The sequence below is a fragment of the Myxine glutinosa genome, chromosome 4 (assembly GCF_964187855.1).
Source record: "Myxine glutinosa chromosome 4, kmMyxGlut1.1, whole genome shotgun sequence".
NCBI lineage: Eukaryota > Metazoa > Chordata > Myxini > Myxiniformes > Myxinidae > Myxine > Myxine glutinosa.
Window position 1 is genome coordinate 97862468 of NC_136264.1, and position 72089 is coordinate 97934556.

Sequence of the window (72089 nt, forward strand, 5' to 3'; positions counted from 1 at the left end):
TTACAGACAGTGAAACTCAAACCCCCTAAGGGACCACGTACACTAAAACCGGGCGAGATAGAAAATGATTAGGCAGGCATGAAACTGCCACGTCTCCAAAGTAGCAGCAGCGAGCGAACAGCAGGATATGCCTTGAGTTTTGCCAGCCACGCATACGACAGGAGAGCATCTCTCCTTCAGACTGTCTCATTCTGTGCTTCTCAGACTCAGCAGCGAGAGAGCACGCCACCTCATGTACCTCTTGCACCCCTGAAGAGATCCACGACATCCCTCCTTACCGATCATGGGCTGCCTCACACCTAGTGACAGCATCGCGATCCAATCAGTGGAGTCGATCCTGACCCTATTGGTGCCGTGGACATTGAGTAGTGCAGTCCAATTGTGTGCCTCCTTTCTCGTTGCTAATCAAGAGTACTGAAGGTTAAACACGGTCTTGCAGTGGCAGACAAAAAACAGGACGACTGTCCCTATCCACATGTCCTTAATACAAGGAGAAAAGTCCTATACTCTATGGGGTAAAAACGGTGGTCTATATCTCAATTCAAATAATGACCCGACCTTCCACATTATATACGCAAGGTGTGTGAAGGGAATAAATTGAGAAGAAAATATTGCAGAAAAATAATGGAAGAGGGATGGACAAGGAAAAAAGATGCAGGATGTTAGGAGAAGATAGCTGTAAAAGGCAAGGTGGGAAGGTGGAGGTGTGGAAGCATGCGAGATGGGGGAAGGAGGGCAAGGCGGGGGAGACTAAAATCACGCCGATGGCAATAATGTTGTGTATTTGCTCCTGTGTGAAATAAATTGAGATATTTCTCAAATAAATATTATTAATACAATGGATTAATATTTAATAAGGATTCCCCTTTTGGGAAAAGTAGGTGAAAGATACTCTCTGTTCCCTCCAGAACACCCCCCCCAACCACCCTGTATGACCTCATTGGTCCTGATCACATGTTCCTGAATGTCTGCAGCAAAAGTCCCTCTGATTGATGGTTGTTAGCACTGTGCATTCAATGAAATGAAAGAGGAGGATATATATATATATATATAGAAGGGTGACAGCTCGTCCCACCTTTCATGCCAGGGGCATTTGCCCCACCTTACTCTGAGCAAGAAAGAGCAGGAATACAAAGCCCTCTTTATCATTCATTTGTGCTTTTGGGTGGAATGGATATATTCATGGGGTTCCAAAGATGATTGCTCTCTTAAGGTTTTGGGTAAAGCTAAATAAAAACCAAAGGTTGTCCTCGGACGCACCTTGAGAGAAGCCCGGGAGTCTTCCGGTATGCGATGATCATATTTCCCTGTCAATAACCCACAGGCTAGTGGGGACCACGTGATGGCCCCGATGCCTGCACCAGGAAGTAAACAACCCTTTTCTCATTACCCAGGCAAGACTCGGTTCAAAAGGTACAATAAAGATTTAAATCAGTGCCATGAATACAAAAGAATCCCTTCATCAAGTTTACATTTTCAGTGTGCTTCTTTCCCTGATATCGTTTCTATTTTGCATTCAACATGGCAGTCAGGCAAGTGTGACCTCACCGATTTTGTGGTAAAGTTCAGGCAGCTGCAACTCGACTTTGTCTCGATGGAATAGGTTGTACTCTGCTTGCTCGCACACAGGCGGGATCAGGCTGAACTGCTGTGCAACTGAGTAGGCCTCCTGCTAACAGCCAAGAAATCAAATCTGGGCACGTACGCACCACCTTGTGTGGCACACATCTGAGGAGGGAAGCGTTGCCGAGGACGGGACCTGCATTATGGAGTACAATTGAGGAAGTTATTTACAAAAAGAAAAAGTTGATGTGTGACAAACAAGTGTAAATATTTAACAATTTTTATCTAAGTACATCTGATGTGTTTTCTTCTCTCCTTCCCTTTGCCTCAGATGGATTGGCTCTAACAGAAGGCACGGCCTATAAACTCAACCTTTCCATCAACAAATGTAATAAAAGCAAATTATGGTCCGAAGCATGAAACCAAGAAGCTCCTCTGTATCCACCATGTCTTCCAAGAAAGACTGAATTATAAATCCACAACTAACGCAAAACAAGTCAGACTCTCCAGGGATGACTTTTCAACTTGAATGCAGCCGGTTCTGTCGGATCTCGGAAGTTAAGGAGAATCGAACTCGGCTATTACTGAGATGGGAGGCCCGGGTGTTGTCGTCAAATGCAGGATAGCTCAATTCGTAACCTGCTTATGTTGAGCTGTCTGATCTTGATTTTGAGGTTTGTGTGTTTGTGTGTGTGTGTGTGTGTGTGTGTGTGTGTGTGTGTGTGTGTGTGTGTGTGTGTGTGTGTGTGTGTGTGTATGTGTGTGTGTGTGTGTATATGTTTATATATTTCATATATATATATATATATATATATATATATATATATATATATATATACATATATATATATATATATATATATATATATATATATATATATACAGACTTGGCATTTAATATGGAATTTTTTTTTCTTCTTGACTTGAGTTTAATTTCTGAACTCAGTATATCAATCTGGTGAGTTTCTTTTACGCTTCGGTGGTTTCTTTGTTGAAAGAACCATGTCACTGATTGTCTTTCGCAGCAAGAAGTCAATACAGGATTATATCACAGGTGGCGTGACAAAATGTACGGACAGGTACATTTGACGATTGGCTTCACAATCGGGTAAAAAAGGGTTGTTGTGTTCTGTATTAGTGGAAAACAACTGCTGCACGTCTACAAAAGTTATTGCCGCTTCCCCTGGAGGTGGTCCGTCAACTCAACAATGCTGTTTGTCATGGAGTGGTGGCTTTACGAAATTACGGCATGAAACAGCGTGCTATTGCTTGGGAGTATGGCATCATTCAAGATCAGGTGTCAAAGATCCTGAAACGAAATGCTCAGAGGGGTGTCCCTACTCCAATACCGAGGCCAGGACGTCCCCGCAGAAGCACAAGGAGGGATGATCGCCATCTGCACCGGTTAGTCCGCAATGGCCGTACCAAGTCAGCTAATCGGCTTGGGGCTGAGTGGCAGCAACTGACAAATGTGCCTGTATCCAGAAGGCTAGTCAACCAACGACTGGTTCAAGCAGTCTATCGTGCCAGGCGTCGCCTGAGAAAGCCACGTCTGACCAGACAACACCGCCAGCGCCGATTGCAGTGGGCCAGAGAGCGCCGTCAATGGCAGCCAGGACACTGGAATCACGTGATCTTCAGCGACGAGTCTAGATTTCTGGTCTATCGTCAAGATGGCCGCGTCCGAGTGCGCAGACAAGTGCATGAAACCTACAACGAAGATTGTATAGTGCCAAGAGTCAAAGCTGGAGGTGGTGGGGTGACCGTTTGGGCTGCTTTTCATGCAGGGGGCAAAACTGACCTGGTTGTTCTGAATGGAAACCTGAACCAGTTCAAGTACAGGGCCATTCTGGACGAAACATTGCTTCCATTTGCTCGTGCAGCCTTTCGAGGAAACTTTGTCTTCCAAGATGACAATGCACGGCCTCATCGTGCTCGCATGATCCAACACTTTCTTGCTGACCGTGGTGTAGAGCATATGGAGTGGCCTGCCATGTCCCCGGATATGAATCCGATAGAGAACTTGTGGGCAGGATTAACGCGTCAAATCGACAACTTGGACCAGCAGCCTGCCTCTGTGCGTGAATTGCAGCAGGCTATTGTAACTGCATGGCAAGCGATTACTGTCCAAACCTTGGCAAATCTCGTGAACAGCATGCCTCAACGTGTACGTGCCCTCCTGAATGCTCGTGGGGGTTACACGAAGTACTGAACTGTAATTTTACTGTCCTTAATCCCAGTCGTAATTTAACTTTTGTTTTTGTTAAAAAAAATTTGGGCGAATGTGCAAAATAAAGAGATACTTCTGGAAAACGCACAGAAGTTTAACACAGTACTGTCCGTGAATTGAGTTCGACATCAGTTTACATCACTTTCAAGGATCAATATATTTGCTTCGAAATGTCAAATGTGGTTTTTGTTTCTTTGAAAGGTCACATTAACAAAATCTAGAATAATTTCAACATAATTCCAATGAACTTTTGGTTCTAAGTCATCTTGAAAACAGTAAGTTCACCCCCACAAAAAAAATATTCCATATTAAATGCCAAGTCTGTATATATATATTTGATATCGATATATATATATAATATATATATATATATATATATATGTACATATATGGGTAAGTACACGATGTGTTCAAACCTCTTGTTGTATTTTACCTCTTGTTTACCAAAGATTTTAAAATGTTACGCGCTGCTTCCTTGCATGACGTTCACTATTTATTAAAGGATAGAGCACTGACAAATAACCATAGGTTGGTAATGACAACGCAGGCTTTCTTCTCCCGATGGTCTCCTTCTGCGTCGAGGGTCCTTCATGTTCCTTGTTAGTCCCAGGATTAGAGTGAAGGAAGAGTGTTTCCAGGTCTCCACGACCTCCATCTCCACGACATCCATAAAGTTACGACACTCGACATGGATACCGTAGGGAAGGTGTTCTTTCAATTATACAGAAACTCATAATGTTTCATACATACTCCATCAATACACTTCAATATGAGCTCTGATTGTCGCTCGCAGGACCCCAACGCGGTGCACAACTCGGTGTCGGGAGAGACAAACGGACAAACAGATAGACGGGGCTGAAAACATAACCTCCATCCACCTTTTGTGGCAGGGCAACAATTCGGTGAACTGCAACGTATTTTGAATGTTTACAAAATGTTTAATTACGAAAACGTGATTGAAAACAAATGCAGATCTACCTGTAAATCTGAAAACAAAAGGTTGACGTCTTGACGTTCCTGAGCTATTGTAGACGTTTCGTGGACCTTTTTTGTCGCTCAATTGATAAGAATATCTGTAAACAATCATTGATGCAAACGATCACGTGTAACCTTCGTGTTTAATCTGAACCGTTCAAAATACGTCGCAAGCGCCCTGAGGCCATTGGTGAACAAAGACCGTCACAGGTGGAACCGGTAAAAATAGACGCGAATCGATTAATTGACGGAAACACCTATTGATGACGTCACAAGGTGACTTCAGGCACAGGAGGCCACGTCAAATGGTCGATCACGAAGTAAGACTACTTTAACCATCAAATATTCACGACTTTAACAATAGTTCTGTAATTCAAGGCCACAGGTGTATTTTTTAATCAGATTTGTTTGCATTGGTAACCTGCATTCGTGTACAGGTAAACAGGTTATGGGCACTCATTCACAATTGTTGACAATTCATTAATTCCACTTTAACAATGTCAGGTGCACGATACCAGGTCCAAATGTTGAGAGTTCATGCAAAACTCTTTAATCGATACTTGATGTAACTGCTCAGTGAGCATCGCATTTGGTATTCGAACGAATTAAAAAAAATCAATGAAGAATTACATAAAGTGAGAGATAAGTCGGATATTATTAAATACTTTGTGGAAGAATAATGAAATTCCGCCCATTCACGTCCTCGATCAGATCGGTTGCTTTATGTGTTTGTTGGGATCAGTGAAACTAGAGGGAGAGGGAGAGGGGAGAGGGGAGGGGGAAGGGGGAAGGGGGGTGAGGGGAGGGGGAGGGGGAGGGGGGAGAGGCGGTGGGAAGAGATGTGGTTATTCCAGAAAATAATCAAAAATTCTGGGTTGTTTATCCACATTTATATCAACACCACCAGCACACCAGGATGGCCTCCATCCATTGAAGTCTGAGTAGAATCAGAATGTCAGATCAACTTGTGGTGCGGGAGTTATCGACCATTTGTCAGACAGACACACGAGCCCCGACCCTCGTGCTGCCCACACAGTCAATATTCAGGAATGCAGATGGATGTGCAGAGATTCAAACCCACGATAATCCAGATATCAAACTCACCATAATCCAGATATCAAACTCAACATAGTCCAGATATCAAACTCACCATAATCCAGATATCAAACTCACCATAATCCAGATATCAAACTCAACATAGTCCAGATATCAAACCCACCATAATCCAGATATCAAACTCACCATAATCCAGATATCAAACTCAACATAGTCCAGATATCAAACTCAACATAGTCCAGAGACGATAAAATATTTGAAAAGCGTTCACCTTTATTGGGCTCCACGTTATCATTATCCCGTTCTGAGTCCGTACATTGTGGACCCTCCTCTCCCCATATGATTAACACTTATAATGATCATATAAATCGAAACATCAACTCCCTTCGCTAATAACTTCCATAATCAGGTATACACAACGTCGCATTGTATTATTTCCAGGCTGTGGATTTATTGATCACCGCTCGTTTTTAATTATTTCAATTCACAGCTCGACTTGATCATCATCTCACACTTAGATGATTACGTCACAACTTCATCAACGTATCATAACGGGAGGGGTTCATTGGTTCCCTATTTGGGGGAATTACCCCTCCCAATGCACTTTGGGAAATGAAAACCTATTTAGGTGTCTACCTGTGATCATTCCACTTTATTGAAAGCCGGTATTCGGTACGAGCTGATCCAAGTGAACCCGTCTTCATGGAGAACCGAAGACCCGGTGGTGTCCCGAGATCCAGTGCCGGCGGACGCTTTCCATTCTATGACGACGACGGGGAATCCCCATCGGTCCTTCCTGACCCAGACGGCAGCGCGAGGTCATCCCATGTCCACCCTTGCCTTGCGACCATCCGGGAAGTTCCGGAGAAACGCACATGGTACGCGGACCCTGGAGGCGTCAACAATTTGGAGATCGAACGGACTCCTCAGCTCGGACTCAGAAATCGATCGAACTCAGAAAGACCTTCTGTGATAAGTGGATTCGGACCTTTCAGTGATTCTCCTTTTTACACACATTTTCTTGACGAAATGAGGTCGTATTGGAGCGAGGTCATGACCCCGTCGGGTGCACTCGGGTCAGAGGTGGCAGATTCAGAGGCAGCGCACACTCGTGGCAGATTCCCGATGGGATCAAACTCCTCGTCGCTTGTCAGAGCGGAGTCCCGTGGACCTCAAGCCGTCCCTTTCAACGCCGTGGACCCGAGAGGTCACCTGAAAACGTCGAGCTCCTCGGACCATCGGAGGTTCCACGCAAGCTACAGCAGGTCGTTGGAGAGGACCCCTCAACACAGCAGACCTCCGTGCGTCCTCTGTTTAAAGAACGGATCTGCGTACGAAACGTGCGAGGAGCACGCGCTCAAGGATGTGTACGGCCGCGTCACGTGTCCCATCCTGCGTGCGTACACGTGTCCCACCTGTAAAGCCACTGGGGACAACGCGCATACCGAGCATTACTGTCCGGCGCTCATGCAGATGGGAAGGTCCTCCAAACCGTTCCAGTGGTGCACCTCGTCGCGACGGTCCTCCAAACCGTTCCATGGTGCACCTCGTCGGGACAGTCCTCCAAACTGTTCCAGTGGTGCACCTCGACGTGATGGTCCTCCAAACCGTTCCAGTGGTACACATCGTCGGGAGGGTCCTCCAAACCGTTCCAGTGGTGCACCTCGTCGCGACGGTCCTCCAAACTGTTCCAGTGGTACACCTCGCTCGTCGGGACGGTCCTCCAAACCGTTCTAGTGGTACACCTCGTCGGGACATCCCCAATGAGTTTGCCATTCGTGGCAACAGGTGTGCGATCACCTGTGTTTGCAAAAAATAACTTTGTTTTACCTCTAAACGTGTTTGTTGTACCGTTTTCTATTTTACAAAAACTTTGATGAAAATGTTCTAATCGCAATTCCCCAAAATTACATTTGACTTTTCATATGTTGAAATGAACATGTTGTGATAATAAATTGTGAGAATCAATTTTTTTGGTGTTTTCAAAATCGCAATCCAACTTGTAGTAACTCTTTGGGAGGTATCACGTATCGGAAAGGTGAACCAGGTACTCTCGGGATCCAAAGTATCCGTCATCATCTTACTATAATCCACCAAATGTCCGTCTGTCCGTTCGAAGGTACCGCAAAATCGGCTCAACCGATCGCGATATTTTCGGTGGATATTCCTGGGACCCCTGGGAGTAAAATAGGCTATATCGTATATTGTTTTTCCAATTTGACAGAAACTTCTCCCCCTTGTCGGGAGAGACGGACACAGAGTCCAGGAGCAGCTGGGTATGACTGGGTAAGGTGGGGTTGGGAGAGACAGGGAGAGATGGGGTTGGGACACAAGATTTTGAGGCAAACACAGAGTTTAGGCATTCGGCTTTTTCACATGCAGTATCAGCTGTGTAGCCATTTTAGACCATGGGCCAAGACTCAAAAATCCACTTTTCCGTAGTCCCCACTTGGGGGTACTGGATATTTGCAAGAGCAAAAGATATTAGGTCATTAATTACTATTTTTAATGTTCCCATCACTAAAAACTGAGCATTTTTGAGAAATTTGCACGCAAAAATATACACTTCCCCAGCCAGAATCTAGCATGATGATGTCATACTGAATGCCTTGACAGACCAATCACAGATGCTGTATCTGCAAGTGTCACAGAATTGGCCAATCACAGCCCTTGACCCATGCAGCTGAGCTACCTGGGCATAGCAATGGCATGTTGCATGCACATTATTACTGGTGCAAGAGAAAAGATTACTTTGTTTTCGGAAGTTAGTTGGCAAAAATTCATCACAAGTGTTCATCAGTGGAAATCTACAGATACCAGAGAAGCTGAAATTGCACAAAATGCAATCAATACTTTTGGATTGGAGCTGGTTAGAGCACCAGAAATACTCGATGCCGTTCCCTGTCAAGCCGGGTATCATCGCAAGTGCTACATGCGATACACTGACAAGTGCAAGATCGAGAGAGCGAGGAAGAAGCCTGCACTCGTGCCTCAAAGTAGTGACCAATGTAAGTAAATATATTCTGATATGTGATTGTGTTATATTTTCAATAAAATGAGCTTATCCAGCATTATATCACCACATTTTGCGTGTTGGTTTGTTTGGTCTACAAAATGCAAAAGCACAATCCACCCACATGCCCCATGTACTGAGATCTGTGTAGTGTTTATTTTGATCGTACAGTTCATATCAGTGCTACTGCTAGCCTAGATTATTTGGTTTTGCTGCCCCACTTACTTCTGTGCTAGTTTTTAAAATTCTCTTTCAGAAATATTTTGGTTCCTACCAAGATTTATGGGATATACCCTGGAGATTTTAATTTTAGTTCCTGTTACGTTTAAATTTCATGGCTAACTAGGTACGGCATAAGTTAAGCTAGAGAATAGAGTTTACAGTTACCAGCCACCGTATCGTGAACATTCTATGGGTTACCAGCCACCTGAAAATTTGTTCAGCTTGTTCTCTTATTCCTCCATGTATGAAGTCAACAATAGTCATATCAATTTGTATTTATAGAGAAGTTTATATCACATATTGTTGACATCATACATGCAGGAATAAAAGAACAAGCTGAACAAATTTTCAGGTGGCTGGTAACCCATAGAATGTTTACGGAGGCTGGTAACTGTCACCTCTATGTCTGACTGCAATGAAATATGAATTTTGTCACGAGTCATGTTAGGTAGCTCCACGGACCATCCTGTACACCTCATTATTCATACTGACAATATTATCTGGATACAGGACGCTTGTTTGCCTTAGATAATCTAGACCTGTAGATGTCAGAATTTCCTATCATACAACTAAAAATGATTTAATTATTTTTGAAGGGTGTGTAAAGTTGTAAACTGTGTATTTCTTTTTGTTTCTCATTCCTCATATTTTTCTTGTTTTCCCACTGCTCTCCCTACTGGTCCCCTTTCTTTAATGCAGCTGATGCATCTGCTGAACATGACCAGGGACAAGACGAAGTGGCTCCCAAGATCAGACTTCTGCGGTCAAAGACATCCCATTCCAGGGCGGCGGGCTCAAGATCCTCCCATCTACTGCCAGTATGCTGTCTCATTTGCAAGAAAGACAAGAACATTGTAGAACCACACAGCAGAAAAAGAAGAAAGGAACAGTTGGTTCATTGTGAGACTATAACAGCTGGTAAGCTGGTCACTGCAGCTGAGATGAGGAAAGATGAGGCCCTCCTCATTAACATCAGAGGGAAAGGCCTAGTAGCCATAGAAGCTAGGTATCATAAGAGCTGGTTTAAGTCTTACACTAGATGCAAAAACAATGTGAAAAACCCCTAAGAGGTTTTTTTGTATGACAAGGGGTATAAATGTTTTTGCCAAAGAGTTGTTGAAGAGAGAATTGTCAAAAATAGAGGAATTTTGAGGTTAACAAAGTTAAATTACTTGTTCAAGAAGTGTGTAGAAGAAGAGGAGGGCATGAAAATCCCATCCTACAAGACATACAGCCTTAAAGGAAGATTACTACAGTCATATCCATTCCTCAAATTTGTCAAGTCATCAAAAAGTAATGAAAGTGATCTTGTGTTTGTTGAGGATCTTTCCACAGCAGAGATTGCAGGGGAAGCAGTGAACGACTCATCGGAAAGTGCTGACGATACAGACACTGACACTGATGTCAGAATGGGTGCTACAACCAACAGGATTACAACTCAGATGAAATGTAGACCCCTGTACCACGCTGCTCTGGCACTGAAGAATTCCATTAAAGACAAATGTGATACCACATTTGGTTAACAGGAGGATGGTCCTTTCCTCCTGACAAGGTGGAAAAGTTTCTGTCAACCCTCGGCTCTGATTCTGCAACTGGACCCGACGGCATCAGCTCACGGGTCCTAAAATCCTGCTCTGCTGCTCTATCTCACCCTCTCTCTGTTCTCTTCACCCTCTCTTTTGCTCAAGGTCAACTGCCATCTGCTTGGAAATCAGCCAACATCACCGCTTTGCACAAAAAAGGTGCAAAAACAGATCCTAGCAACTACAGACCAATCAGCCTTCTCCCAATTATCAGCAAAGTCATGGAATCCATCATTGCTTCTGATATGAAATCTTTCCTCTTCTCCAATGGCTTGATCTCTGATCATCAATTTGGTTTCAGACCAGGTCACTCTACTCTGGACATGCTGCTTCTGCTGTCTCAACAATGGATGGAGGTCCTCAATGCCAAACAGGAAATTAGAGCTGTCTCCCTCGACATATCACGTGCCTTCGACACGGTCTGGCACCCCGCTCTGCTCACCAAACTCTCCTCCTTTGGTATCCATGGAAATCTCCACGCATGGCTGGCGGACTTCCTCTCTAGTCGTCGTCAACGTGTGGCCCTGAATGGGTTTCTCTCATCTCCTCTTCCTGTTCAGGCTGGAGTTCCCCAAGGCAGTGTTCTGGGCCCCGTGCTTTTTCTGGTCTTCATCAATGATCTCTCTGACTCTCTCGAAAATCCTCTCTATCTCTTTGCTGATGACTCCACTCTCTGCCGCTCCATTCCTCTTCCCTCAGATCGGCAGTCTGCTGCCTCCTCACTCTCTGAAGACCTGGACAAAATCACAGACTGGTCAAACAAGTGGAACATGTCTTTCAATCCTGACAAATCTCACACTCTTACTATGTCTCTCCGAAAAGATCGACTGGACAACCCTCCCATCTACTTTCTCAACAATCCTCTCCAAGAAGTTCTGTCGCTCAAGATTTTGGGTCTCAGTATCTGCCATGATCTTTCTTGGGAAAACCACATTTCCAAGCTGGCCTCCAAAGCCAGTCGCCGACTGGGCATCCTCCGTCGTGCGAAGTCCTTCCTCGGCACACCTGAGCTCCTCACCACATACAAGGCTTTCATCCGCAGCTCAATGGAATACTGTTCTCCCCTATGGGCCGGTGCTCCTGCCTCACACCTAGCTCGGCTTCACGCTGTTGAAACCAAAGCTTTCAGAATTATTGGAATCTCCCGCGATGAAGCTATCTCTGAGGGCCTTTCACTCACTCACCGCAGGCAGGTAGGTGGTCTTTCTGTCTTCTACCGACTCCTCTCCGGCCTTGCACCCCCAGCTCTCTCTGTGCTCTGTCCCCCAAATATTCCTACAGGTCGCACAAGATCTGCCAGCAACCCTCTGATGGTTAAACTGCCGAAATCTCGGCTCTCCGCTCACCTTCACTCTTTCATTCCTCTTTTCTCCCGCCTCTGGAACAAACTCCCTCACTCCCTTCAATCCCACTCCTCCCTCCAGGTCTTTAAAACAGCTGTTCACCACCATCTCTTATCTTCCCCCATCCAAAACCTTGATCTTTTCTACCCCCGCTAATTCACCCCAGATCCACCTTGTTTGAAATTCCAACTTCTTTCCTGGAAGTCCTGGCAGTGTCCATATGTTTTATACCTCTCCTACTGCCCCCTTCCCACGCCCCCCCCTCCCCCAAAGCCCTCGCCCTCTCTCAGATCTGTCGATGTCTCCATGTCTCTCGGTCCCTGCTCTCAAATGTTGTGTTTGTGTCCTTCCCCCTCTCTCCCCATCTTGTCTACCGCTCCCTATGTTATATGTTTTATGTGTCGGTTTGTCTTTCTGTGTGATTAATGTTCGCTCTTCCACGAGCCTCGATCTTGTATACAAAAAAAAAAAAAAAACCCTCCACTGAAGTGGCCACCAAGTTCCAAGGAATTGACTCTACAGGCAGCACACAACATAGTTCCAGATGAGCTGTTCAATTTCCTGGCATGGACGACAGGCATCACAAGTGATTTCCCCCCACACGATTCGCGTGTAAATGTAGATGATTCCAGCAGTAAAAAAAATTGTATCTGTGTGTCTGAATATCATCAATCTTGGAATGAAAGGAAAGCGATCAATGCCAAAACATTCAGCTTTGGCAATGTCTGTGCGTCATCTTACTGGTTCAGCTCAGTTAATTGGGCTGTTGAATGGCCTGGGACATTGTACCTCAAATTCAGCAGTCATAGAACAAGATACAGCCCTTGCTGTGTTGCAGCTCAAACAAGGAGAGGAGTACATCCCACCGAAAATCAAACCCCACATACATACTACATTCGTTTGGGACAATAACGATTTTGGGGAGGAGACTTTGTCGGGAAAGGGCACTACTCATAATACCAATGGAATAATTATTCAGCATGGAAACCAGCCTGCTGCAGAAGAACCAGAACAGCATTCTCTAGCAAGATCGAGAAAGAGATCCCTTCAGCCACCCACTCCAAATATTGAATTTTACACTGGAGGACAGAGGGCAGGTCCAGAGCCGTATGGTGAGGGTGTATTGGTAGAGCTCACACATTATGTGCAGATGCAGGAAGATGCACGAACATTGGATGATGCCTACTTTCTTTGCAAGGTACCAGATTCCAATATTGACACCCTACCTGGATGGACAGGCTTTAATACCATTCTACAGAGAGAGACTATCCCATCAATATCAAGCATTGGATTTCTTCCAGTAATCGATGCTAGTCCTACTAACCTCAGCACAGTGAATACAATTCTGCAACGAAGTATTAGCATCGCGAACAAGTTTGGCTTAGAGCAGATTGTCGTAGTCATGGACCAGGCAATTTACGCTAAAGCTCAGGAGATCCGTTGGCAAAATCCTGTCTTCATGCAAAGACTTGTACTTCGAATGGGAGAGTTTCATACAGCCATGACATTCATGGTCTGTATTGGGAAACGATTTAACGATGCTGGTCTACAGGACATCCTCATTGAATCTGAGCTAGTTGCAGCAGGTTCTGTTAATGGAGTGTGCAGTGGCCATCACTACAATCGCAGTGTGAGGAGTCACAAGATCATTTGCGAGGCATTGCACAGATTACGATGGCAAGCTTTCATCGAAACTCTGCCAGATGAAGAGCAAGACCTTGTGTTTTGCAATGCTACAGAGCTGCAAGCTGCATTTCCGAGGGAGTTTGACACCGTTGTGAAGTCTGAAGGAATCAGTTGTCTCCTCCAGAGGTATGCAGATTTTGTGGAGAAGAACAGCAAACAGAACCTGACATTCCAGTACTGGAGTAGATACATTGACATGGTGCAACAACTACTACTGTTCATCAGAGCAACCAGAGTTGCTAGTTGGAATCTTCACCTATCGAGTGTTCGCTCTATGATGCCATGGTTTTTCTCCTATGACCGCGTCAACTATGCACGGTATCTTTCTGCATATTGGCTTGAAATGAATAGCCTATGCGACGATCATCCAGACATTCATGGTGAGTTGCAGAATGGAAAGTTTGTGGTTCAGAGGCAACAGGAATATGGCTTTGCTCAGGTTGCCTGCTACCAGGTGATAGAACAGACAGCCAACCGTGATTCCAAAACCAAAGAAGGTCTGACTGGATTTACTGTCAACAAGGGTGCCGCTCAAAGATGGACTTTGACCCAACATGAGAGAGCTGGAATTAGCAGGCAGTGTACAGAGATGGCTGGTCATAGAATGTCTGCAAGGACCCGTATTGACCTGGTAGTCAGGTTCACTATGTTAACAAATATAATTTCGTTCAAAATTTTGGTAGATTAGCCAAACTATACATTTTTGGAATATTCAGAGCATGAGGAATCCAAACATTAATGTTTACATTTGCGTAGACACCTTTGCGAAAATGACACTCAGGACAGTGATGAAGATAGTCAGGTTCACTATGTTAACAAATATAATTTCTTTCAAAATTTTGGGATTAGCAAACCTGTACATTTTTGGAATCTTCAGAGCATGGAGAATCTGAAAATCAATGTTGGCATTTGCACAGACACCTGCATGGCCGCCATTTTGGATTTTGAAAATGGCCGCCATAAAATACATATTTTGCGCGATCTCGGCTTCTAGTCAACCTAGAGACTTAATTAAATATGCTAATCCTATGTTTTCTGGGTCAAGGAATCCAATAAAGGCCTCAAAATAGTGCTCAGGATTATAGAAAAGCAACAAACAAAGGTAATTGAAAACCATTGTCTTTATATTTGTGATATAACTGTATTACATTATACATGATTTTGCAAGTCCTTTGAAGATATAGGTTGTTATAGGAAGTTATAGGTAGTATCAGATTGAACTATAAGTTCTATACACAGGATCTACGAGGTCTATACCATTCAGGAATATGCTTTTACAGATCTTCATCACTGTCCTGAGTGTCATTTTCGCAAAGGTGTCTACGCAAATGTCAACATTAATTTTTGGATTCCTCATGCTCTGAATATTCCAAAAATGTATAGTTTTGCTAATCTACCAAAATTTTGAACGAAAAAACATAGTGAACCTGACTATGGATGAAACAAGGAAAATACGAGATGAGAAAGATGTAAGAAGTGTCATGGATACCATTATTAACATGGTAAATTCCTTTGATACTTCTCTGGAATCTGATCAGCTATATCATATTACCTCAGGGAAGGTTGCATCAACCCAGGTGGTGAAAGATCTCCAAAAAGCCTATGAGAAAGGAGAAGAAGCATTTCAGACCTATTGTGAGAAACGACTTCAAGCCTCAGACATCAGCTTTCACGATCCCGTCAAGAAGATGAAATTGAAGACATTCAAAGACACAGGCAAGCCTACAGTATCAAACGTGAAGGGGAAGGAGATTGCTCTTAAGGCTGACAGGAATCTTTTTGCAAGGTTAATCGTGATTGGTACTGTTAGGAAGCTTGATATTGAGGAGATGCTAACTCATTCACTGGGCCCATGACCATTGCCTCTTGTGAACTATGATGGATCGCTCATCAACACCAACAAAGCAAAGCTCTTACACTTCATGGAGAAAGCAGTAGACCCACTTCCTACCATCAATGCTATCCCAAGTGGTTCAACATGGGTTTGGGATGCCATGGCACTGATTCAAGTTCTCAAGCCACCATCAACATTTGGCCAGTTTGCTGTTCAGGTACTTTCATGCCTAGTGAGACAAGCCAAAGTGTATAAGTCAAAAGTGGTGCACTTTGTCCCTGACAGATACCATACCAAAAGTATCAAATGTGGTGAGAGAAGTAGACGGTCAGTAGGAGGAACGCAAGTCATGAAAATTTTCTCTCCTGAACAGAAGATACCAAAACAATGGTCAAAGTTTTTGTCATGCGGTCAGAATAAGGAGAATCTGTTACAGTTCCTCTTTGAATACTGGTGCAAGAATGCAATGGAAGTCATCGATGATGTAAGACTCATTGTAGGACACGGGGGTGAATGCCACGCTCTTCGTCAGAATAAAAAGAAAACAGACCTCGAAGTTGTCGCCATTCAATTTCTCTTCACAAATCAAAAAGAAGCGGACACGCGACTTTTATTGCATAGTGCATTTGCAGCCAGATCAAGTGATCATGTGATCATCAACAGCCCAGAAACAGATGTGTTTGTGTTGTGCGTTGCATTCTGCCAAGATATTGATGCTAAGCTATATTTCCACACTGGAAAAGGAAAGAGCAAACGTACCATTGACATCCAGCAAATCTTCCATCACTTCCCCTTCTCTCCCCATCTTGTTTTCCGCTCCCTCTTTTTGTATATTTTGTTTGTCTGGTTGATTTGTTTGTGAAGTAAATGTTAGCTCTTCCACGAGCCTCGATTCAGTATACAAAAAAAAGAAAAAAAAGAAAAAAGGAGGTGTGCTCTGCTCTTGTGGGATTTCACTGCTTTTCTGGATGCGACTCAGTGAGTGCCCTGTATGGTATGGGGAAAGTGAAGGCTGCCAAAATCTTAATAGCAAGTAAAGAGCACTGTTCCACATTTGAGAAGTTGGGAACAGCTTTTGAGATTCCTGAAACTCTCTATGCAGGACTTGAGATGTTCACTTGTGCACTCTATGGCCAGACTAACTGCAAAGATGTGAATCAGGCCAGGTGTCAGATGTTCAAGACAGAAGGATGTGTAGAGAAATGTTTGCCACCTAATAAGGATTCATTGCACAAACATATACAACGTGCAAACTATCAGGCAGCAATCCATAAGCAATGTCTTGAGACCATGCCAAACATTCCATCTCCAAAAAATCATGGATGGAAAGCAGATGGTGATGAGCTAGTGGTCGATTGGATGGGGCTTCCCCCTGCACCTGCAAGTGTTATGGAGTTGTCACACTGCTCATGCAAGAAGATGCAGTGTTCACAACGGCGATGTTCTTGTTTGGCCAACAAGCTTCCTTGCACAGACCTTTGTTCTTGTGTAGGATGTGAAAATGTTTCAGTTTCAGCAGAGGAACTTGAACACTATGAAACTGACACCCCTGACTCAGAGGATGAGATATAGTTTGTTTGATTTGTCTTCATCATCCTTCACCGTGCAATGACTGCTTTTGTTATTTTGTTTCGTTTTGTCTGAGGGAAAATAAATAAGGGAGGAAGGTGATTTAGCATAGCCCCATGTCGGTGTTTCCTTTTTGCTATTTTTAATAGAATATCAAAGTTAATACATCCTGGTTGTTCCACACAAAATATGAATTATGCACATCATTTTTTTCTCAGTTATTATTCATCATTTGATTTTGTACTATTCTATTGAAAACCTTGAAAAATGATATTCCTAGCAGTATTTGATTTGTAACACTTTGTTCTGTGACCAACTTTGTACGCAATGTTTTTGTGGAAACATCTAAGCGACATGTACTATGTTAATGATTGGTAGAAACAAAAATAATAGACTTGTGTGATTGATTTCCTCGTAATAGTGTTAAATAGTGTATGTTAAATAAATGTGTATGTTATAGTGTTAAGTGTATGTTAACAAGTGTATGTTAAAATAGACCAATAGTGTTAAAAATTGTTTTAAGGGGTAAGACTTGAAGATCATTTCATCATTACTGGATTCATTTCATCATGACTTAATGAAATTGACAAAGATTGCTTCATTGCGTAAATGATGACCAGTTACAACCTAAACCTTGCTTTTAAATGTTCTGAGAAATATATAATGCCACATCATTATAAATACTTTGCAGGTTTTAACATAATATTATGATGTATGCTTCTTTTCAGTGATTGACATTATCACGAATTGATGATTTTTATAATGTCTTCAGCTTGTATTAAAGACACCAACCAAGACACAAGTTACTCATTGCACTGCACGCAGTTCGTTTGTAACATTACATGTACGAATACTTAGATGTGAGAGGAGAGTTACGGAGAGAAAGGACAAAAGGAAAAGAAAGAGAAAGAGGGGGGGGCGGGGGGGGGGAGGGAGTGGAAGGGAAAAGAAAGTGCCTGTGTACGAGGTATGAAATAGGAGAAACAAAATTTAGTAATTGAAAACTGTAAAAAGAGGGAAATATTTTGTAATGAACTATGAGCACAAGCGAGGATGGTACTGGGTGTAAGTTTTTCAAGCAAACATTAAACTGGATGAACAGAGATATAAAATAAATAAGGGGTATGTTTTTTCTTCATTTAAACACGTGGTTGTGAGATGTTTGCATTTTAAACTATTCTGTTTGGTGAAAAGATGATGGCAGTGGTGTTCCAAGTTAGTTTACTACCTGCTATGAACTGTACTAATTTAGCCATTGATGTCTCCCGTAATTCATTGTGTAAGACACTACAAAGACCCTCTCATCAACATTTAACATCATGTTATGGATGTGTTTATATAAATGGAGTCTTTTACAAGTATTTCTTCTGCCCATTTGTTACATTTCTGTGCTCTAAACCCACAGAAAATGCCTATGTGTCACCGTTGCTAGGGTAAAATTACCTTAGCAACCATTTCTATGTATTTCTTTGTTTTTTTGTGAAATTCTCAGTAACACTCAATTTTCAAGCTTGGGAACATTTGATTTTGGGTTCAGGCACATATGAGGAATATATTAAGGAAGGTTTCAAGTAGTCCCCAGGAGGAGACTATGAAACTCAAAAACTAAGCAGAAAAATTAGGTTCGGCCCATGGTCTATTTGAGGTAAAGGAGAAGATGGAAGGGGAATAAACTCCAGAAACAGATTTGATCAGACGCCACCAGGATTTGCAGGAGGGAGACAGATTTGAGAGTTCAGTCTTGAGAGTGGAAAGACATTGTTTCCTGGCTCTCCTGAGGGTAGACACACTTGCTCTGAGCTTTGTGAAAGGAACTGAGATTACCTTCATTTGGATTTGCCTTCCATGAGTTGAAGGGAAGTTGTTTCAGGGCAACTGCCTCACCACAAGATTCAGTGTACCATGGATGGTAGGACAGGAATGAAAACTGAAGACATGATGGGATAAATCTGTGCATGAGAGAGAGAGCAATTTACTTTGGAAAAATTCCCAGGATGAGTTGATGTCAGAGGCAGGAGAGATGGGAGACTAGTCCAGATATTTGAGGGCTGCTTGAAGACCATGCCAGTCCGCCTGAGTGATATACCAGACTCGTCGACACTTAGGAGGCTCTCTGAAAATGGCCAGAAAATTGTCCACTTTAACAAGCAAATGATCAAATTAACCGATTGGAGCAGATGAAGAACAGCAGACATTTGCAGGGATATATTTAATAATAAAAGGCAGTGTCCATCCGTCCATCTGTCAGTCTCCTCCGTAACTCCAAATCCATGAAACCTAGTGGCCCCAAACTTTGCGTGCATCCACCTGTACCTCCGACAGATTGCAATGATGAAACCTGGGTGTTTGGGTGTATTACAACACCCTTTTCGAAGATGATTAACAAGGTGCTCATAAGAAAAAACCTCAAAAAGCCTTACCAATATGGCGGCCCATCATCTTGGTCAGCCCACTGTCACTCACTGGGTTCTTAAGCCACCATTTTCTCGGCTTATTCAAACGTGCCTTGCCTTGGAAACACGATCGATTTACGATTACATATTTGAAGGTTATCATCAAAATCTGGATTCGGATATGAGGATTGGATCTTGTAAACTAAATAAATGTCCAAATCTGCAGTGAAATCTGACAAAATTTACCATATCTAGAGATTTTTTATAACTAAGTGTATATATTGTTGTGTGACTACCCTGTGGTGAAAACCGCAGGGTGACATGGATGACTAAACGAGCTTTACTCCCAGGCATTCAATCCAAAATGACAGTATTTGTTACACGCGAGGGAAAGGAGGATGACGAGCTTACCTTCATGAGTCCACACGACGTCCTCGACCATGCAATAAATCAACTCAAACCAACACGGAATTAAAATTTACAAAAATACCGGATTTATTAAAGAAAATGCTGGTCACAAAATAATGCACGATAAAACTATCCGACTATAATTCACCAAATGTCCGTCTGTCTGTCCGTTCGAAGGTACCGCAAAAACGGCTGAACAGATCGCAGCGATATTTTGGGTGGGTAATGCTGGGATCTCCTGCAGTAAAATAGGGTATATTGTTTTTCCAATTTCAGCTTTGGCCCCCAGCATTTTCAGGTTTGGACTCCCACATAACATTATTTTCCCGGGTGCTGCACAAACGGCTGCACCGATCGGCTGCACCGATATAAACATCATTAAAAGTAAATAATGACCTCGGCCAAAAGTTCAAACGACGTGAGTTTAATCTCTACATGAGAGAATTCCACATAGCTATTTGGGCGGTGCATACGCTAACAGATCGCTGTCTCCATCGATCTTGCCAAGGCCGGAACAACCTATCGGCTCAAAATCCTTTTAACTGTTGACTTGGTAGTTTTTACAATGAAGGAAACATTAACAATGTTGTGAAAAGTTTAATTTGTGATTGGAGTTGTGTTGTTTGGAATGAAAAAAGAGATATCGAGTTCAAGTAAATGACGACATGCCATGATGGTTTCTACTTTCTAAACGTGAACTTCGCGGATCGCCATATGCAGATTCGCCACCGAACCATGATCGATGTTTCTATACGTGAACGTACCCGTTTGTTTGCGAACGGGTACGTTTTTCATGGAAGTCCTTCACGAACTTGCTGTCCATGTCTGACGTGCGACTGAGGGTGCTTCAGGAATGTGGAATTTATTGGTTTCATGCTTTAGCATTCGCCGTATCTGCATTGCCTGTTTGCTTGTGGCCTCCCACCCATGCGTAGCATGGGTATCTCACTAGTATTTCTAATTGGAGTGCCCCCAGACAGACCTGAATACAGACAAAGGTAACTATAACTGGAAAATAATTATGTGTGATTTGTGGCACTTAGCTCTCAGCTGCTCTTGAACCTCGTCGGAAATCATCAAAACCCCTCGCGTCCTTGGTGGCAAAACCACAGGCTGCACTGCCATGGGGGCGAACTAAGCCTCGCGCACCCTGGTTCGCCCAGCCGAGCTAGTCTTCATCGTCCATGCACAGGAAACCGCAGTTCTCCATCCGCAGTTCCACCTCCTCATGATCACGTGGAAGATGTCGGAACATGACTGTTCACCACCGGATTCAGCAACTGAGAGATACAAAATCGTGGCTGCTCCCAATGAATGTCCCTCGCTCAAGAGCACACTGTATATGTCCCCACTCTTTAAGAATGTCCCTCACTCCGGAGCTCCCCAGCACATGAGAGAAAGCCACGAGGAAAGCGAGAGAAGAAGAAAGACAAAATGTCGGGACACGACTGTTCGTGATGAATCTCCCTTGCGCAAGAGGAGAAAATGTCAGCCGAGTGTTCCTTTATAGTCAAGTCTCTGATGTCATCTCATGACGTCTCCGTGCCTGCTCCTATCAGCGAGTTCCATCTTACCAGTCCTTGCACCAATCAAATCCCGGACCAACCACCGCTCCTCGAGGCGTGGCCCCACGGACCCTGCCTGATTGAGGTGGTGATGTAGCGGCTGCGGCACCAGCGGTAGTGTTCGATGCCTGGTTTCCAGTTGGTTTTTATTTAACCTAATAATAATTTAGTTATTAGTACCGCAATTTGCGGTTTAGTACCGCAAAAATGGCTGAACCGATCGCAACGAAATTTTGGGTGGGTAATCCTGGGACCCCCTGGAGTAAAATTGGCTATATTGTTTTTCCAATTTTACCTATTTCCAATTTGTCCAATTTTCCAGTTTTTCCAAACATGATGGAATAATATTTACCGATATGAACAGTGATGTGGCTTTTATTGAAATTCTACAAATAGTTTAAATTTTGATGATTTGCATGTGATATTATTTAACGGATGTTATATAAATCGTTTAAAATAAAAAAAACCTTCAATTTCTGATATTTTGCCTTTTCATTTGGGCCTCCCAATTGAAGACCCGCCCATAGGACGGGTACCGTTGCTAGTTATTATAATTGTTTAACTTTAAAGAAAGAAGAGTTTAGAAAAATGAATACGATAAGGAGTTAAAACATCAATTATATTCAGAAGAGGTAAATAAGAAAGCTCTTGGAGCTTTTGATAATAAGAGGTTTATTTTAGAAAATGGAATTCATAGCCTCCCTTATGGTTATAAGTGTTAAGATAAATATAAGTGATAACCATAAGTGTTAAGATAAAAAGGGGGGGGGGGGGGTTAGGAATTTTAACGGGCTACCGCCACCTTTTTTTACTGATATATAAATGATAGAACCAAGCATTAACCAAACCAAAGAGTGGAGAAAACAACAACCTTGGTATTAAAATGGAGAACATCATGAATGTGAAAAATATCACATTCATGTTATTTCTTATAAGAAATAACGGGGGTAAAGGTAAATAAAACAAATAAGTGAAAAAATTTAAATACGAATAAGTTAGAGGCTCTTAGAGGCAACATCCTTGAGTAGACTGAAAACTTTGATGGTGCCAAGAAATCTATGGGAAAATAATTTACTATAATCTGAAAATGATATGTGGTTCGGGAAGGGGTTAGATGAGGTCGTTAAGAGAGGTTTATCGTTTCATATTATCTGAACAGCGACATCTAGAAGCAAATTCTAACATAATATTTATCAATATTTTAGATGGTGATTCTGCTTTTAAGAAAATTAAGCTATTACCTAAAAATTAAACACAAATATTCGTTGGGCCTCTGTACGAGTATAATGAAAAATGGGGAGAGTTAATAAGTTAAAAGAGGGAGAAAAAGGGTGTAATTTTTCAGGAGAGGGGGTTTGAGTCCATAAGTTTCCATAATGTTCCCCATTGACTTCAATGTTAAATTTAATGTGTCCTAGAACCCCGATTCTTCCTCTGCTAATGGATGGCATTAAGTGGGTGCCGGATGGTAAGATATATTGATGGAAGGCACCTCAATACTTTATCTTAGCAAGATGGTCATCAATGTATGATATATAAAAAAAACACTTTGGATTATACTCTGAGACAATGTCAGATGACTGAACTTAATATAGTATTTATAATTCGAAAAGTCTCTGTGTATTTGTTTGTGTGTCTGACTTTTATGCACTCCTGAACTGCTGGCTGGAATGGGTTTAAAAATGGTGGCTGTACTCAGTGCCTGAAAAGTTTTTAAGAGGAAACAAAAAAAATCATCGTCTGGCAGTTCAGGACCGCAATTCTCACGATGCAAATGTGTATTGTATAGCACCGCTCCTGGTGAAAGGTGGTATTACAAGTCATACAAAAATACGCTGATTCTCCATCTGAAAAACAAATTTATCTACATTTATTATCGTCTGGAAGTTTTTGCTGATATTCATCACAATTCATAATCAAGTTTACATGTTAAAAATTTAAAGTTGTGTTCATAAACAAAATCAAGTCAAATGCGACGACATTAAATAAGGCTAAATTTGTATGTACTAACCGTAGACCATCCATGCAATGTGAAATGTGACTACAAGTCCTTAACTCTCCCCACCCCAACCACCCCCATCCCATAATCCATAAACGTAACAATATATATTAATACCTATGTACAGTCACGTGAAAAATTAAGTTTACCCCATGTAAAGTTTTGACTTTTTCAACATATTTCAACATACAGCTATTTGATCTTCATTTAAACAGTATCTACAGATAAAGCTGATCTAATTGAACAAAAAACAATGACAAATTGACTTTGCAATAATTTATTCAACAAACAATTAACAGAGATGCCATTTCCTTCTGTGGAAAAAGTAAGTACACCCTTGCCCCTAATAGGTGGTATTGCCCCCTTTGGCAGAATCAACCTCAAGTAGGCGTTTCTTATAACTGTCTACCAGTCTCTGACATCGACTGGGAGAAATGTTTGCCCACTCCTCCATGCAGAATTCTTTCAGCTGTGTGATGTTTGAGGGGTTTCTTGCATGCACAGCTCGTTTCAAATCCCCCTACAACATCTTGACAGTATTTAGATCCGGGCTTTGACTTGGCCTTTCCAGAACCCTCCAATATTATTTTTTCAGCCATTCCTTGGTGGATTTACTGGTATGTTTAGGGTCATTGTCATGTTGCAAAGTCCACTATCTGTTGAGCTTCAACTTTCCGACAGATGGCCTCACATTATCCTCAAGCACCCTCTGCTACATTTAAGAATTCATAGTGGATTCTATGATGGTGAGATGCCCAGGCCCTGATGCAGCAAAGCTGCCCCAAACCATAATATTTCCACCACCATGCTTTACAGTTGGTATCAGGTTCTTGTGGTCAAATGCTGTCTTGGGTTTTCGCCAAACATGTCTTCTGGTACTGTGGCCAAATAGCTCTACCTTTGACTCATCTGTCCAGAGCACATTGTTCCAGAAGTGCTGGTCTTTGCCTCGGTGTTCATTGGCAAACTTTCGTCTTGCCCTGATGTTCTTTCTGGACAGCAAAGCTTTCCTCCTGGCACACCTCCCATGTAGATAAAATTTGTGCAGCCTCTTTCTTATGGTAGACTCGTGCACTTTGACATCAACAGTGGCAAGAGCTACCTGTAGGTCCCGTGATGACATTCTGGGGACTTCTTTCAGCATCTTGCGGTCTGCTCTCGGGCTGAACTTGCTGGGGCGGCCTGGCCTGAACAAGTTGGCAGTTGTTTGTAATCTTCTCCACTTGCAGATGATCTTCCGGACAGTCGAATGATTGATTTCAAATTGTTTGGAGATCTTTGAAAATCCCTTTCCAGACTCGTAGGCATCTATAACCTTCTTTCTGAAGGCCTCAGATAGCTCTTTTGATCGAGGCATGGTGACGCCACACACTTCAACAACAAAGAGCAAACCAAACTAAATGTCTGAGGTTTAAATAAGACAGGTTCCTCCAAGATATTCTCTAACGATGTTCTAATCATTTGCACCTGAGGTGGTGCACCTGATTCTAATTTTAGTTATTACAAGTAGTGATAAATGTAGGGGTGTACTTACTTTTTCCACATGCGAAATTTGCATTTATGTTTATTGAAATTATACAATGGACTACAAAATGTAAATGTTTCATGATATTTGTTATATTATATCACCGTTATCTATCAATATTGTTGAAATGAAGATCAAATAGCTGTATGTTGAAATATGTTGAAAAAGTCAACACTTTACATGGGGTATACTTACTTTTTCACGTGACTGTATATGATGAGATGAAATGTTATTTGTGTGGAGGTTTAGGAACGGTGCAGCATGCACTGAGTGCATGCTCAGTAGCATTGGCAGCAGGACGATACAGGTGGCGACATGATCAGGTGCTGGCGGTGGTGGTGCAGATGGTGCAACAAAAGGTGCTGAGGTCGAGAGAGAGAAGATGACTATATATATATTGTTACAGACACGACTTTGATGTTAAGGTGGGCCGAGCGGAATGGCCGTCGTGTCCGCACAAATTACCCGATCGTACTCGAACGTCGACGAAGCCGCGCTACGCTGGCTCAATAGGAAAGAGAAGACACCCGGCTGGGTTATAATGACACAATACGACACCAGGGGTTCAGTTCTCAAGACCTCCGGAGGAGGTTATATTCGTGCGGAAGGTCAGATTACAGGGACGAGAGGTACATCATAGGAAGACAGGCACTTAGACACAACCTTATATTATTCCCGACAGACCACAGAGAAACAGGACAAAAACTGACTCACACGGGGATTGATGGCGAGGAAAGCGGGTATTCGATGGCCAGCACAAGGTGCACCTTGTGCTCAGGGACAGGATGGCGCGGCCCAAAAGATGCAGGAGGTCTCTCAGCGCTCGAGGTGGCGTCTTGTCGTCTCAAGCTGGGGGCGCATCTGACGTCACATCCGGCGCGGGGCCGCGTATATCCGGCGGGGAGTGACACGCCCTCGGCTCGTTAGCTCCGCCTCGTGGAATCGGCACGTTGCTTCTCATTGGGTGCGTGCGGGGGGGGGTTACTGGCTCCGCCCCTGACGAGGAGCTGACAGCCAGCCCCTTCGGGGTAACCCCGTGGAGCGCATGGTCTGGAGCTAATCGAGCCGGTGTGAGGACGCATCCTCCCCCGCTCCGCCGCCATCTCCTCTGTTGTTGTTGTAATTGTTGTTGTAGTTGTTGTTATTGTTGTTGTTTGGGGAAGAAGATGGGAGGAGGTATGGGAAAGGTCCTAAACTCACTACTGATGCCATATAATCACATTCTGGTGCAACGAAGAGTCATAATTAATGGAGACGAGGCCTTAACTGACATAGATTAAGAATAACTAGGAAGATGTCCGAAAGTTGTCTACGTGTGGTGCGGTGGACCTGGGCACGACATTTAATGGGGGAATAAGGGGAAGGTCGGCTCTACTGATTGTTATTTACATGCAATGGGACTAGGGAATGGGGGACTGGGGAAAGTTGGGGAGTATTGGAAAAAATAGGGGAATATTTACAAGCGGATATGGAGGCCAAATTCCATATTCGCAACATTGCACCCTTCTCTACCCTCGGGGCGTCCCGACCCGATAAATTTTTACCTACTTTAGTGTGGCACGCAATGTAGTTCCCTCTACTATTAACTCTACCCTGAGTGCGACAGTTTTACAGATATTCACAAATGAGTAAATATGTCCCCCTGCGACGTTGCACCCTTCTCCTCACAGAAACACACCCACAGGATAACCGAATCCGGAAAGAATTCTCAAACTAAACATACAGCCGGTAGGGAGCATTATTTACAAGACTACGCTGCTATTTACACTACGATCCAGGACCTGTTTTTGGAGGAACACATGCAGATGTTATGCATAGAGAGAGCGCGCTTGCCAACATCGATACACCAACCCACGAGTGCTCTGTGGCCGACGGCCTTTAATAACGTGCAGAGCACCCTGTCCCAGCATCAAAAGCACCACCCCACCACCAATCGGTGCAGTCACCATTGTTCATTGGAATAAAAATAAATGCGACAACCCCTAACCCTGCAGGTGTCTCTTGCTCTTCTTGTGGTGCACTTGGTGTCAACTAAAAGTGGTTCACCTGTATGGCATAGGTGCCACGTTGACCCATAGGTCCATCCCCGGGTGGTGCTTGGCCGCAAACGAACTGCGGTCCATTGTGGGTGGCCACAAACATTGCGGTCCATATGGTGTATCGATCCCGGCAGCAAACAGCGAAAGTGCAGGCCCACAACTGCGCAGCCAGCACCTCTCTCTCCTCTCTCTCTACCCCAAAGCCAGATCCTCGGAGGTGGGAGACAAAAGAAGCAGACAAGTGAGTAAGGTGGTAAGGGCGCAAAAGTGCACGCAATATAAGGTAATGCACACTGGGGGCACATGGGAACCAGGTGAGACAGGTACGTTCCTATCGTACGCCCCCCCCCCCCCCCACCAGGTAACCTACATGGCCCCTCCCTTACCCCTTACTGTATCCACACAACACAACACTACCCATAAACATCTACTTTACAAATCGACAAACATCCCTACTGTCTTCCCCGTTCCTCCCATAAACCAAATTCGTCTTCTCTCCCTCCTAACCAATCAAATTTGCCATTTTCAACTCTCATCAAAATTTGCCATTTTCAACTCAACATCAAAATTTGCCATTACCAATTCATCATCAGTCCCTCCTAGGGAGGGAGAGATGGAATCACCCCAATGTCTCATCCACGTCGTGATGCGTCTCACAAATCCACAGCAATTTCATTTCCTGCAACAAACAAAGAAAACACAGGTGTGGAGTCATCATCATCACCACAGGCAAGTGGCTGCGTATGGTGCGACAGGTTCATCAATCCTAACTATCTCCTAAATGACTTTAACAACTTTACACTACCCGGGGTCTTTCTCCGGCCAAACCATTGGCCCTCTTACGCTATGGGTTCTAAAAACCAATTCCCATTGGCCAAACTGTGGTGCTCTTCAATTTGGGGTCTCACTCCCCCGATTCATCTCCCGGTGCCCTCGTACAATTTCTGGGCTGCGACGTGTACCTCTCCCAGTGGGTCTACCCACCTGCACACCTCCACCACTGCAGTTGCCTCCGAGCTTACCTGCTCCTTACCCTAACCTAACTACCAGGGGAAGGCCCTCTGGCTCTCTCCCCACTCCGTGCCCTCTCTGGCACTGGGCTGCCCGATCCACACCCGGGATCCTCAGGCACCCACTCACAACTACCGGCTCCCAGAGCCCACCTGCGGCCTCACCTGGCCGACATCCTCACAGTGGTGGAGTGCCCAACCAACTACACACACTAACAGGCTACACGCCCAGCCATTTCCACCACACTAATGCACCCATTCACAACACCATTCTGCAACCGCACCACAGATGCCAATATCCAACCACAATTTACCTGTACCCTCTACCTAACACTTACACTACCCGCCCCGGGTACTCGTGAAAGGGGTCCACTCTTCCCCCATCCACACCTTCGCACCACGCACACCACTCCATACCACTTACTCCAACTCTCTCCACACACCTGTACTTGCACCCTGTGCTCTCACACCTGGTGCCACCTGCACCCTTCTCTCCCCAAGCGCATTCGCGCTGATCCACACACTCACTACTCATACACGGCTCCACACACCTGTCCAATTGCACACCTGTGCAATCTCACCTGTTCAATTCTCACACACACGGCATCATCTCAGCTAACTACTCCCTTCTGAAACTTGCGCTTCCCAGTCGTCCCTTTAAACTATTGCGCTCCCACGTCGTTATCATCCATACTAATCTACCTGCGTCCCCACTACAGGTATCAGTCACTAACTAAACTTAACGTTACCTAATGTCATCTTCTCTAGATCCCTACACACAATATCCTAACCCCCCCGGGCTAGTTTTCACTGCCATACACCCCATAAGCTATAGCTCCTTTGCCCCCACATGGGAAGGATGGTGGATTTGCCATCCCACCACATCGGGGGTCTCTCACTACCAATTTTGCACATCAAATTTCAACAAATCAAAAATTTGCCAATCATCTGCCAATCACTGTACCATTACCAATCATCACTCTGCCAATCCTTTGCCAATCATCAAATTTCGCCTTTTTCTAATTTCGGGGCCAAAACACTAACCTCATCACCCAGTCTACTCACTACTGCCTCTCGGTGCGCCAATTCCTGTCCAAAGCCCGGCTTCGTAAAGCCAAGCAATGGATGCTGGTTGTTTTGTGCCTGCGGCTGGATGCGTCCGGCATTCGGGGCAGGGACGGGGGCTTACCCGGGCCGAGATTCCACGCATCACCTCGGCGTGGAGCCATCCAATGTCCCGATCTCGACCTGCCGGCACGTCTCAACAAAACGTGGTCGCCATGACGACCCTTCCTATCCAGCCGCCCGCTCCGCCTAGTGGAGCACGGACGCGGCCGTTCAAAGCGAGGCCCGGCACGCACCGAGGGCCCGATTCGGCTATAAGTCGTTCTAAACTCTACCCCGTCTAACGTCGATGCTTCACCTGCATGCTTACACCCCGAAGCCCGCTCCTTTCTCACACATCCAGCTGTGCCCATGCTCCTCGTACCCTTCCTTACACACCCAGGTACACCCATTCCACTCACAGCCTTGGTCACACACCTGACCACCGAACACTTTGGCACACATTCGTTGCTCGCACACCTCACCAATACACCTCTTCGCGCCCCCTCCTCGGTCACCTCCTCTGTGACAATCACAGGTGTGCCCTCATTCGCACACCCAACCACGTGCCTCACCACCAACTCCAGCGTGCATTCCCACTCACGCTCTACCATTCCAGGTGTGCATCCTTCCATCCCAGGTGTACATCCTCGCTCACCTGTCACAACTAACTCACGCTCCATGTCACTCTCACTACTTTCACCTCCATTCCTGACAGCGCACTCACCCTTACTCTTGACAGCGCACTCTTTCCTCGTGCACCTGCCCGTCACACACCTTTCTCGCGCACACTCTCCCGTTACACCCTCTGTAACCCTCACCACCCCGCGCTTCCATGTGCTCCCTCGCACACGCGCTACGACCGACTCACTCTCGCCAGCACACTCACTCCTTGGCACGCACTTTTTCCTCACACACCCCAGAGTCGGACTTTCTTGCACACCTCCTTTTTCGCACACCAGACCTGTCGCACACTTCACCAACGGCCTCTCACGAACACCCGGGTCTATCTCGACCCCCAAGCTTATTAAATCCCCTGGCGCATCATACGCACGACCATATTGGTCACCACTTACACCGGGTCCTCTTCCTCTTCGCTTCTCCTCCATCACCTGCGAATCCCTCATCCGGTTAATGAGCACGTCATCACGATCCAAACACAGACTTTGGACCAATTCTTTTATCTCCTCTTTTATTTCTTTCTTATCCCCTCTCCGTCGCTTCTTAATTTCGCTCATCCCTTCTTCCACTTCTTCTAATTTGTGCTTCACCTCTTTTATTCCCCGGTACGTCTCCTCAAGCTCGTCCTCCAAGGCTACCTTGACCGTTTCCATGTGCGTCCTCACCTGCCGGCCCTTCGTCTCCATTACCTCTATCACCTCGTCCAACCTCGTTGTCAGTCCCTCACGTACCATCTGACATTCCCTCTTCGTCGCTACCAAGTCATCTTTTAGTTCTTTCTGTGTCGCCTTTAAACCTCCTAATACCGCAGTGTTCCTTTGAACCTGCTCCACTAACTCCGTTTGTCCCACCGTCAGCTGCTCCACCTCCTGCGTCAGGTCCTCTATGCCCCCTTGTAACTTTACAGTCCCCTTTCTCACCTCCTTTTCCATGTGCTCCTCACAGTGCCTCACCTCCTCGCGCACTCCTCCGACCTCCTCACTCACTCCTCTTCTGATCTCCTCTCCCATCACTTGCATCTCCTGCCCAGATGCCACCCTCATCTGCTCCATTTCCTCCCTGTGAGCATCCAGTTTGGTTTCTACCCCCATTCTGACCCCCTCTATCTGCTGCCCCATTTGGTTAACTTCCCTTTCCGCTTGGTCCCTCATGTCCCTCAATTTGCCTTCCATGGTGTTTTCTAACCCCTCTAACCCTTTTTGCATCCCTTCCATTTGATTCTCTTGAGCGGCCATTCTGTTTTCTACCCCCGTTAACCCCTCCTGTATTTCCCCTAATCTATCGTCTAATTTCCCAAATTTCATGTCTAATCCCTTAAAATTATTGTCTAATCCCTTAAAATTATTGTCTAATCCCTCACTGGTACCCCTCGCTTCGTCCCTCATTACCCCCATTTCGTTTCCCATTACCCCCATTTGGTTTCCCAACCGCTCACTATCAGCCCTCATTTGCTCACTAGTCTGGGCCATAAGGGCCTTCATTTGTATAAAAAAAAGGTTCCAATCCACCAGCGTCACTGCTACGGTCGCGGGCGTGGACGCCGTGGCCACCTCGTGCATGACAACGCTATTTTGCGAACCTGCCGCCCTCACTGCTTCGCTCTCCTCCTGTCCCTCATTTTGGTCCTGGATCGACCCTGCTTCACTCTCCCCTACCGGACCCCAGCCGTCTTGATCCGCCATAGCGCGACTTGCAAAATTCGAGTTTCGTAAAACAAAACAAATTTCGGCCGCTCCAAATTTTGACCAAATTTTTTTTTTCCTCTATTCGTTTTTTTTTTTTTTCAAAATTTGGTCGGGCCTCGAATCCCACTCCTGACACCAATTGTTACAGACACGACTTTGATGTTAAGGTGGGCCGAGCGGAATGGCCGTCGTGTCCGCACAAATTACCCGATCGTACTCGAACGTCGACGAAGCCGCGCTACGCTGGCTCAATAGGAAAGAGAAGACACCCGGCTGGGTTATAATGACACAATACGACACCAGGGGTTCAGTTCTCAAGACCTCCGGAGGAGGTTATATTCGTGCGGAAGGTCAGATTACAGGGACGAGAGGTACATCATAGGAAGACAGGCACTTAGACACAACCTTATATTATTCCCGACAGACCACAGAGAAACAGGACAAAAACTGACTCACACGGGGATTGATGGCGAGGAAAGCGGGTATTCGATGGCCAGCACAAGGTGCACCTTGTGCTCAGGGACAGGATGGCGCGGCCCAAAAGATGCAGGAGGTCTCTCAGCGCTCGAGGTGGCGTCTTGTCGTCTCAAGCTGGGGGCGCATCTGACGTCACATCCGGCGCGGGGCCGCGTATATCCGGCGGGGAGTGACACGCCCTCGGCTCGTTAGCTCCGCCTCGTGGAATCGGCACGTTGCTTCTCATTGGGTGCGTGCGGGGGGGGTTACTGGCTCCGCCCCTGACGAGGAGCTGACAGCCAGCCCCTTCGGGGTAACCCCGTGGAGCGCATGGTCTGGAGCTAATCGAGCCGGTGTGAGGACGCATCCTCCCCCGCTCCGCCGCCATCTCCTCTGTTGTTGTTGTAATTGTTGTTGTAGTTGTTGTTATTGTTGTTGTTTGGGGAAGAAGATGGGAGGAGGTATGGGAAAGGTCCTAAACTCACTACTGATGCCATATAATCACATTCTGGTGCAACGAAGAGTCATAATTAATGGAGACGAGGCCTTAACTGACATAGATTAAGAATAACTAGGAAGATGTCCGAAAGTTGTCTACGTGTGGTGCGGTGGACCTGGGCACGACATTTAATGGGGGAATAAGGGGAAGGTCGGCTCTACTGATTGTTATTTACATGCAATGGGACTAGGGAATGGGGGACTGGGGAAAGTTGGGGAGTATTGGAAAAAATAGGGGAATATTTACAAGCGGATATGGAGGCCAAATTCCATATTCGCAACAATATATATATATATATATATATATATATATATATATATATATATATATATATATATATATATATATATATATATATATGTACACATGTAAACTCAACATTAAAATACACTTATCAAATCGTTAGAAGGACACTCATTGAAATCCTCCACGCAAAAATGAAAAATATTTGAACACAGAGGTAAGTTCAGCAATCTTTACGAAACACATGTCAATAAGCAAGAGGTTGCCTCAATCACAAAGAAGCAAAAAGCATGAACATCACAAGGGGTGGTGCAACAAAAGTCACAGCACTGCAACACAAAGGCACGCACCTGAATACAGTCAAAACAAAATGACAGAGGAATGGACGCAACACTCCTAATAGGCAAGGACAGAATGACAGCAGTCCTCAATATCGTGTGTGTCCTCCCTGAGCTGTGATGCAGGCTGTACACCTCCGACGCATGATCTGTACCAGGCGTCTGATGCGGTCCTGGGGAAGTCCGTCCCACCAGTCCGCAATGTGAAATGTGACTACAAGTCGTCAACTCTCCCCACCCCACCCCCCAACCCCCCCACTCCCAAACCTCAAGTCCTCACACTCCCACTCTCAACCATAAGGTGTCCATACCCTCCCCACTCCTAGCCTTCAACCCCCCTCTCACCTCTTCACCATTACTCCTCAACGCACCCCCCCTCCCCCCACTCTCCAACTCCCAAACCTCAAGTCCTCACACTCCCACTCTCAACGATAAGGTGTCAATACCCTCCCCACTCCAAGCCTTCAACCCCCCTCTCACCTCTTCACCATTACTCCTCAATCACCACCCCCCCCACCACAACTGCAAAGCCTCGACCTCTCCCTCCCAACTCTGTCCTTTCTTCGCCCCCCCCCCCCCCTCCAACCTCAATACTGTCCTCCGCTCCTCACCCCACTCTTAAAAGCAAACGTGCATTCCCACATCGAAACAGTGGAATATTTAACGACCTCACCTCCACCCCCCACCCCTACCCCTATTTCATGACATCACTGATGTCACAGAAAGCACGATTGGAATGGCTCATACGTGTTATGGCCCGTCACTGTCGCATGTCTAGTTCTCAATCCCACGAGAAGTGTGGAAACCTCATGGAATTGCAGCGGTCATGTGACAATGAGGCCCGAGACCAGTTATCTTCTTCGTGTTGCATACAGTCGTGGCCAAAAATATTGGCACACTTGCACTTTTTTTCAAATAACTCACAATTTTCTCTAAAAATAAGTTGAAATTGTCTAAAGTATTTGGTCTCCACAATTCTTTATTTCACTGTTAATATTACAGAACCTTTGTTTTTGATTCAGAACTAAATATATCCTTTTAATCAGAAAATAAATAGAAATGGCATTGACAAAATGATTGACACCGTGGACTTAATATTTGGTAGCACATCCTTTGGACAAAATAACTGCAGTCAAGCACTTCCTCTGGCCATGAATGAGCTTTCGACAGCTCTCTACTGGCAGTTTTGCCCACTCTTCTTGTGAAAACTGCTCCAGTTCTCCCAGATTTGAAGGGAGCCTTCTCCCAACTGCTGTTTTCAGATCTCCCCACATGTGTTCAATGGGTTTAGATCTGGACTCATTTCTGGCCACTTCAGAACAGTCCAACGTTTTGACTTGAACCATTCCTGGGTGATTTTTGAAGTGTGTTTGGGGGTCATTGTCCTGCTGTAAGACTCATGACCTTCGACGGAGACCCAGATGTCTTACACTGGGTTGGTTGAACATTGCACTCCAAAATGCCTTGGTAATCTCCTGATTTCATGATGCCATGCACATATTCAAGGTACCCAGTGCCAGAGGCAGCACAGCAACTCCAAAACATCACTGAACCTCCTCCATGTTTAACTGTAGGGAAGGTGTTCTTTTCTTTGAAGGCTTCACTTTGTTTCCTGTAAACATAGAGATGATGTGCTTCACCAAAAAGCTCTAATTTGGTCTCATCTGTCCACAGGATATTCTCCCAGAAGGATTTTGGCTTGTTTAGGTGTGTTTTGGCAAACTCCAGTTTGGCTTTCTCAGCAGTGGGATCTTCCTGGGTCTCCTACTATAGAACCCCTTTCATTGAGTTGGCGATGGATAGTGTGAGTTGAAACTGTCGTACCTTGTGTCTGAAGGTCAGCTTGAATATGTTTGGCAGTTGATCGAGGTGCTTCCTCCAGCATTCGAACAATCCTTCGCTGCAATCTTCGATCAAGTTTTCTCTTGCGACCACGTCCAGCGAGGTTGGCTACAGTGCCATGGGCCTTAAACTTCCTGATAACATTGCATATGGTGGACACAGGAACATAAAGGTCTCTGGAGATGGACTTGTAGCCTTGCGATTGTCCCTTCTTGGCTACAATCTTGTGTCTGACTTCCTCAGACAATTCTCTGGTTTTCTTTCTTTTCTCCATGCTCTTTGCGGTACACACAGTGACACAAAATAGCAGAATGACTCCTTTACTCCATTCAAACTGGTTGAATGAGTGATTTTTATTTTGCAGGCACCTGCAACTCAGCATATGTGTGTTCAATCCCAAAGTAAAGGAGAATCACCTGCTTGAAATCTAATTATTTTTAACAACCTCTAAAAGATGGCAATAATATTGTCCGGGCCATTTTAGGATGCCTGTGCGGAATAAGCTAAGATTTAGTAATTTTTTCAGCTTTTTTGTTTTGTTCCACTGCAAACAAAGAAATACATATGTGGAGACCAAATATTTTTTTATTTCAACAATTTTCTGGAAGAAATGGTGCATTATTTGAAAAAAGTGCAAGGGTGCCAATAGTTTTAGCCACAACTTTATGCTGTGTACACATCTTTCCAAATAAATAACGACGGGTGTTTTCTTTCAAATTGTCGCGATATTCCCAGAATTCGTCAACAAATACCTTTATAATGACATGGGTTTTATAAATACTGATTAAGAAAAAATAGTTGGAAATAATAGCTAGGACCTGCGTAACCTCCACGGTAAAATCTCTGCTTGAAAGAATGCCACATAATTATTTGGGCAGTGTATAAACAACATACTGCTGCATCGATCGATGAGGCCTATCTTCACAAGGCCTGTGATGGTTTCGTCATGTTGTACAGTGCATTTGCGTTGTGCATGAAAATCCATTCTGGTACACTCATGGTGCCAGTTGGGTGAATTTCAGCAATTTCACATAAAATAGAAATTAAAATATTTTCACATGAAATAAAAACAAGTGCAGTACCTTTTTCAGGAGCCTCATCTGTTTATTTTGTATGTAATGACTTATTTAATACAGGCTGTGTGGCGCGTACGCTGCAGCAAAAATACAGTGCTCATGTTGAGTCAACAAAATCTCACAATCAATCTCTTCAATGCATAAATAAGAGTATAAACCATGTGTACAATCTACGTAATTTGTTTTCTCAAACTCCCACTCAAACTATGTCCATGGAGTCATTTTATCCAAAAACAAACAAACAACGACAAACAAAACTCCCAAACATATTTTCTAACAGAAGAACTACAATAATTCCCCCATGTGCCTGAAAATAAAATAAATAGTACAGGTAAAACAACACTGATCAGAAATTATCAGTTGATACTTCTTTTCTCAGATAATAGATTTTGGTCGAAATTGCCCAAGCAGCGGTGAGGTATCTCTGTCTGATACTGCTATTCACAGTTGTCAGGGTTTATTATCATACTTTACAAGTACCTAACAACTTATGGCTTTGTCTGACTACATTTCTGATTGTCATTCATCATTTAGTGAAAACACAGACTCACATTACCTGTTGCAACATTGTTACATGATGTGGTCACTTACAATGATCAATCAACAACCTTGTTATTTTCTTAAAGGGCCTTCAATCTCCTAATTAATTAAATACACAAAATTGAACAAAAAAACTTTGAACTTTTAAATTTATAAAAACCAAAACACCTCCTTCTATAAGCACGGAAGGCTTTTGGTAGTCCAGTATAAACTTTGACTCATGTGGTCAAAACCCTATCATTTGGAGGTTCCGCAGTTGGATTCCTGGGTGACAATAAACTATGGACCAATCGGCAGCAACTGTGTAAAATTCCTCTCTGTGGCCACAGAGGCATAATAGTCCGGCAGAATAGGTAAAACCGTTGTGGGGTTTTTTAAAGTAGCAAATTTGACACAGTGGTTGACCACCGCATACTGATTAATTTTGGACATGGGGCCACTCAAAAAAATTCAAAATGGCAGCCATTTCCAAGATGGCAGCCATTGGTTTAAATTTCTGATATGGTGACATTATATTGACAATGCAGCTTGCAGTTTTTCATTATATTTGCTTATTTACACATATTACACACAATTACGCAATTGGGGACATTTTGTAATATCAAAATAACCAAATAAACAAACCAACTTTATATAATTAGGCATGTTTGTTGACATGTAAAAGATATGATCAACAACTTGATTCTTCGAAGTTATTGATGACACTTTTTTATGATATAAATAACATTCCATTTTATCATCAAAATCCCCTGCAATGGTAAGACTGGCCATGAATATCATATGACAAAATGTGAATTTCTCTCAACACAGGTTAAACTCTTGTTATTTCCTTTGACTAACCTCTGTGAATTCTGCAAAAGATGATACAATTTAATTTGCAAAGAGTATAAATTTGTGATCATCTTTGGAGGACTCCATAATTCAAATAAATATGAATTAAGGATAAAGATAATAATAAAGATGAGTGGGTTCATCAAAAATGTAGTGGTCTGAGAGGGTCATTAACCAGTGTGGCAGCTACATTCAAATGTAAGGTGTGCACAGAGGGAGCTGCAGATGGAGGAAATGTTGAGTTGGATCTTGGAGACGGCGTGAAGCTGGAAGATGTGAAAACATTTTGCTACCTCGGAGACATGCTGAATGGAGAAGGTGGATCAGACTCGGCAACGGTTGCTGGAGTGAGATGTGCATGGAAGAAGTTTCGGGAACTGAGTGGCATGCTGATGAGGGGAGTGTCGTTGAAGCTGAAGGGAAAGGTGTATGCTGCATGTGTGAGAAGTGTTATGATTTATGGGAGCGAGACATGAGTAATGAACGTAAAGCAGCAACGAAGGCTGGAAGGGGTGGAAATGTGAATGGTTTGGTGGATGTGCGGAGTATCGTTGAGAGAGAGGAAGACAAATGATGAATTGCAAAAGATGATGGGAATAGAGCCTGTGATTGATTATGTGAAGAGGAACAGGTTGAGATGGTTTGGTCATGTGTTGAGGAAGGATGAAAGTGACTGGTTGAGAAGAGTGACGGAAATGAATGTAGAAGGAAGTAGAGGATGGGGAAGACTGAAAAAGACTTGGCTAAAGATGGTGGAAGAAGAAATGCGGGCAAGGGGGTTAACAAGGGGAGATGCAGAAAATAGGGCAAAATGGAGAAGATTGTCATGGGGAACGCATGGCTAACCCCTGCTCTAGCAGGGAAAATGGCCTTAAATGCCTGTTGTAGAGGGGTCAATATATGGTTGAACCCCAAAGAAATTGATACAAAAGGTTTTTCAATGGATTCTGGTGCCATTGGGCATGCTAAATAACATACTAAAAATCTAGTAACATCTGACCTCCGGAAAGGGGTCATTTTCAAGATGGCATCCAAGATGGCCACCCGGAGCTTAAAATGGCCATATCTCAATTATTATTCAACCTACAAAGTTGGTTTTGGTGTCTAACCCTAGGTTTTAGGGCCCAAGGAATTCAATTGAATCAATAAAATTACCATCAGTTAATTATTTATTGACAAGTCCAAGATGGCATCCCAAGGTGACATCCTGATCCACTAAAATGGCTCTGTCGAATAGTAGTCAACCTAGAGAGATTTTTTCAGTGTGTATACCTAGGTTTAAGGCACCCAGGAAATCATCAAAATTACTTAAATAAGCACAAAGTAATCAGGTAATCCAGTAAGCCAGGTTTACCAGCCCATTAGGTATTTGTTGTCTTATACAGTTAGTCGCTATTCATCGTCATCCTCCGACTCACCAGCTAATGAACCAAGTGTGTGTTTCAGATTGGAGATAAGAGTGTAATGTGTGGGGGGACTGAAAAATCTGACAAACAATTTATTTTCATCTCAAAAGGAATAAGTATATTATTTGGTACATGTATGCATAAACAAAATCCATATTTTTTAGACATTTCCAAAAGAAATGTACACAACTTTTCCCAGCTATAGCCTGGGGGGGGGGGGGGGCACTCCATGTGTCCAGGGTAGTAGGACTGTGCCAGTGTGCCACCCACAAGGGTGGCTTTTTGGCAATTTGAGTATATTCAAGGGTGTGGAAAATTCCATGTGTTGTATATTCAAATTTTGTCACAGTTAACTCTCAGTTAACTGTCAGTGGCATCTTCAGGAAACAAAAAGAATTTGGAAGTCAGAGTTTTGTACTAATTTTGGGGGGTTAGGTGGTTACTTTCCATGTATTGACCATTCTAGAGGCTATTTGCATTTCGTTATGATTTTGTAAAGGCACTAATCATACGTGTATTAATTTCTTCTTTTTTTCTTCAAGGTACAAGATGAGTGCATCCTGCAGTGACCAGATCTGTCCCATTTGTCAAGGCAAATTGGAAGATGGAGGTGATGTAGGCAAGATTCGCCGAAAGGGTGCTGATGGGATCAATGAAGCTAGTGTTCGGAGAGGTGACACCATTGCTGTGACTGCTGGCTGTAAAGTGCGTTTGAACTGTCGCAAAATGTACACAAACAGTATTGAAATAGATCTTCATTTAAAGAGGAAACAGAGTGGTGAATCCAGTACCACGAAAAGGAGTACTAGGGTTTCTGAAGGTCCGTTCAATAGCAAAACTGATTGCCTTTTCTGCGGCACTAGTGTTCAGGAAGGGAGTGCAGACTATAGTTATGTGAAAACTGATATCTTTGCAAAGAAAATATTGCTATGCTGTGATAACCGGCAAGATGAGTGGTCTTTCAAGGTCAAAGGTAGAATTGAATACGATCATGGGGATCTACACGCTGCAGACTGCGTGTATCATCAAGATTGTAGCAGCCATTTCAGGTGTGGCCGTCATATACCCCTGCAATTTCAGACAGATCCTGATCCAAAGCGGAGGAAATCTGGAAGGCCAAAATATGAGGACCAAGAACAAGCCACGTCAAAGATGTGTGCATACCTTGCAGCGAATGATGAAGAACAGCTGACTGTTTCTGACCTTAGGTGTAAAATGAAAGAGTATTTGTCTAAGGCCGATTCCCTCCCCTATGGTAATCAATACCTAAAAAGACAGCTGAAGGAACGGTATGGGAACTGCATATATATTGCAGAAGGAGAAGGTTTAGATGACATAGTGACAATGAGAGAGAAAACGTCACACATCCTCAGATCATACTTCAACAGCACAAACCAAGAAGGTGATGAAGAGTCGCAGAAGAGAGCAATACTTGAGACAGCTGCAAGGCTCATAAACAAGTCATAGACAAGTCCAAAGCTGATGGCAGTTTTAAAGTGTATGACATCAACCGTCTAAAAGAAATCCTCGGACATGACATGTGTTCTCAGTTGATATTCATCCATGCCATGACTGGTTGTGACACGACTTCTCGGATTTTTGGTGTTGGCAAAAAGACTGCTTTCCAGAAGCTTGTAAAAGGAGACCCTGTCCTTCGGTCTTGTGCCAACACATTCACCATCCCAAACCAGACCACAGAGGTGATCGATGACCTTGGATGCCGAGTAATGGCTATCCTCTTTGGTGGCAAGTGCAAAGATTCCCTTGCAACAATGCGATATAACACCTTCAGCAAGAAGGTTGTCTCTGCTTCGTCTTTTGTAACACCCGAACGTCTGCCCCCAACTGAATCTGCTACCAAACTTCACTGTCGTATAGCGTACTACCAGATCATGGTGTGGATGGGAAAAGAAGAGGGTATGGATGCCATGAAATGGGGGTGGAGCCTGCAGGATAATCAGTTTGTCCCACTTATGTCAAGAATGAACGCTGCTCCAGACAGTCTCTTGAAGGTCATTCATTGTAACTGCTCCACTGCCTGCAAGACACTCCGCTGCTCTTGTAGACGATATGGACTACCATGTACTACTGCCTGTGGACCGTGCCAACTTGAAGAATGTGACAATCCACATAACAAGTTTCTTCCAGAGGAGTCGGAGGATGACAATGAATAGCGACTAACTGTATAAGACAACAAATGCCTAATGGGCTGGTAAACCTGGCTTACTGGATTACCTGATTACTTTGTGCTTATTTAAGTAATTTTGATGATTTCCTGGGTGCCTTAAATCTAGGTATACACACTGAAAAAATCTCTCTAGGTTGACTACTATTCGACAGAGCCATTTTAGTGGATCAGGATGTCACCTTGGGATGTCATCTTGGACTTGTCAATAAATAAATAACTGATGGTAATTTTATTGATTCATTTGGATTCCTTGGGCCCTAAAACCTAGGGTTAGACACCAAAACCACCTTTCTAGGTTGAATAATAGCCGGCGAAGCCGGTGTTGTCAATAAACGCGTACGTATTATGTCGAAAACCAGATTATGCCTTGGCTTGAGAATTCCGAAGCTCAATGGAGGCCGCCATCTTGCGGATGCGGAAGTATGCATAACAAATTGAAAAACGTTCAAAAGGAGTTTCTTTCACCCGTCTTTGTTTGATTCACAATCTTATGCACCTCTAATTTATAATTAAAATACTTTAAGACCAACCTCGGCCCGCACGGGCCTGGTTATCTTCAACGAAAAGCGTCACCAAACACCGGAACCAATGAGATTCGAGCATTTGAAAAAATATTTCTAAAACCAAATCATGCAATGGAGGCTGCCATCGACCGGATGCGGAAGTTTGCATAAAACAATTGCGAAAAAGTTCAATAGGAGTTTGTTTCACCCGTCGTTCTTTGATTCACAATCTAATGCACCTCTAATTTGTAATTAAAATACGTTAAGACCAACCTCTGCTTGGAAATCAGCCAACATCACCGCTTTGCACAAAAAAGGTGCAAAAACAGATCCCAGCAACTACAGACCAATCAGCCTTCTCCCAATTATCAGCAAAGTCATGGAATCCATCATTGCTTCAGATATTAAATCTTTCCTCTTCTCCAATGGCTTGATCTCTGATCATCAATTTGGTTTCAGACCTGGTCACTCTACTCTGGACATGCTGCTTCTGCTTTCTCAACAATGGATGGAGGTCCTCAACGCCAAACAGGAAATTAGAGCTGTCTCCCTTGACATTTCACGTGCTTTCGATACGGTCTGGCACCCTGCTCTGCTCTCCAAACTCTCCTCCTTTGGTATCCATGGAAATCTCCACGCATGGCTGGCGGACTTCCTCTCTGGTCGTAGTCAACGTGTGGCCCTGAATGGGTTTCTCTCATCTCCTCCTCCTGTTCAGGCTGGAGTTCCCCAAGGTAGTGTTCTGGGCCCTGTGCTTTTTCTGGTCTTCATCAATGATCTCTCTGACTCTCTTGAAAATCCTCTCTATCTCTTTGCTGACGACTCTACTCTCTGTCGCTCCATTCCTCATCCCTCAGATCGGCAGTCTGCAGCCTCCTCACTCTCTGCAGACCTGGACAAAATCACAGACTGGTCAAACAAGTGGAGCATGTCTTTCAATCCTGACAAATCTCACACTCTTACAATGTCTCTCCGAAAGGAACGACTGGACAACCCTCCCATCTACTTTCTCAACAATCCTCTCCAAGAAGTTCTGTCGCTCAAGCTTTTGGGTCTCACTATCTGCCATGATCTTTCTTGGGAAAACCACATTTCCAAGCTGGTCTCCAAAGCCAGTCGCCGACTGGGCATCCTCCGTCGTGCGAAGTCCTTCCTTGGCACACCTGAGCTCCTCACCACATACAAGGCTTTCATCCGCAGCTCAATGGAATACTGTTCCCCCCTCTGGGCTGGTGCTCCTGCCTCACACCTTGCTCGGCTTCACGCTGTTGAGGCCAAAGCTTTCAGAATCATTGGAATCTCCTGCGATGTAGTCAACGCCGAGGGCCTTTCACTCACTCACCGCAGGCAGGTTGGTGGTCTTTCTGTCTTCTACCAACTCCTCTCCGGCCTTGCTCCCCCAGCTCTCTCTGTGCTCTGTCAGCCCAATATTCCTTCAGGTCGCACAAGATCTGCCTGCAACCCTCTTCTGGTTAAACTGCCAAAGTCTAGGCTCTCTGCTCACCTTCACTCTTTCATTCCCCTTTTCTCCCGCCTCTGGAACAAACTCCCCCACTCCCTTCAATCCCACTCCTCCCTCCAGGTCTTTAAAACAGCTGTTCACCACCATCTCTTATCTTCCCCCATCGAAAACCTTGATCTTTTCTACCCCCGGTAATTCACCCCAGAGTCCTTGCAGTGTTCATATGTTTTAATCCTCTCCCACTTCCCCCCAAGTCCTCCCGATGTCCCTGCTCTCAAATGTTGTGTTTGTGTCCTTCCCCCTCTCTTTTGTGTCCTTCCCCCTCTCTCCCCATCTTGTCTACCGCTCCCCTTGTTTTTTGTGTTTTGTGTGTCGGTTTGTCTTTTTGTGTGATTAATGTTAGCTCTTTCACGAGCCTCGATCTTGTATACAAAAAAAAAAAAAAAAAAAAAAAAACCTCGTTATCTTCAACGAAAATCGTCACCAAACACCGGAACCAATGAGATTCGAGCATTTGAAAAATATTTTTCAAAAGCTTATTACGCGTTTCGGACGCTGAAAACAGCGTCAAATATTCTAAAATTGACGAAGAATTATTTTTTAGAAATCTCGCGGCCGTAGGGGATAGTTTTTCACGGCCAGAAATACGGTACAAGCGGTTTACATGAAGAAAGAAAGCTCGGTTTGATTAATGACAGTCACACATTGCCGTTGAAACGGCACAATCGTCTGATCTGTCGGCACTGATCTTATTGCAAGCTAACTTCTTCTGGTTGAGGAAGCCGCTGTGCCCGGAGAGAACCAGCCCTGACAGACTGAAGTTGGAAGACTACACACATACTGTGAAAACGTATGTTAAGCCCAGTTAAAATTTCCTAAAATAGGCCCCAAGCTAGCACATCGTATCGTTACTTCCTTAAGCTTCTTGTGACATTTATTGTATGTAGGTATTGGGGAGGACTGTCTGCTCTTCTCTTTTACCAAGTCTTACCAGGTACGGTACCTACACCGACCTACTATCAACTACCTAACCTACTGATGCCATCGTGATGGGTAAAATAGTGGCAAGAGGCTTTGGCTTCGCCGGCTCATTGCGGCTTTGCAGTCGGGTACTAGTAGCCGGCGCAGCCGGTGTTGTCAATAAACGCGTACGTTTTATGTTGAAAACCAGATTATGCTGTATCCCTTAGCTTGAGAATTCCGAAGCGCAATGGAGACCGCCATCTTGCAGATGCGGAAGTATGCATAACAAATTGAAAAACGTTCAAGAGGAGTTTCTTTCACCCGTCTTTGTTTGATTCACAATCTTATGCACCTCTAATTTATAATTAAAATACTTTAAGACCAACCTCGGCCCGCACGGGCCTGGTTATCTTCAACGAAAAGCGTCACCAAACACCGGAACCAATGAGATTCGAGCATTTCAAAAAATATTTCTAAAACCAAATCACGCAATGGAGGCTGCCATCGACCGGATGCGGAAGTTTGCATGAAACAATTGCGAAAAAGTTCAATAGGAGTTTGTTTCACCCGTCTTTCTTTGATTCACAATCTAATGCACCTCTAATTTGTAATTAAAATACGTTAAGACCAACCTCGTTATCTTCAACGAAAATCGTCACCAAACACCAGAACCAATGAGATTCGAGCATTTGAAAAATATTTTTTTAAAGCTTATTACGCGTTTCGGAGGGTGAAAACGGCGTCAAATAATCTAAAATTGACGAAGAATTATTTTTTAGAAATCTCGCGGCCGTCGGGGATAGTTTTTCACGGCCGGAAATATCAGAAGTTGAGATGGAATTCACCGAATTAATCAAGAAGTAAATTTTATCAATTTTAATCTCATCCAGAATGCAAATGGTACCTACTACACCTACTACACCTACCTACTACCAACTACCTAACCTACTGATGCCATAGTGATGGGTAAATTGTGGCAAGAGGCTTTGGCTTCGCCGGCTCATTGCAGCTTTGCAGTCGGGTACTAGTAATTGAGATATGGCCATTTAAGCTCCCGGCGGCCATCTTGGACGCCATCTTGAAAATGACCCCTTTCCGGAAGTCAGATGTTACTAGATTTTTAGTATGTTATTTAGCATGCCCAATGGTACCAGAATCCATTGAAAAACCTTTTGTATCAATTTTTGTAGGGTTAGGTGAGTTTTTTTCGTATATTGACCCTACTATTGTTGTTGTTGTTGTTGTTTGGAGGACTCCATATAGAGATTACAGTATGAAAGACTATCAGTGACTCGATAGAAGACAGTGTATGGACCACAGCTACAACAGAAGTAGAATTCAACTTACTAGAAACAGGAGTTCGAGTATCCAGCTTCACGAACAAACCAAATCTGCTTATGGTACGTTCAGCGACATTATAACATCACTTTTTATTGTGATAGATAGAATGGGAGACCTTTTCTTGAAATAAAGCATGGACTTAATTGTACCTGTTACCAGAGACATTGCAGATGAAGAGGTGGCAGCAACATAGAAACATTGAAAGAGTAAGAACAGTTTGATGACTTTGTGGAAAGCAGAATAGTCAAGAGAACCGAAACACTCTTTGTCCCCTTAAAGAGAAACAAGTTTCCATTGATTAGTTGTCTTCCACCGAGAGTTGCAAAAAAGGAGAAGCAACAGATTGATTAATCCAGGGAAGAATTGTTCTCTCTTCTCTCATCTGTAGGTATCTCTTGCCAGGTACATGGGTGTGATCTCGATGAGTTATTTTGTCATAAGAATCAGTCCTACGCACCAGCACTTTCACAATTTGGGACACTTAGATCAGGTGCCAAATAAAGTTTGGTTTCATGTCTGGAAAAGCTGGGTCCTAAGCCAAAAAACTCACCTGATGTTGAGGCCACAATTACAGACGGTGCAGCGATCATAAACATGTTCAAAGCAGGTGTTGCCAAAACATTTTGTGAGTCTGCCCAGACCATGTTCATGAAGGTTTTGGGAACCAGGTTGCAAAATGTCAACAGAAGAAATATTGTGTGGGATGAATACATCAAAGACAGCCTGAAAGCAGCACCAAAGTGTAAATTAAACAAATGTGTCATGCGCTGTGTCGAGGCAACAACAAAGCTTCCGAGAAACTAGGAATAATTATTGTAGCTTTTTCTTCAGACAATAAATAGACCAAACTGCTCCTGTACCTTGCCTAACAGTCCATCACAATAGAGAGCAAGAATAAAGAAGTTGTACATGGCTATGGGAACTTCATACTAAGTAGCTAGCCACACGTGAATGTAATCTGGACTCCTATCCCCATGCACGCATGAAGAGGCAGATAATAGATTGGTAATTCATGCCGCTGATTGCGTCAGGGAAGGACATACTAGAATCTTGATGAGGATGGTGGACACAGATATAGTTGCCCTAGCCATAGCTATGTTCCAACAACAGAGTTTTGGCTAACATTCAGCATGGGAAAGCACTTAAGGTACACAGCTGTGCATGAAATAGAAACGTCTTTCGACCCTGAGAAATCCAAAGCACGACCATTATTCTACGCCTTGATAAGATGTGACCAAACATCTTTCTTTGTTGGCAGAGGGACGAATAGTGCAAGGGAGACATGGAAGATGTATGACAAAGTCACAACAGCATTTGTGGCACTTCGTGAGGAACTGGAGGCACAAGTCTTGGCTGATAAATCCCATGTGTTTGAACGCTTTGTTGTTCTCATGTATGATCATGCAAGTACCTGTATCAAAAAGGCACATGAAGAACGGTTCACCAAGAAAGCCAGATCCATGGAGGCATTACCTCCAATGTCAGTAGTTCTTATCCAACACACAAAGAGAGTGGCATACCAGGCTGGATACGTTTGGGGACATAACAGCAACTCTAAAACCTCGAGGTCCCAGTGATTTGGGATTGAAAGGGTCACCAACAAGAACATGGGGACCTCTCTGGACAAGTATTTCTGAGGCATAAAAGTCCGATCGACAGCTGATCAGATGTTCGTGTACTCCAGACAGAGGCTGCAGAGGACACTGGAAATATGTCAAAAGTAATTTACGGTATACTGCATACTGCATTATACAAGTGCGGTGCTGACTGTGAAAGAGTGTCATGGAATAGTTGGACTTTTCTACTTCGACTTATGGAGGTCCTTCATATGCTACTTCAAAAATTATTAAATAACATGTAGTAACCATGAAGACACACTTGAGTACTGTAAAGAGAGAAAGGAATAATAACTATAAATTATTTGCAAACAGAATATCCACGTGTTTGGTTAATAAATAGACAAATACCAGTGAGGTATGAAAAAAGATACTGGTATTCAAACAAAAATATGCAAATAAGGCATCAAATTTCTGCTAAACAGGTATTATAAATTTTAAAACCTCAGTATTTTAGTTTTGTTTATGTAATTCATCATACATTGTGGACACAAGTCAGAAATATAAAAATGACAACAAAACAACTCATATCTGTTAAAATTATCATTTTCACTATGTAGCGGCCATCTTGAAAATGGCGGCCATCTTTGATTTTTTTCAAGTGGCCCCAGATCCAAAATTAATTCTCAGATTTTGCTCTATCACCATGCCAAGTTATATGCATTTAACACAAAAAGCGCTATTCGGTTGATTTTATGCACCATTACGCCAGACTATAAATTTCTCACAATCTCTGAAATTTTCGAAACAAAAAAAAGAAAAAGAAAATGCGATTTGCACAGCTTAGTCATGCTCTGCATTGATCTGAACTATCCATACAAAGATTCAAATACCCAATAAACCTTGTTTGGATCAATGGACTTTCACGCACGTCGAATCTCATGGTTTACCCCATGAGACTCAGGTGAACTTTTTTCATTTTTCGAGGACTCGTGGGCAGGAAGCACATTCTCATGGGTCTCACGCAATTGTAACCCCAAGTGATGCTAGCAGACAAATTCAGCCATCATTTAGCTTCTGACCATTCACAAATAGAGAGTTTGAGTGAGGCTTTATCGACCAGAAATCATTCGCGTCAGCAATTACTTCGACGCAAGAGCTCCGATGAGAGGCTTTCATCTCAGAAAGAACCATGAAATGGAAAAATGCATGAGCCTCCAGTGAAGCCTCAGAAATTTTATTTGTGCAAGTTTCTGTCACAGTGGACAAATCAGTTTGTTGCAACGTTCTAAAGCGGGGTTTTCACATTTTAAGTTTTTTCACATCTGAAGGTTTTTAAACGAATTTCAATGAATTGAAATATTTTCTTTTCTTCTGGAGACCACTTGTTTTAACAAGTATCCACAAAATAACTTGATATCATAAGTTCTGCATTATTTATAAAGATTTTTTGTAATTCTCTAAGGCTCCTTGATGAGCTTGTACCTCTACCATTTGTAGTACAGGTGTAACAAAGACGCGTCACAATGTATTTGTTCACCTTGAATCCAAGCATGCCACGCTTCTCCGCATTGGCCCTCATCCGTGCCTTTTAGGGGTCTTTCAAAAGTTCGTCAAGATAGGAAGCAAACCGTGAAAGATTATTGAGGTTGTTGCTTGCTTGAAAGTTGATAAATTGATTTAGTCCATAAAACCCAGAGATACCAAGAGGGAGAATTGCTTTGCAATACATGTTCCCAACCAATGTGATATTTTAGTTCATTGACAGTCAATATTTGCAAAAAAAAATGTATTCCATAATCATTTGGTTTATTGCCAACAACCCAGTGTTAATTTTAGTAATACGCAAACTAATTCATCAAAAAAACAATATTATGAAAACGATATTATTAAGAAACGTAGACTAATAGGTTGTGGCTTGCTAGCAGTTATCAGAAGTGGTTTCTGAAATTATACATCGCTGAATTCTTATTGAGTCATGAATGTCCGCTGAATTTTAGTCACTGCAGTAAAGGCCGAACCAAACCTAACGCTCGACGTAACACCGTAATAATGTCCCAGACATAACACCGTCTTACTAAATCCGTCATACAGAAGGCGAGCTGGCGTCTGGCATTCAGCCCGTCTCCTATGGATATCAGGTAGAGTCACATCTATGGGTTATGTTGTTCAACTGCCATCAACAAAGCAATGGGACGGGTTGAGTGCTGGATGCCGGGATGACGTGCATGTCCGTAGAGGCCTAACCGGGAGCTAAACGTAACACGTGCATGGAAAAGGCCATGGCAGACGGACAGACTGACAAATCTGGCTACTTCACTATATAGATGAAACATATCCGTGTGAAGTACAAAGATAAATAAATGCACAGTATGGTGGGGATACACTATGATTGGCTGAGCCGAGGTGTTATATTTAGGCAAATCAGAATTGAAATCCCCATTGCACCGACCGATTTACTTATTGATACATTTTTTGGGCATTTGCCTTATTGAAATCATCTTATTGAGTATTTGTCCTAATGAAAGAACTGCACAAGCTATATAATCCATGGGCATTTCTTTATTAAGGTTAGAAAGGCTTTAAAAAGTAGGATTATTGATTCCAATTAAATACGTCACGAAAGTCTTCCACAGAGCATTTTAATGCTTTGAAACACCTCGTTTTCACCTCAAGACCGAAGCTCACTCGTAAAAACAAATTCGCTGACTTTGGTGGTGTGTAACAAATGTATGATCAACTTTGCAAGTGATTTTAATTCTGCAACTCCATTCTAGCCAATCAGTGACAAGTATACCACTGAGCCAAACACCTCTGAGCTTATTGGCTCCCGCTTGACCGCTTCAGAAGTAGTAGCTCAGCATGACATGCAAATCATGCGAACGTCACATATGTTCCTCGATGACCAATTACAACGTATTGTCGGAATGGTTCGCCAGCGAATGAGGAAAAGTAATTATTCCATTATCGCTTTGAAAGGAAGTTCATACTCTTTTTGTTGTTATTTTTTTCCTTGTGTATAACTGGAGCCAGGTAATGCCAGGAAACTGTAGAAAAAGTACTACAGATAAAAGGTACCTCCATGGTAAGTTTTCCTGGAAAATATGTTCATTTGTAAATATTCCGGGACCACTGTAGGTCACCCTTGACCTTGACTTGATGTTCATTCTTGTACACTTCCATTTTTTTAGCTATTGCTAAATTTCCTTGCCTTTCCCATTGGCTGAACATAATACATTTGGCCAACTTGGGTACCCAAGCCTGAGAGAAAGTGTGATGTGGAGCCAATGTTTCAGGAGACAAAGTCGAGAAAAACTTTCCTAAGGACGGCATTCCTTCCGTCCGGCTGGCTTGTTTCCAAGAATGTTGTCCATCTCCGCCAGCAGCGCAGCTGTCAACTTAGGAAGCACCTGTGTAGGTCAATCAACAATTTTCAAGTTAACTTCCTGGAAGAAATTTAAATAATTGTGCATTTCGATATATTGGGGAAAATGTTGAGAGAATTGAACGGGAAATTGAAATTTACATCTTTAAATTTACAAATTGAACAAGCAGAATGAAAACAATACGTATCAGGGCCATAATATTTGGTTGATACGCTACCTGTATAGCTCCGAGGTTCTCGATGAGTTGCTCCACCTTGGTGGCCCCCAGGAGCACCGAACTCACACCTTCATTGTGAAGGCACCATGCTAATAGAACCAGACATTGTGAAGCACCATGTTAATAGAACCAGACATTGTGAAGCACCATGCTAATAGAACCAGACATTGTGAAGCACCATGCTAATAGAACCAGACATTGAGCAGGCACCATGTTAATAGAACCAGACATTGAGCAGGCACCATGCAAATAGAACCAGACATTGAGCAGGCACCATGCTAACAGAACCAGACATTGAGCAGGCACCATGCTAATAGAACCAGACATTGAGCAGGCACCATGCTAATAGAACCAGACATTGAGCATCAGATGAGACTTTTGACTTCGTGTAATTGTCACACAATGTAATGATGGCTCTGTATGACATCCATAAAATGAGAACATCGCTTCACTATGGTAAAAAGTTGAGTCACTTACATCATGCCCGAGGGTTAACTTCTCAGGTCGGCTCAGATGTGTTGGTGCTAAGATGTACACTTGTGTAGCCTAAGATGCCAGGGTATCTCACGGAGTGATGGTACCTGTGTCAAATTCCGAGTTACTGCGTTGTATTAGCTCGCTAACGTCTGCTGTGATTGGCATTATTCGTGCCAGCGAATGAGTAACAACGGCTGTAAACAGCACTAACCTCAAAACTATGAATAATGCAATGGAATATTCATTCCTAGATGAGCCTTTGGAAGCGCGCACACACACACACACACACACACACACACACACACACACACACACACACACACACACACACACACACACACACACACACACACACACACACACAGACACACACACACACACACACACAACAAACCAATGCCAAGCTGTGACATTGTGCACTCCAGCCTTTCAGTGATGCTTTGTAGTTCCTTGAGACGTCCCTGCTGCCTCTTTCCCTCCTCACTGAGCACTTTTTCCTTCAGCCACTGATATCCCTGCATCGAGTGAAGAGTTTAAACGAACATGTATGACATATTCATGTCGAAAACCCAAATTCCCTTCACCATCCTTTTTGTAAGTCATGGGATAACCATTGCCTCTTATTTGCTGTACCAGATCAACAATACTTTTAATTGTACTGGATAGTTCATCACAACCATGCACATCAAGAGCGAGGCTCATGGAAGAGTAAGGATGAACTGACAGTTGGGTAGTGGGGGAACAATTGGGCACAAAAAGGAAGGGAATAAACACCCAGAAAAGGAAGAGAGACACAATATGGGAGGAAGCACTGACAAGAACAAGTAAGAGGGGACAAATTTGAAATCACACTATTTCATAGCAATGCTTCAGATAAAGGTTTATCATGGTAGTGATTTCAAACTTTGCTAACAGTTGCTAACAGTTTTCTGCATTACCACAGTGATTCTCTTTAAAAATATGATATGTGTGAACCATTAAGTAGGTGAAGTGGTGGCTTTGTTGTGAGGACTCTGGGCTGGTATCCCAGTGATTGCGGCTTGAACTCTGATTTAAGCAACATATAAAAAAAATACTTTCTACGCCTCATACGCATGTTCATTCAAGCCTTGTGTTGGCTTAGCGGTTAGGGTGCCGGCTTGGGATCCTAAGATCCTGGGTTCAAATCCTGGTCGATCGCTGAATTAACGCCAGGGGGGTTGACTCAGCCTGTCATCCTTCTGAGGTTGACAAATTGAGTACCAGCTCACTGGTAATTCCCTGTGTGTCGCAAGAGGTGAGTAACAGGGTTTGCGGCAGGAAGGGCATCCGGCCATAAAACATTGCTTCAAAAAGGGGCCCATGGTGTCCAAAAAAGGCCAACACCTGCTCTGAGGGGAAAACTGGCCTCTAAAGATGGTTCCTATACGCATGTTCATTCAGGAAAAGTATGAGGCAATCAAGGTGGTCAAAAATAGAAAATGACCTTTCAAGCGGTGGTCAAAAAGAGAAAATGACCTTTCAAGCTCAGGCTCATTTGAGTAAGAGGAGGTGTAGACATGTGGACATCAATCTCACAGCACAAAAGGACCTCTGAAAGCATGCTTTTTAGGAATATCATGTAAGTTATGGAGGGGTCACAGATGACCCCCACCCAAGACCGCAAGCAATGTTGTGTGGGAATCGTGGTCACAGATGCCCCCCCTCCCAAGACCGCAAGCAATGTTGTGTGGGAATCGTACATGTTGAGGTCATTCTCCTCGAAGATGGCCGTCTGAGGCTGATTTTGACATGGAACACCTGCAAGTCGAGTTGGTGCTTGATGTAACAAGCGTGTCTTCCCATACAATTAAACCAATTTAACCTCCAGGGACTACCAATCACCGAAACATTTTCGCAGGATGGATAGCAGGCAGATACACACAGGACTTAGGGGGAAAATAAAAACTTAGCACAAGACAGCACAAACGAAAATTGCGGACACAATGAACGAGACTCTAGAGAGTTCATGCGACACATTAACCCATGCAGTCTTGAGAAACTGAGAAACAAGGACATGTATGAGTTCTGGAAGCGGCAAATTTGATTGGTTGTGATGTGATGACCTAAAAAGCAGTAATATTTTCTCAAAATACTGCTGAACAGTACTTAGACAAATGAACAGCTTTTCACTTCATGGGGTGATAAATAGCTACACTTTACAGACAGTGAAACTCAAACCCCCTAAGGGACCACGTACACTAAAACCGGGCGAGATAGAAAATGATTAGGCAGGCATGAAACTGCCAAGTCTCCAAAGTAGCAGCAGCGAGCGAACAGCAGGATATGCCTTGAGTTTTGCCAGCCACACATACGACAGGAGAGCATCTCTCCTTCAGACTGTCTCATTCTGTGCTTCTCAGACTCAGCAGCGAGAGAGCACGCCACCTCATGTACCTCTTGCACCCCTGAAGAGATCCACGACATCCCTCCTTACCGATCATGGGCTGCCTCACACCTAGTGACAGCATCGCGATCCAATCAGTGGAGCCGATCCTGACCCTATTGGTGCCGTGGACATTGAGTAGTGCAGTCCAATTGTGTGCCTCCTTTCTCGTTGCTAATCAAGAGTACTGAAGGTTAAAAACCGTCTTGCAGTGGCAGACAAAAAACAGGACGAGTGTCCCTATCCACATGTCCTTAATACAAGGAGAAAAGTCCTATACTCTATGGGGTAAAAACGGTGGTCTATATCTCAATTCAAATATGACCCGACCTTCCACATTATATACGCAAGGTGTGTGAAGGGAATAAATTGAGAAGAAAAGATTGCAGAAAAATAATGGAAGAGGGATGGACAAGGAAAAAAGATGCAGGATGTTAGGAGAAGATAGCTGTAAAAGGCAAGGTGGGAAGGTGGAGGTGTGGAAGCATGCGAGATGGGGGAAGGAGGGCAAGGCGGGGGAGACTAAAATCACGCCGATGGCAATAATGTTGTGTATTTGCTCCTGTGTGAAATAAATTGAGATATTTCTCAAATAAATATTATTAATACAATGGATTAATATTTAATAAGGATTCCCCTTTTGGGAAAAGTAGGTGAAAGATACTCTCTGTTCCCTCCAGAACACCCCCCCCAACCACCCTGTATGACCTCATTGGTCCTGATCACATGTTCCTGAATGTCTGCAGCAAAAGTCCCTCTGATTGATGGTTGTTAGCACTGTACATTCAATGAAATGAAAGAGGAGGATATATATATATATATATATATATAGAAGGGTGACAGCTCGTCCCACCTTTCATGCCAGGGGCATTTGCCCCACCTTACTCTGAGCAAGAAAGAGCAGGAATACAAAGCCCTCTTTATCATTCATTTGTGCTTTTGGGTGGAATGGATATATTCATGGGGTTCCAAAGATGATTGCTCTCTTAAGGTTTTGGGCAAAGCAAAATAAAAACCAAAGGTTGTCCTCGGACGCACCTTGAGAGAAGCCCGGGAGTCTTCCGGTATGCGATGATCATATTTCCCTGTCAATAACCCACAGGCTAGTGGGGACCACGTGATGGCCCCGATGCCTGCACCAGGAAGTAAACAACCCTTTTCTCATTACCCAGGCAAGACTCGGTTCAAAAGGTACAATAAAGATTTAAATCAGTGCCATGAATACAAAAGAATCCCTTCATCAAGTTTACATTTTCAGTGTGCTTCTTTCCCTGATATCGTTTCTATTTTTCTTTCAACATGGCAGTCAGGCAAGTGTGACCTCACCGATTTTGTGGTAAAGTTCAGGCAGCTGCAACTCGACTTTGTCTCGATGGAATAGGTTGTACTCTGTTTGCTCGCACACAGGCGGGATCAGGCTGAACTGCCGTGCAACTGAGTAGGCCTCCTGCTAACAGCCAAGAAATCAAATCTGGGCACGTACGCACCACCTTGTGTGGCACACATCTGAGGAGGGAAGCGTTGCCGAGGACGGGACCTGCATTATGGAGTACAATTGAGGAAGTTATTTACAAAAAGAAAAAGTTGATGTGTGACAAACAAGTGTAAATATTTAACAATTTTAATCTAAGCACATCTGATGTGTTTTCTTCTCTCCTTCCCTTTGCCTCAGATGGATTGGCTCTAACAGAAGGCACGGCCTATAAACTCAACCTTTCCATCAACAAATGTAAAAAAAGCAAATTATGGTCCGAAGCATGAAACCAAGAAGCTCCTCTGTATCCACCATGTCTTCCAAGAAAGACTGAATTATAAATCCACAACTAACGCAAAACAAGTCAGACTCTCCAGGGATGACTTTTCAACTTGAATGCAGCCGGTTCTGTCGGATCTCGGAAGTTAAGGAGAATCGAACTCGGCTATTACTGAGATGGGAGGCCCGGGTGTTGTCGTCAAATGCAGGATAGCTCAATTCGTAACCTGCTTATGTTGAGCTGTCTGATCTTGATTTTGAGGTTTGTGTGTGTGTGTGTGTGTGTGTGTGTGTGTGTGTGTGTATATGTTTATATATTTCATATATATATATATATATATATATATATATATATATATATATATATATATATATATACAGACTTGGCATTTAATATGGATTTTTTTCTTCTTCTTGACTTGGGTTTAATTTCTGAACTCAGTATATCAATCTGGTGAGTTTCTTTTACGCTTCGGTGGTTTCTTTGATGAAAGAACCATGTCACTGATTGTCTTTCGCAGCAAGAAGTCAATACAGGATTATATCATAGGTGGCGTGACAAAATGTACGGACAGGTACATTTGACGATTGGCTTCACAATCGGGTAAAAAAGGGTTGTTGTGTTCTGTATTAGTGGAAAACAACTGCTGCACGTCTACAAAAGTTATTGCCGCTTCCCTTGGAGATGGTCCGTCAACTCAACAATGCTGTTTGTCATGGAGTGGTGGCTTTACGAAATTACGGCATGAAACAGCGTGCTATTGCTTGGGAGTATGGCATCAATCAAGGTCAAGTGTCAAAGATCCTGAAACGAAATGCTCAGAGGGGTGTCCCTACTCCAATACCGAGGCCAGGACGTCCCCGCAGAAGCACAATAAGGGATGATCGCCATCTGCACCGGTTAGTCCGCAATGGCCGTACCAAGTCAGCTAATCGGCTTGGGGCTGAGTGGCAGCAACTGACAAATGTGCCTGTATCCAGAAGGCTAGTCAACCAACGACTGGTTCAAGCAGGCTATCGTGCCAGGCGTCGCCTGAGAAAGCCACGTCTGACCAGACAACACCGCCAGCGCCGATTGCAGTGGGCCAGAGAGCACCGTCAATGGCAGCCAGGACACTGGAATCACGTGATCTTCAGCGACGAGTCTAGATTTCTGGTCTATCGTCAAGATGGCCGCGTCCGAGTGCGCAGACAAGTGCATGAAGCCTACAACGAAGATTGTATAGTGCCAAGAGTCAAAGCTGGAGGTGGTGGGGTGACCGTTGGGCTGCTTTTCATGCAGGGGGCAAAACTGACCTGGTTGTTCTGAATGGAAACCTGAACCAGTTCAAGTACAGGGCCATTCTGGACGAAACATTGCTTCCATTTGCTCGTGCAGCCTTTCGAGGAAACTTTGTCTTCCAAGATGACAATGCACGGCCTCATCCTGCTCGCATGATCCAACACTTTCTTGCTGACCGTGGTGTAGAGCATATGGAGTGGCCTGCCATGTCCCCGGATATGAATCCGATAGAGAACTTGTGGGCAGAATTAACGCGTCAAATCGACAACTTGGACCAGCAGCCTGCCTCTGTGCGTGAATTGCAGCAGGCTATTGTAACTGCATGGCAAGCGATTACTGTCCAAACCTTGGCAAATCTCGTGAACAGCATGCCTCAACGTGTACGTGCTCTCCTGAATGCTCATGGGGGTTACACGAAGTACTGAACTGTAATTTTACTGTCCGTAATCCCAGTCGTAATTTAACTTTTGTTTTTGTTAAAAAAAAATTGGGCGAATGTGCAAAATAAAGAGATACTTCTGGAAAACGCAGAGAAGTTTAACACAGTACTGTCCGTGAATTGAGTTCGATATCAGTTTACATCACTTTCAAGGATCAATTTATTTGCTTCGAAATGTCAAATGTGGTTTTTGTTTCTTTGAAAGGTCACATTAACAAAATCTAGAATAATTTCAAGATAATTCCAATGAACTTTTGGTTCTAAGTCATCTTGAAAAAAGTAAGTTCACCCCCACAAAAAAAATATTCCATATTAAATGCCAAGTCTGTATATATATATTTGATATCGATATATATATATATATATGTACATAGCCTATATGGGTAAGTACACGATGTGTTCAAACCTCTTGTTTTATTTTACCTCTTGTTTACCAAAGATTTTAAAATGTTACGCGCTGCTTCCTTGCATGACGTTCACTATTTATTAAAGGATAGAGCACTGACAAATAACCATAGGTTGGTAATGACAACGCAGACTTTCTTCTCCCGATGGTCTCCTTCTGCGTCGAGGGTCCTTCATGTTCCTTGTTAGTCCCAGGATTAGAGTGAAGGAAGAGTGTTTCCAGGTCTCCACGACCTCCATCTCCACGACATCCATAAAGTTACGACACTCGACATGGATACCGTAGGGAAGGTGTTCTTTCAATTATACAGAAACTCATAATGTTTCATACATACTCCATCAATACACTTCAATATGAGCTCTGATTGTCGCTCGCAGGACCCCAACGCGGTGCACAACTCGGTGTCGGGAGAGACAAACGGACAAACAGATAGACGGGGCTGAAAACATAACCTCCATCCACCTTTTGTGGCAGGGCAACAATTCGGTGAACTGCAACGTATTTTGAATGTTTACAAAATGTTTAATTACGACAACGTGATTGAAAACAAATGCAGATCTACCTGTAAATCTGAAAACAAAAGGTTGACGTCTTGACGTTCCTGAGCTATTGTAGACGTTTCGTGGACCTTTTTTGTCGCTCAATTGATAAGAATATCTGTAAACAATCATTGATGCAAACGATCACGTGTAACCTTCGTGTTTAATCTGAACCGTTCAAAATACGTCGCAAGCGCCCTGAGGCCATTGGTGAACAAAGACCGTCACAGGTGGAACCGGTAAAAATAGACGCGAATCGATTAATTGACGGAAACACCTATTGATGACGTCACAAGGTGATTTCAGGCACAGGAGGCCACGTCAAATGGTCGATCACGAAGTAAGACTACTTTAACCATCAAATATTCACGACTTTAACAATAGTTCTGTAATTCAAGGCCACAGGTGTATTTTTAATCAGATTTGTTTGCATTGGTAACCTGCATTCGTGTACAGGTAAACAGGTTATGGGCACTCATTCACAATTGTTGACAATTCATTAATTCCACTTTAACAATGTCAGGTGCACGATACCAGGTCCAAATGTTGAGAGTTTATGAAAAACTCTTTAATCGATACTTGATGTAACTGCTCAGTGAGCATCGCATTTGGTATTCGAACGAATTTAAAAAAATCAATGAAGAATTACATAAAGTGAGAGATAAGTCGGATATTATTAAATACTTTGTGGAAGAATAATGAAATTCCGCCCATTCACGTCCTCGATCAGATCGGTTGCTTTATGTGTTTGTTGGGATCAGTGAAACTAGAGGGAGAGGGAGAGGGGAGAGGGGAGGGGGAAGGGGGAAGGGGGGTGAGTGGAGGGGGAGGGGGGAGGGGGGAGAGGCGGTGGGAAGAGATGTGGTTATTCCAGAAAAGAATCAAAAATTCTGGGTTGTTTATCCGCATTTATATCAACACCAGCACACCAGGATGGCCTCCATCCATTGAAGTCTGAGTAGAATCAGAATGTCAGATCAACTTGTGGTGCGGGAGTTATCGACCATTTGTCAGACAGACACACGAGCCCCGACCCTCGTGCTGCCCACACAGTCAATATTCAGGAATGCAGATGGATGTGCAGAGATTCAAACCCACGATAATCCAGATATCAAACTCACCATAATCCAGATATCAAACTCAACATAGTCCAGAGACGATAAAATATTTGAAAAGCGTTCACCTTTATTGGGCTCCACGTTATCATTATCCCGTTCTGAGTCCGTACATTGTGGACCCTCCTCTCCCCATATGATTAACACTTATAATGATCATATAAATCGAAACATCAACTCCCTTCGCTAATAACTTCCACAATCAGGTATACACAACGTCGCATTGTATTATTTCCAGGCTGTGGATTTATTGATCACCGCTCGTTTTTAATTATTTCAATTCACAGCTCGACTTGATCATCATCTCACACTTAGATGATTACGTCACAACTTCATCAACGTATCATAACGGGAGGGGTTCATTGGTTCCCTATTTGGGGGAATTACCCCTCCCAATGCACTTTGGGAAATGAAAACCTATTTAGGTGTCTACCTGTGATCATTCCACTTTATTGAAAGCCGGTATTCGGTACGAGCTGATCCAAGTGAACCCGTCTTCATGGAGAACCGAAGACCCGGTGGTGTCCCGAGATCCAGTGCCGGCGGACGCTTTCCATTCTATGACGACGACGGGGAATCCCCATCGGTCCTTCCTGACCCAGACGGCAGCGCGAGGTCATCCCATGTCCACCCTTGCCTTGCGACCATCCGGGAAGTTCCGGAGAAACGCACATGGTACGCGGACCCTGGAGGCGTCAACAATTTGGAGATCGAACGGACTCCTCAGCTCGGACTCAGAAATCGATCGAACTCAGAAAGACCTTCTGTGATAAGTGGATTCGGACCTTTCAGTGATTCTCCTTTTTACACACATTTTCTTGACGAAATGAGGTCGTATTGGAGCGAGGTCATGACCCCGTCGGGTGCACTCGGGTCAGAGGTGGCAGATTCAGAGGCAGCGCACACTCGTGGCAGATTCCCGATGGGATCAAACTCCTCGTCGCTTGTCAGAGCGGAGTCCCGTGGACCTCAAGCCGTCCCTTTCAACGCCGTGGACCCGAGAGGTCACCTGAAAACGTCGAGCTCCTCGGACCATCGGAGGTTCCACGCAAGCTACAGCAGGTCGTTGGAGAGGACCCCTCAACACAGCAGACCTCCGTGCGTCCTCTGTTTAAAGAACGGATCTGCGTACGAAACGTGCGAGGAGCACGCGCTCAAGGATGTGTACGGCCGCGTCACGTGTCCCATCCTGCGTGCGTACACGTGTCCCACCTGTAAAGCCACTGGGGACAACGCGCATACCGAGCATTACTGTCCGGCGCTCATGCAGATGGGAAGGTCCTCCAAACCGTTCCAGTGGTGCACCTCGTCGCGACGGTCCTCCAAACCGTTCCATGGTGCACCTCATCGGGACGGTCCTCCAAACTGTTCCAGTGGTGCACCTCGACGTGATGGTCCTCCAAACCGTTCCAGTGGTACACATCGTCGGGAGGGTCCTCCAAACCGTTCCAGTGGTGCACCTCGTCGCGACGGTCCTCCAAACTGTTCCAGTGGTACACCTCGCTCGTCGGGACGGTCCTCCAAACCGTTCTAGTGGTACACCTCGTCGGGACATCCCCAATGAGTTTGCCATTCGTGGCAACAGGTGTGCGATCACCTGTGTTTGCAAAAAATAACTTTGTTTTACCTCTAAACGTGTTTGTTGTACCGTTTTCTATTTTACAAAAACTTTGATGAAAATGTTCTAATCGCAATTCCCCAAAATTACATTTGACTTTTCATATGTTGAAATGAACATGTTGTGATAATAAATTGTGAGAATCAATTTTTTTGGTGTTTTCAAAATCGCAATCCAACTTGTAGTAACTCTTTGGGAGGTATCACGTATCGGAAAGGTGAACCAGGTACTCTCGGGATCCAAAGTATCCGTCATCATCTTACTATAATCCACCAAATGTCCGTCTGTCCGTTCGAAGGTACCGCAAAATCGGCTCAACCGATCGCGATATTTTCGGTGGATATTCCTGGGACCCCTGGGAGTAAAATAGGCTATATCGTATATTGTTTTTCCAATTTGACAGAAACTTCTCCCCCTTGTCGGGAGAGACGGACACAGAGTCCAGGAGCAGCTGGGTATGACTGGGTAAGGTGGGGTTGGGAGAGACAGGGAGAGATGGGGTTGGGACACAAGATTTTGAGGCAAACACAGAGTTGAGGCATTCGGCTTTTTCACATGCAGTATCAGCTGTGTAGCCATTTTAGACCATGGGCCAAGACTCAAAAATCCACTTTTCCGTAGTCCCCACTTGGGGGTACTGGATATTTGCAAGAGCAATAGATATTAGGTCATTAATTACTATTTTTAATGTTCCCATCACTAAAAACTGAGCATTTTTGAGAAATTTGCACGCAAAAATATACACTTCCCCAGCCAGAATCTAGCATGATGATGTCATACTGAATGCCTTGACAGACCAATCACAGATGCTGTATCTGCAAGTGTCACAGAATTGGCCAATCACAGCCCTTGACCCATGCAGCTGAGCTACCTGGGCATAGCAATGGCATGTTGCATGCACATTATTACTGGTGCAAGAGAAAAGATTACTTTGTTTTCGGAAGTTAGTTGGCAAAAATTCATCACAAGTGTTCATCAGTGGAAATCTACAGATACCAGAGAAGTTGAAATTCCACAAAATGCAATCAATACTTTTGGATTGGAGCTGGTTAGAGCACCAGAAATACTCGATGCCGTTCCCTGTCAAGCCGGGTATCATCGCAAGTGCTACATGCGATACACTGACAAGTGCAAGATCGAGAGAGCGAGGAAGAAGCCTGCACTCGTGCCTCAAAGTAGTGACCAATGTAAGTAAATATATTTTGATATGTGATTGTGTTATATTTTCAATAAAATGAGCTTATCCAGCATTATATCACCACATTTTGCGTGTTGGTTTGTTTGGTCTACAAAATGCAAAAGCACAATCCACCCACATGCCCCATGTACTGAGATCTGTGTAGTGTTTATTTTGATCGTACAGTTCATATCAGTGCTACTGCTAGCCTAGATTATTTGGTTTTGCTGCCCCACTTACTTCTGTGCTAGTTTTTAAAATTCTCTTTCAGAAATATTTTGGTTCCTACCAAGATTTATGGGATATACCCTGGAGATTTTAATTTTAGTTCCTGTTACGTTTAAATTTCATGGCTAACTAGGTACGGCATAAGTTAAGCTAGAGAGTAGAGTTTACAGTTACCAGCCACCGTATCGTGAACATTCTATGGGTTACCAGCCACCTGAAAATTTGTTCAGCTTGTTCTCTTATTCCTCCATGTATGAAGTCAACAACAGTCATATCAATTTGTATTTATAGAGAAGTTTATATCACATATTGTTGACATCATACATGCAGGAATAAAAGAACAAGCTGAACAAATTTTCAGGTGGCTGGTAACCCATAGAATGTTTACGGAGGCTGGTAACTGTCACCTCTATGTCTGACTGCAATGAAATATGAATTTTGTCACGAGTCATGTTAGGTAGCTCCACGGACCATCCTGTACACCTCATTATTCATACTGACAATATTATCTGGATACAGGACGCTTGTTTGCCTTAGATAATCTAGACCTGTAGATGTCAGAATTTCCTATCATACAACTAAAAATGATTTAATTATTTTTGAAGGGTGTGTAAAGTTGTAAACTGTGTATTTCTTTTTGTTTCTCATTCCTCATATTTTTCTTGTTTTCCCACTGCTCTCCCTACTGGTCCCCTTTCTTTAATGCAGCTGATGCATCTGCTGAACATGACCAGGGACAAGACGAAGTGGCTCCCAAGATCAGACTTCTGCGGTCAAAGACATCCCATTCCAGGGCGGCGGGCTCAAGATCCTCCCATCTACTGCCAGTATGCTGTCTCATTTGCAAGAAAGACAAGAACATTGTAGAACCACACAGCAGAAAAAGAAGAAAGGAACAGTTGGTTCATTGTGAGACTATAACAGCTGGTAAGCTGGTCACTGCAGCTGAGATGAGGAAAGATGAGGCCCTCCTCATTAACATCAGAGGGAAAGGCCTAGTAGCCATAGAAGCTAGGTATCATAAGAGCTGGTTTAAGTCTTACACTAGATGCAAAAACAATGTGAAAAACCCCTAAGAGGTTTTTTTGTATGACAAGGGGTATAAATGTTTTTGCCAAAGAGTTGTTGAAGAGAGAATTGTCAAAAATAGAGGAATTTTGAGGTTAACAAAGTTAAATTACTTGTTCAAGAAGTGTGTAGAAGAAGAGGAGGGCATGAAAATCCCATCCTACAAGACATACAGCCTTAAAGGAAGATTACTACAGTCATATCCATTCCTCAAATTTGTCAAGTCATCAAAAAGTAATGAAAGTGATCTTGTGTTTGTTGAGGATCTTTCCACAGCAGAGATTGCAGGGGAAGCAGTGAACGACTCATCGGAAAGTGCTGACGATACAGACACTGACACTGATGTCAGAATGGGTGCTACAACCAGCAGGATTACAACTCAGATGAAATGTAGACCCCATGTACCACGCTGCTCTGGCACTGAAGAATTCCATTAAAGACAAATGTGATGCCATCCCCCTCCACTGAAGTGGCCACCAAGTTCCAAGGAATTGACTCTACAAGCAGCACACAACATAGTTCCAGATGAGCTGTTCAATTTCCTGGCATGGACTACAGGCATCACAAGTGATTTCCCCCCACACGATTCGCGTGTAAATGTAGATGATTCCAGCAGTAAAAAAATTGTATCTGTGTGTCAGGATATCATCAATCTTGGAATGAAAGGAAAGCAATTAATGCCAAAACATTCAGCTTTGGCAATGTCTGTGCGTCATCTTACCGGTTCAGCTCAGTTAATTGGGCTGTTGAATGGCCTGGGACATTGTACCTCAAATTCAGCAGTCATAGAACACGATACAGCCCTTGCTGTGTTGCAGCTCAAACAAGGAGAGGAGTACATCCCACCGAAAATCAAACCCCACATACATACTACATTCGTTTGGGACAATAACGATTTTGGGGAGGAGACTTTGTCGGGAAAGGGCACTACTCATAATACCAATGGAATAATTATTCAGCATGGAAACCAGCCTGCTGCAGAAGAACCAGAACAGCATTCTCTAGCAAGATCGAGAAAGAGATCCCTTCAGCCACCCACTCCAAATATTGAATTGTACACTGGAGGACAGAGGGCAGGGCCAGAGCCGTATGGTGAGGGTGTATTGGTAGAGCTCACACATTATGTGCAGATGCAGGAAGATGCACGAACATTGGATGATGCCTACTTTCTTTGCAAGGCACCAGATTCCAATATTGACACCCTACCTGGATGGACAGGCTTTAATACCATTCTACAGAGAGAGACTATCCCATCAATATCAAGCATTGGATTTCTTCCAGTAATCGATGCTAGTCCTACTAACCTCAGCACAGTGAATACAATTCTGCAACGAAGTATTAGCATCGTGAACAAGCTTGGCTTAGAGCAGATTGTCGTAGTCATGGACCAGGCAATTTACGCTAAAGCTCAGGAGATCCGTTGGCAAAATCCTGTCTTCATGCAAAGACTTGTACTTCGAATGGGAGAGTTTCATACAGCCATGACATTCATGGCCTGTATTGGGAAATGATTTTAACGATGCTGGTCTACAGGACATCCTCATTGAATCTGAGCTAGTTGCAGCAGGTTCTGTTAATGGAGTGTGCAGTGGCCATCACTACAATCGCAGTGTGAGGAGTCACAAGATCATTTGCGAGGCATTGCACAGATTACGATGGCAAGCTTTCATCGAAACTCTGCCAGATGAAGAGCAAGACCTTGTGTTTTGCAATGCTACAGAGCTGCAAGCTGCATTTCCGAGGGAGTTTGACACCGTTGTGAAGTCTGAAGGAATCAGTTGTCTCCTCCAGAGGTATGCAGATTTTGTGGAGAAGAACAGCAAACAGAACCTGACATTCCAGTACTGGAGTAGATACATTGACATGGTGCAACAACTACTACTGTTCATCAGAGCAACCAGAGTTGCTAGTTGGAATCTTCACCTATCGAGTGTTCGCTCTATGATGCCATGGTTTTTCTCCTATGACCACGTCAACTATGCACGGTATCTTTCTGCATATTGGCTTGAAATGAATAGCCTATGCGACGATCATCCAGACATTCATGGTGAGTTGCAGAATGGAAAGTTTGTGGTTCAGAGGCAACAGGAATATGGCTTTGCTCAGGTTGCCTGCTACCAGGTGATAGAACAGACAGCCAACCGTGATTCCAAAACCAAAGAAGGTCTGACTGGATTTACTGTCAACAAGGGTGCCGCTCAAAGATGGACTTTGACCCAACATGAGAGAGCTGGAATTAGCAGGCAGTGTACAGAGATGGCTGGTCATAGAATGTCTGCAAGGACCCGTATTGACCTGGTAATCAGGTTCACTATGTTAACAAATATAATTTCGTTCAAAATTTTGGTAGATTAGCCAAACTATACATTTTTGGAATATTCAGAGCATGAGGAATCCAAACATTAATGTTTACATTTGCGTAGACACCTTTGCGAAAATGACACTCAGGACAGTGATGAAGATAGTCAGGTTCACTATGTTAACAAATATAATTTCTTTCAAAATTTTGGGATTAGCAAACCTGTACATTTTTGGAATCTTCAGAGCATGGAGAATCTGAAAATCAATGTTGGCATTTGCACAGACACCTGCATGGCCGCCATTTTGGATTTTGAAAATGGCCGCCATAAAATACATATTTTTTGCGCGATCTCGGCTTCTCGTCAACCTAGAGACTTAATTAAATATGCTAATCCTATGTTTTCTGGGTCAAGGAATCCAATAAAGGCCTCAAAATAGTGCTCAGGATTATAGAAAAGCAACAAACAAAGGTAATTGAAAACCATTGTCTTTATATTTGTGATATAACTGTATTACATTATACATGATTTTGCAAGTCCTTTGAAGATTTAGGTTGTTATAGGAAGTTATAGGTAGTATCAGATTGAACTATAAGTCCTATACACAGGATCTACGAGGTCTATACCATTCAGGAATATGCTTTTACAGATCTTCATCACTGTCCTGAGGGTCATTTTCGCAAAGGTGTCTACGCAAATGTCAACATTAATTTTTGGATTCCTCATGCTCTGAATATTCCAAAAATGTATAGTTTTGCTAATCTACCAAAATTTTGAACGAAAAAACATAGTGAACCTGACTATGGATGAAACAAGGAAAATACGAGATGAGAAAGATGTAAGAAGTGTCATGGATACTATTATTAACATGGTAAATTCCTTTGATACTTCTCTGGAATCTGATCAGCTATATCATATTACCTCGGGGAAGGTTGCATCAACCCAGGTGGTGAAATATCTCCAAAAAGCCTATGAGAAAGGAGAAGAAGCATTTCAGACCTATTGTGAGAAACGACTTCAAGCCTCAGACATCAGCTTTCACGATCCCGTCAAGAAGATGAAATTGAAGACATTCAAAGACACAGGCAAGCCTACAGTATCAAACGTGAAGGGGAAGGAGATTGCTCTTAAGGCTGACAGGAATCTTTTTGCTAGGTTAATCGTGATTGGTACTGTTAGGAAGCTTGATATTGAGGAGATGCTAACTCATTCACTGGGCCCATGACCATTGCCTCTTGCGAACTATGATGGATCGCTCATCAACACCAACAAAGCAAAGCTCTTACACTTCATGGAGAAAGCAGTAGACCCACTTCCTACCATCAATGCTATCCCAAGTGGTTCAACATGGGTTTGGGATGCCATGGCACTGATTCAAGTTCTCAAGCCACCATCAACATTTGGCCAGTTTGCTGTTCAGGTACTTTCATGCCTAATGAGACAAGCCAAAGTGTATAAGTCAAAAGTGGTGCACTTTGTCCCTGACAGATACCATACCAAAAGTATCAAATGTGGTGAGAGAAGTAGACGGTCAGTAGGAGGAACGCAAGTCATGAAAATTTTCTCTCCTGAACAGAAGATACCAAAACAATGGTCAAAGTTTTTGTCATGCGGTCAGAATAAGGAGAATCTGTTACAGTTCCTCTTTGAATACTGGTGCAAGAATGCAATGGAAGTCATCGATGATGTAAGACTCATTGTAGGACACGGGGGTGAATGCCATGCTCTTCGTCAGAATAAAAAGAAAACAGACCTCGAAGTTGTCGCCATTCAATTTCTCTTCACAAATCAAAAAGAAGCGGACACGCGACTTTTATTGCATAGTGCATTTGCAGCCAGATCAAGTGATCATGTGATCATCAACAGCCCAGAAACAGATGTGTTTGTGTTGTGCGTTGCATTCTGCCAAGATATTGATGCTAAGCTATATTTCCACACTGGAAAAGGAAAGAGCAAACGTACCATTGACATCCAGCAAATCTTCCATCACTTCCCCTTCTCTCCCCATCTTGTTTTCCGCTCCCTCTTTTTGTATATTTTGTTTGTCTGGTTGATTTGTTTGTGAAGTAAATGTTAGCTCTTTCACGAGCCTCGATTCAGTATACAAAAAAAAGAAAAAAAAGAAAAAAGGAGGTGTGCTCTGCTCTTGTGGGATTTCACTGCTTTTCTGGATGCGACTCAGTGAGTGCCCTGTATGGTATGGGGAAAGTGAAGGCTGCCAAAATCTTAATAGCAAGTAAAGAGCACTGTTCCACATTTGAGAAGTTGGGAACAGCTTTTGAGATTCCTGAAACTCTCTATGCAGGACTTGAGATGTTCACTTGTGCACTCTATGGCCAGACTAACTGCAAAGATGTGAATCAGGCCAGGTGTCAGATGTTCAAGCCAGAAGGATGTGTAGAGAAATGTTTGCCACCTAATAAGGATTCATTGCACAAACATACACAACGTGCAAACTATCAGGCAGCAATCCATAAGCAATGTCTTGAGACCATGCCAAACATTCCATCTCCAAAAAATCATGGATGGAAAGCAGATGGTGATGAGCTAGTGGTCGATTGGATGGGGCTTCCCCCTGCACCTGCAAGTGTTATGGAGTTGTCACACTGCTCATGCAAGAAGATGCAGTGTTCACAACGGCGATGTTCTTGTTTGGCCAACAAGCTTCCTTGCACAGACCTTTGTTCTTGTGTAGGATGTGAAAATGTTTCAGTTTCAGCAGAGGAACTTGAACACTATGAAACTGACACCCCTGACTCAGAGGATGAGATATAGTTTGTTTGATTTGTCTTCATCATCCTTCACCGTGCAATGACTGCTTTTGTTATTTTGTTTCGTTTTGTCTGAGGGAAAATAAATAAGGGAGGAAGGTGATTTAGCATAGCCCCATGTAGGTGTTTCCTTTTTGCTATTTTTAATAGAATATCAAAGTTAATACATCCTGGTTGTTCCACACAAAATATGAATTATGCACATCATTTTTTTCTCAATTATTATTCATCATTTGATTTTGTACTATTCTATTTAAAACCTTGAAAAATGATATTCCTAGCAGTATTTGATTTGTAACACTTTGTTCTGTGACCAACTTTGTACGCAATGTTTTTGTGGAAACATTTAAGCTACATGTACTATGTTAATGATTGGTAGAAACAAAAATAATAGACTTGTGTGATTGATTACCTCGTAATAGTGTTAAATAGTGTATGTTAAATAAATGTGTATGTTATAGTGTTAAGTGTATGTTAACAAGTGTATGTTAAAATAGACCAATAGTGTTAAAAATTGTTTTAAGGGGTAAGACTTGAAGATCATTTCATCATTACTGGATTCATTTCATCATGACTTAATGAAATTGACAAAGATTGCTTCATTGCGTAAATGATGACCAGTTACAACCCAAACCTTGCTTTTAAATGTTCTGAGAAATATATAATGCCACATCATTATAAATACTTTGCAGGTTTTAACATAATATTATGATGTATGCTTCTTTTCAGCGTCTTAATCGCGTCATACTTGTCAGCAGCTGGCGGGCGCTCGAGGAGGCTCAGGGCACGGGCCGCGGTGGCGGAACCGAGCGCTGCCACGACATGGTGGAAGCGGGTGTCGTCCGCGGTGATGCCTCGCAAGGCAAACTGGGAGTCTGCCTGGGCGAACCAAACAGCCGCGTGAGCCTCCCAGAAGGTAGGCAGCTTAAGAGCCACTGCCGTATCCATGTTCGGGGTCACCAATGAAGGAGCTGTGCTCCAACATGAGTCGAAAGAATTGACGCGACCAAAGACGGAAATTCGTCCGAGTTGCTTTAATGTACGTATCAAACTCGGGTACTCTGAAAAGCCCGTTTATCGGGCAGCAATATATATACACATTTATGCCGGAGCGTTTGCCCAGGAAAAGCGAGACCGGGCATGCCCGGGTGTCAAGGGCGAGTCCTGGAAAGGCGAGTCTGGACCTGCCCGGGCGTCCTGGACGAGCCCTGGAAAGGCGAGAGCGGGCATGCCCGGGCGTTCTGGGCGAGCCCTGGAAAGGCGAGTCTGGACCTGCCCGTGCGTGCTGGACGAGGCCTGGAAAGGCGAGAGCGGGCATGCCCGGGCATTCTGGGCGAGCCCTGGAAAGGCGAGAGCGGGCATGCCCGGGCGTTCTGGGCGAGCCCTGGAAAGGCGAGTCTGGACCTGCCCGTGCGTGCTGGACGAGGCCTGGAAAGGCGAGAGCGGGCATGCCCGGGCATTCTGGGCGAGCCCTGGAAAGGCGAGAGCGGGCATGCCCGGGCGTTCTGGGCGAGCCCTGGAAAGGCGAGTCTGGACCTGCCCGTGCGTGCTGGGCGAGCCCTGGAAAGGCGAGTCTGGACATGCCCGGGCATTCTGGGCGAGCCCTGGAAAGGCGAGAGCGGGCATGCCCGGGAAAGACGAGACCGCGCGTGCCCGGGAGGTTCGGGCGAGCCCGGGAACAGCGAGTTCGGGCATGCCCGGGCGAGGCGCGTCTGGGCCCGTCCGGACGAGCCCGGCATGGCGATTGCGCCCTGGCCGCGTCCTGGCAGGTGCAAGGCGATTGTGTACACCCAGCGGTAACTGCTACATACGCTTCTTTTCAGTGATTGACATTATCACGAATTGATGATTTTTATAATGGCTTCAGCTTGTATTAAAGACACCAACCAAGACACAATTTACTCATTGCACTGTACGCAGTTCGTTTGTAACATTACATGTACGAATACTTCGATGCGAGAGGAGAGTGATGGAAAGAAAGGACAAAAGGAAAAGAAAGAGAAAGAGAGGGGGGGGGGGAGTGGAGGGGAAAAGAAAGTGCCTGTGTACGAGGTATGAAATAGGAGAAACAAAATTTAGTAATTGAAAACTGTAAAAAGAGGGAAATATTTTGTAATGAAGTATGAGCACAAGCGAGGATGGTACTGGGTGTAAGTTTTTCAAGCAAACATTAAACTGGATGAACAGAGATATAAAATAAATAAGGGGTATGTTTTTTCTTCATTTAAACACGTGGTTGTGAGATGTTTGCATTTTAAACAATTCTGTTTGGTGAAAAGATGATGGCAGTGGTGTTCCAAGTTAGTTTACTACCTGCTATGAACTGTACTAATTTAGCCATTGATGTCTCCCGTAATTCATTGTGTAAGACACTACAAAGACCCTCTCATCAACATTTAACATAATGTTATGGATGTGTTGATATAAATGGAGTCTTTTACAAGTATTTCTTCTGCCCATTTGTTACATTTCTGTGCTCTAAACCCACAGAAAATGCCTATGTGTCACCGTTGCTAGGGTAAAATTACCTTAGCAACCATTTCTATGTATTTCTTTGTTTTTTTGTGAAATTCTCAGTAACACTCAATTTTCAAGCTTGGGAACATTTGATTTTGGGTTCAGGCACATAATATGAAGAATATATTAAGGAAGGTTTCAAGTAGTCCCCAGGAGGAGACTATGAAACTCAAAAACTAAGCAGAAAAATTAGGTTCGGCCCATGGTCTATTTGAGGTAAAGGAGAAGATGGAAGGGGAATAAACTCCAGAAACAGATTTGATCAGACGCCACCAGGATTTGCAGGAGGGAGACAGATTTGAGAGTTCAGTCTTGAGAGTGGAAAGACATTGTTTCCTGGCTCTCCTGAGGGTAGACACACTTGCTCTGAGCTTTGTGAAAGGAACTGAGATTACCTTCATTTGGATTTGCCTTCCATGAGTTGAAGGGAAGTTGTTTCAGGGCAACTGCCTCACCACAATATTCAGTGTACCATGGATGGTAGGACAGGAATGAAAACTGAAGACATGATGGGATAAATCTGTGCATGAGAGAGAGAGCAATTTACTTTGGAAAAATTCCCAGGATGAGTTGATGTCAGAGGCAGGAGAGATGGGAGACTAGTCCAGATATTTGAGGGCTGCTTGAAGACCATGCCAGTCCGCCTGAGTGATATACCAAACTCGTCGACACTTAGGAGGCTCTCTGAGAATGGCCAGAAAATTGTTCACTTTAACAAGCAAATGATCAAATTAACCGATTGAAGCAGATGAAGAACAGCAGACATTTGCAGGGATATATTTAATAATAAAAGGCAGTGTCCATCCGTCCATCTGTCAGTCTCCTCCGTAACTCCAAATCCATGAAACCTAGTGGCCCCAAACTTTGCGTGCATCCACCTGTACCTCCGACAGATTGCAATGATGAAACCTGGGTGTTTGGGTGTATTACAACACCCTTTTCGAAGATGATTAACAAGGTGCTCATAAGAAAAAACCTCAAAAAGCCTTACCAATATGGCGGCCCATCATCTTGGTCAGCCCACTGTCACTCACTGGGTTCTTAAGCCACCATTTTCTCGGCTTATTCAAACGTGCCTTGCCTTGGAAACACGATCGATTTACCATTACATATTTGAAGGTTATCATCAAAATCTGGATTCGGATATGAGGATTGGATCTTGTAAACTAAATAAATGTCCAAATCTGCAGTGAAATCTGACAAAATTTACCATATCTAGAGATTTTTTATAACTAAGTGTATATATTGTTGTGTGACTACCCTGTGGTGAAAACCGCAGGGTGACATGGATGACTAAACGAGCTTTACTCCCAGGCATTCAATCCAAAATGACAGTATTTGTTACACGCGAGGGAAAGGAGGATGACGAGCTTACCTTCACGAGTCCACACGACGTCCTCGACCATGCAATAAATCAACTCAAACCAACACGGAATTAAAATTTACAAAAATACCGGATTTATTAAAGAAAATGCCGGTCACAAAATAATGCACGATAAAACTATCCGACTATAATTCACCAAATGTCCGTCTGTCTGTCCGTTCGAAGGTACCGCAAAAACGGCTGAACCGATCGCAGCGATATTTTGGGTGGGTAATGCTGGGATCTCCTGCAGTAAAATAGGGTATATTGTTTTTCCAATTTCAGCTTTGGCCCCCAGCATT

The 72089-nt window shown here is 43.7% G+C and overlaps 2 protein-coding genes across 2 annotated transcripts in view; both read right to left on the reverse strand.

The window, feature by feature from the left end:
* The window catches only part of LOC137416300 (voltage-gated potassium channel subunit beta-2-like), a 7911-nt gene extending 2955 nt beyond the window's left edge, over nucleotides 1-4956 (reverse strand). Inside the window, exons 1-6 of the mRNA XM_078775276.1 lie at nucleotides 4923-4956; nucleotides 4662-4700; nucleotides 4317-4504; nucleotides 1857-1922; nucleotides 1549-1672; nucleotides 1261-1355 (exon numbers count right to left, since the gene is read on the reverse strand). Of these exons, the coding sequence (XP_078631402.1) occupies nucleotides 1261-1355; nucleotides 1549-1672; nucleotides 1857-1922; nucleotides 4317-4504; nucleotides 4662-4700; nucleotides 4923-4956 (546 nt within the window). The remainder of the gene's footprint in view (nucleotides 1-1260; nucleotides 1356-1548; nucleotides 1673-1856; nucleotides 1923-4316; nucleotides 4505-4661; nucleotides 4701-4922) is intronic.
* Nucleotides 4957-50047: 45091 nt separating this feature from the next.
* Nucleotides 50048-58238, reverse strand: LOC144891629 (voltage-gated potassium channel subunit beta-3-like). The gene is made up of 10 exons (XM_078775277.1): nucleotides 58210-58238; nucleotides 58001-58070; nucleotides 57805-57907; nucleotides 57544-57582; nucleotides 57199-57386; nucleotides 54538-54661; nucleotides 54250-54344; nucleotides 51202-51322; nucleotides 50331-50419; nucleotides 50048-50137 (listed from the first exon to the last, which is right to left on the reverse strand). The coding sequence occupies exons 1-10, from the start codon at nucleotides 58236-58238 to the stop codon at nucleotides 50048-50050; spliced, it is 948 nt and encodes a 315-aa protein (XP_078631403.1).
* Nucleotides 58239-72089: the final 13851 nt, after the last annotated feature.

Coding starts and splice junctions, on each gene's coding strand:
- LOC144891629 (XM_078775277.1), bottom strand. CDS start 58,238: ATGCGATGCTCACTGAGCAGTTACATCAA. Junction 57,908..58,000: donor ACAGAACTATTGTTAAAGTC/GTGAATATTTGA, acceptor CGTCATCAATAG/GTGTTTCCGTCAATTAATCG. Junction 54,345..54,537: donor TGAACTTTACCACAAAATCG/GTGAGGTCACAC, acceptor TTCCTGGTGCAG/GCATCGGGGCCATCACGTGG.